The sequence below is a fragment of the Schistocerca americana genome, chromosome 11 (assembly GCF_021461395.2).
Source record: "Schistocerca americana isolate TAMUIC-IGC-003095 chromosome 11, iqSchAmer2.1, whole genome shotgun sequence".
Classification (NCBI taxonomy): domain Eukaryota; kingdom Metazoa; phylum Arthropoda; class Insecta; order Orthoptera; family Acrididae; genus Schistocerca; species Schistocerca americana.
This window is the reverse complement of record NC_060129.1, coordinates 27,093,367-27,165,455: the sequence shown is the minus strand read 5'-3', so window position 1 is coordinate 27,165,455 and position 72,089 is coordinate 27,093,367.

The window sequence follows — 72,089 nt, the reverse complement described above, 5'->3', positions numbered from 1 at the left end:
GAAACTACGCGCAAGTTGCAAAAACAGATTAATGCGTCTGATTCTAAAACCGATGATCAGGTTAAAATACTGACTGAAAAATGTGATGAATTGGCCAGTCGTATTGATGTTATCGAAAATACTAATGACAATAAATCAGACGATACTGCACCTGTTTCATTTATCCAAACACCTGAATTTCAAAATTTACAGCAGACAATTAATGAGATCGATTCATCTAACAACACGTTACGTAGGAAGTTATCAAATTTACAACAAGAAGTAACAGAAATGAAAAACACTTATGTTAATAATACACAACAGACGCCACTTTATGAACATGTGTCAGACTCACGCAGCGCGTATAATTTGGGTAATCTGCAGAGAGTACGGGACTTAGATTCCGATCAACCGCAGTTCAATAGATTCTCTTACGATCCTGAACCTGTTCCATTACACAGAGATGATAACTTCGACTATAAACATTTTCTGTCAGTAAGAAAGTTCAAAATATTTAAAAACGATAGAACGCAGATTCACCCACTGGATTGGATTCAACAGTTTAGCTTTGCTCTTCCACCGACTTGGCCTGTAACACATAAACTTGAATTTATTTGCAGTTTTTTGGAAGGCGAACCGGCAACTCGTATGAGACCGATCGCGAGACAGTGTTACTCGGTAGAGGAATTTCAGAATGCTTTTCTGTCAGCGTACTGGTCGAAGACGACACAGCGCGGAATTAAAGACCAACTAATTAGTTTGCCAAACTACGAGAACTCAAATTTTCCCAGTGTAACGCAATTTTTTGAGCACATGGTACAACAAAACCAGTACCTAAGTGAACCGTACAGTGAATCCGCACTTATACAACTATGCATCTCTAAATTACCACGGTCATTACGAGTGTCACTTCTAACGGGCCAGCAAAAAGAAAACATTTCAGCATTCAGAGATCTTTTACAGCTCTTGGAAGTACAGCAATCCGATTATTCTTTTGTAAACAAAAACTTTTCGAGTAACAACCAAGGTCAACAACAGTACTGCAATTATGATCAGGGACGTAATTTCAATCGGAAAGATAACAGACGCTTTAGGAACGATAACTACCAGAAATTTAATAACAGGCAAAATTCTAATTATCAATACCGTCAAAATTTTCAGCAACAGGAACAACACTTTAGTAACAATAGAGGTGTTTCACAACAACAACATCAAAACCAGCCGATTAGGATACCTAACCAACAATGGAATACACAAGGTCAACCAGGCTTTAATGTTTCGCCGCGTGGACGTATAGCCCCTGGTCCAACAAATAGTAACGTACGTCAGCAAGGAAACAACTACGTACAAAGAAGACAGTATTTCAATTCCTATCGTAATGCACCGTATAGGAATGACTATTACGACAGACGTAAAAATAATGAGGACAATTTTCAGCGAACATCTAACAACAGTCGGTCATACCAACAGCAAAATCATACGCAAGAACATATTCTCATGAATGAACCCGACAGTAGGTACCATCCAGAGCGTAACACGCCTGGAAGAAGTAATAGGACAGTTCAAATAGTCGAAATGCCACAGAATCCTCCTAATAATAATAACACGTCAGATAGAATCTGACTAAATACTGCACAGGACGCATCTTCTAATAACACAAGCACTACCTTAGACACGCAAAATGTTGTTCACGAAAATGTAATTACTTTTGACGACATCAGAGACACTCTTTTACAGGAAAGACCAGTTATTCAGAAAACCATTTCACATCCTGTTATCGAAATTAAAATTGGTTCATCGAAATTCTCAGCAGTAATTGATTCCGGCTCACCTATATCAGTAATAAATGAGGAGACTTTTAATGAGTGCAACAAAGAGAATACCTATCCGACACTACCTTTAGGCAAAACAAAAGTGAAAGGAGCAGTATCGAGTAAAGGTGTAGACGTTAAACTACAGACGCATTTATCATTTTGTATTGGAGGTCATACTTTCCACTCTAATTTTTGGATTGTTCCTTTATTGACAACAGACATTATTTTAGGCACGAATTTTCTGGTACAACACGAAGCAGTCATTGATTTTCAGAATTCTTATTTAATGTTAAAGGATGAAAATGTACAACTTGCTTTAGAATTTCAGCACTCATTATCTGCGGAAGAACAAACAATTAACCGCACAGAGGTCATTTCCGCAACACGTGACATAGACTGTAATCCCACGTTGTTAACGGATACGTACGTACACAACTATAATACTCCAGACGAAATGGACTACGACGTAATACAAATGATTTCCGATAAAGTTAAAGAGAGTAGTGCAATTACAGACGACGAACGAACGCAATTACACAAAATTCTTTTACAGCAAGCTCCAGTTTTTGACAACATTCCTGGTACTATGTCCGGCTTTATGTATGAATTTCAAGTCAAACCGCATGACACATTTAAAGCAAAGCATTATCCTATTCCATACATTCACAGAGAACAGGTTAAAAAAGAATTGCAGGATATGCTCGACCAAGGAATTATAGAACCAGCAGTTAGTCCGTACATAAACCCGCTACATATTGTTAAGAAAAAAGATGGCTCACTTCGCCTTGTACTTGATTCACGTCACATTAATGACATTATTATTAATGAAACAGATCGACCACAGACATTAGAGGAACTTTTACAGAAATTTCACGGTACAGCTATTTATTCCACATTAGATTTGAAATCGGGATTTTGGCAAATTCAACTTCATCCGAATTGTAGAAAATATACAGCTTTTCTCTGTTTCGGCGACTGTTATCAATTTTGCAAACTACCGTTCGGCTTAACTATTTCTTCTGCAGCTTTTATTCGCGGTTTGAACACAATACTTCCGACAGAACTTAAAGACAGAATTACGACGTACGTAGACGATATTCTTATCGCAGAAGCTAACTGGTATGAACACAATCTGATTCTTGAACAACTGCTGCAAACTTTTCATGCACAAGGACTTACAGTTAACCTCAGTAAATCGCATTTTGGCAAAACTTCCATAAAATTTCTTGGACACGTAATTTCAGCAGAAGGCATTGCGCCTGATCCAGAAAAACTTCAGGCTCTACGTGACATTAGTGTTCCTACGACGAAGAAACAATTACGCAGTTTTTTGGGCTTAATTAACTTTTTTCGCAAATTTATTCATCACTCTGCTTTAGACACACCTAGACTATGCCAATTAACAGGTAAAAACAGTATTTGGTCTTGGGATAAGCAAGCACACTCTGAATTCATGAACCTGAAACATGCTTTGTTGAATGCTCCACTGTTATCGCACCCAGATCTTACTAGAAATTTTTCCATTGCCACCGACAGTTCCAACACCGCTTTAGGCGTACATATTTTCCAGGAAATCGAAGAAGATGGTTCAACAGTTATTAAAAACATCGCATTTGCAAGTCGCATTCTGTCACCTGCTGAACGAAATTATTCCGTTACAGAACTTGAAACATTATGTGTTGTATGGGCTTTGACGAGATTTCGGCACTTTCTTTATGGCAGACATACCACCGTTTACACGGATCACAGAGCGATACAATTTTTACTTTCGGCTAAATTCACTCACGATAGATTAAGTAGATGGAAACTGTATTTACAGGAATTTAATTTTACGATTGTTCACATTCCCGGCACACAAAATGTTATAGCAGACGCTCTATCGCGTTCTCTCGGCAACAATCAGCAAGACGTAGCAACCAACTTCTGCAAAACAAATTTCAGTGTCATGTACATTCAACAAGTCGCATTTGAAAACTTTATTTCATCGTCACTACAGGACATAGCGCAAGAGCAAAATAAGGACAATGTGTGGAAAGAAATTAAACACCTTTGGCAAGATAGGAAAAATGTTACGATTAGGAACCACTACACTGTACGCAATGACATTCTGTTTCGCCGCTCTCATCCTGACAGCAACAATTGGTTATTATGCATTCCTGACGAACTGGTTAACAAACTAATTTGGTACACTCATTTAAGTTACGCACATTACGGAGCACGAAAATGTTTTCTTATACTGAGACAGAACTGTTATTTTACCAACATGGAAAAACGTATACGACGAGTTTTAGCGTCTTGTAAAATTTGCCAGAAAGCTAAATCAGACACCACTTCACATATTCCTCCTTTATATCCCATTATACCTGTGAAATTAAGACACATGGCCGCAGTAGATATTTTTGGTCCGATTCCCAGAACTAACAGAGGTTTTTGCTACATTTTTGTCGCTGTTGAGCTCACTTCAAAATTTGTTACTTTCACTCCGTTACGCAAAGCTACTGCTAAAACTGTTTCAAATGCATTTGTAAAACATTTTCTATTTCATGTAGGGCATGTAATGAAAGTAATTTCTGATAATGGATCTCAATTTCGTAGTAGTGTATGGACACGCATGTTACGAGCTAGAAACATTTCTCCGATCTATATATCCAAGTACCACGCTTCTTCGAACCCTTGTGAAAGATTAATGAAGGAAATTGGTAAGCTGTGCAGAATATACTGCCACAAAAGACATATTGATTGGGATACACACATACTCTCATTCCAAGATGTAATTAATTCCATTCCAAATGAATCCACTATGCTATCTCCGACTGTTATACTGAAAAACGTTGAACCACCGAACAAAATTAAAGAATTAATAGAATTCCCCAACAATCGTCGCCTACGACACCACGAAATAATTGACATTGCGCTGAACAACATCAAACGTGCCGCAGAGCGCCGGAGAAGACAGCAAAAACAGGTTTGTACACGCCGCGACTTTCACGTTGGACAGAAGATATTAGTACGTACACACTATTTATCCAGCAAATTAAAAGGTAAGTGCAGTAAATTTGAACTTCTATACGCAGGTCCGTATCGGATTCGCAGCATCCCTCACCCCAATGTTGTACACGTCGAAACTTTGAGAACCAGAAAATCGAAAGGCAATCACCATATCTCAAACATTAAACCGTTTATTGAGTGAAACCACTGTATGATTCAACACACTATGATGCCATTTACTAATGCAATTAATTCACCTGACTAATTATTGATGATTATCGTATTTTTTTCTTGGCAAGTGCCCGGCAAGGTAAGGTTAGCAGGTCGCTTTTCTTGTCGTTACACATCAGACCGTGCATATTTTTCCAGATGAATTTACACATTTACGACTATTTCTGCAATTATATTTATGTGACTACTTATTGATGATTATCGTATTTTTTTCTTGGCAAGTGCCCGGCAAGGTAAGGTTAGCAGGTCGCTCTTCTTGTCGTTACACACCAGACCGTGCATATTTTTCCAGATGAATTTACACATTTACGACTATTTCTGCAATTATATTTATGTGACTACTTATTGATGATTATCGTATTTTTTTTCTTGGCAAGTGCCCGGCAAGGTAAGGTTAGCAGGTCGCTTTTCTTGTCGTTACACATCAGACCGTGCACATTTTCCATTTTTTTGTGTATATGACTGTACTCCAGTTTTGTTTGTATGCACTATGAAATAGTTAAGATATAACACACACCAGTCGACTTTGACATTTTTTTTGCCTTATGACATCTCAACATCGTGACTGTTTCACATTTTTTTTGCTACTGCATTGTATTATTCTGTGTACATTTTTTCGCATCCGAACACTGTCAATGTCTTGGACATATTACGTTTTCTGTCATGTTATGCTGTATGGTTAATTGTGTCACCATAAACCAGTCATTATTTAGTGGGTATAGGATTTAAATGCAAGACATTAATCTTTGTTCATCAATTTCAGAAAGGAATGATGATTCTAAGAAATAAATTTAACATAAATGGGAATTTCACCTACGGAATAAACGAAAGGAGATGCAATAACTGTATGAGGAAGAGTAAAGGGATCAGGATTAACAAGCATTAACAAGACTATACTATACTCATCGAAGAATAGCAGTCTTAACTAATTTTTTTTTTCAGAATACAAGGTGATTGATGCAGGCTGTCAGAGAGAACTACACATCTTAGTTTTAGTGATGAAATATGCTAGAGATAAGGAATAGTTATGTAATGAGTAACGAAGTGATTTTTTTGCAGATGATAGTGAATACTGATGAATAATGATGAAGGAAATGGTGTTATGAATAATGAAGTTTTTCTCTACAGGTGATGATAATGGTGAAGTTATGATGATATGGATAATGAAGTTTTTTTTTCTTTACAGATGAGGATAATGTTGAAGTAATGTATTTATGCTACGTAGTTATTTAAGTATTTGTTGCAGTTTGCTTTGACAGCAGGTGTTACATTGCATAGTAGGATGACGGAAAGTTTTGGAAAGGACAGCTATGGAACACATTTTATACACATTTCACTACTTGTTAATTCGAAGTTCACTACTTTTCAGCATAGTGTGCGTTTCTTCTTTCAGGTCAATAATCCGTTTTTGTATTTTTTCCAGGAGAAGTTTTTCATGACACTTACTAAACCTGTTACTTATTATACCTGTTCTAGTACTTGCATTTTTATATTTTTTACCCATTTGTGTTTATCATTTATAAATGTGATCACATGTACTGCCTTGTTACATAATCTGGCTACAGCTGACTCATGACGAATGACGTTACCTATCCTCATTTGCAGCAATAGGTCAAAAGCAAAAAGTATTATGCCTCAGCAATTAATTATCGATCCCAACGCAATGCATTGCTACCAAAAAAATGTATTACCAGTCCCACATAATGTCACTAGTTTATGATAATTCTGAATAATACTGATCAACTCTGAATAGCATGTCACTCGAGTAATGACCTCTTAATGAGACTATATTCAAAATAATGCTTTGTCACTAGCTAATAACTGCCACTGTTTATTGTAATGCCTGTGATTACTAATGATTTGACTGTAATTAACTGATTTTTAATAATGACTTTGTAATGATCTGAATAATACTGAATGATGAACTATGTTTTATTCTATTCAATACTTGATGGCCACTGAGTGCCAATAATTAATGTCAATCAACGAAATTGTTATTAATTATGCCATTAATTAACTCTTGTTTTCAATGTTCATACTTTGTATTTGGAAATGAATGTGACTGTTTCATAATGCTTTGTAATTAGGAAAAGACTAATGATTCTTAATAGATTGGAATGACACATAATTAATTAACTATGGTACTGTTTAATAATGCTTTGTAATTAATTAAGGCTACAAATGATTAATTAATTAACTGTAATTAGACAAATGATTAATTAACGACAAATGAATAATTAACTGTAATTATACAAATGATTAATTAACTGTAATTAGACAAATGATTAATTAATGACAAATGATTAATTAACTGTAATTAGGAGAAGGTTAATGATTCTTAATTATACTCTGTAACTGAAAAGAATGCGATTATTTCATAATATTTTGTAACCAGGAAAAGAAGGCTACTGATTCTATGTAAAACAATTAATGAACATTTTTCTGTAATACTACATACTTGGTACAGAAATGTTCAATAACTGGGCTATGAATGCCACGAACTATCAATGAAGACTGTAATTGTCAATATTATGTGACTTGATGTCCTTCACCTCATAAGCTGACTACCCTGAATTACTGCAATGTCCATTTGTCCTGTTTATCCCAGTGATCATGGAGCACTATATTTGGTTTTGCACTAATTCTACGTTGGTGTGCCTTGTAAGAGTGTGGTGTTGACACGACATGCTGTCCACCACCATGAGCGATGAAGACATTATTATGGTCCCACTGTTTGGTGTACCTAATGTACTGCCAAAATGAAAACATGGAACATTACTACGACAGTTCAGTGTCTTGGCTACACTGATAAATTCTGATGGGAAAAGAACTTCAAGTTGTGTCACTTGGTGTTGTACTACTGTGGAAAGATATGGACTTTCAGAGCAGCTGTGTGCAATCTAAAGTGCTACAACCATGATGCAATCCTTCCCTTTCCTATCCTAATTCTTGTCACATAAAGAAAAAATTTTTTTTGGTAACATCATTTATGTTCATAGGTTATACATTTTTCGATTCGCTAAACTCCAGTGTGAGTACACTTATGTCACTGGTCGACATGATGTTTGCCATTATGTTTATTTGTTGTGAAAATACTAAAGACATTTTTCAGTGCATGTGCACTTTGGACATGAATTTTTTTTTTTGCCATTATGTTTATTTGTTGTGAAAATGCTAAAGACATTTTTCAGTGCATGTACACTTGTCAACATAATATTTTTTGCCAGTCTGTTTATTTGTTCTGAATATGCTAAAGAATTTTTTCAGTGCCTGTGCACTTTGTTATCTGTCAAATAATTTGTATATACTTTTCTGATTTGCTACTATGTTTTGTACTCACATTTTGTCTTTGCCTGATATATTTTGTACTTAGTGCGTGTGCACAACATTTACTTTATGTACTACATCTAATTATTCTTGCCAGTCTGTTTATTTGTTCTGCATATGCTAAAGAATTTTTTTAGTGCCTGTGCACTTTATCTGTCAAAAAGTTTGTATATACTTTTCTGATTTGCTACTATGCTAAAGAATTTTTTCAGTGCCTGTGCACTTTATCTGTCAAAAAGTTTGTATATACTTTTTTCTGATTTGCTACTATGTTTAGTATTCACATTTTGTCCTTGTCTGATATATTTTGTACTTAGTGCGTGTGCACAACATTTAAATATTCTGTAAGTTGTAGGATTTTGTTAATTAAAGAAAAATTTTGCCGCGCTTGGCAAGTCCAAATGACTCACCATCGCTGCCAAATTTTTGCCCCCCGAGTGGAGGGTTATGAAACACGTATGTAACGCAGCAGCGATGGCGAGGCATTGTAGCATCTGTGACCAGAGAGTTTGCGCTTGACCGCGCGAGTGTTGCGAGCGGTTCTCAGTCAGTAGTAGTCGTTGCTCAGTCTGTTAGTAGCTGTAGGCCAGTGCAGTACAGTAGTCTTTGCGAGTTAGTTGTCGCTATGCAAAGTAGCAGTCTGTCTGTCGTTGTCAGTCTGTAGCTCTGTCTAGTTGAGAGCAGTACTCAGTCGGTAGTCGTCATGCAGAGCGGTCGGTCAGTAGTAGCAGCCCAGTGCGGTTGTGTGATGTAGGCGGTCGGCAACAATGGTCAAGATGAGGAATAAGGTATACTGTTAATTAATATAATCATTAGATAATGAAAAATTTTATTTATTGTAATTATTCTCCAACAAGTCTCCCAATAATAATTTTTTATTTCAAAAGTATTTTCTCAAAAATTTAATTTTTTATTGAACTCAAGATTTCGTTGCACTTCCCATTTCATTCCACTTCTTTTGAAGAAAAATTCCACTAAAATCACAAAAAAAGAGAATATTATTATTTGCAATGCAGTTCCTCCAAGCGGTGCGCAACAACAAGAGCAGATATGTGACATCCATTTATTCTGAGGTAAGACTTTAATTCTGATTGTTTTTCACAGGGCCAAAGACCGATGTTTCGGTTTAATTGAATTTTCTTGTCACTGAATGGACTTTAATTTTGAAGGATTTATATTTGAGTCAGATTGCGTATTTTCACATTTTTGTTGCCATTGTCAGTACATTTGATTGTGGGCAAGTTACGCATAGAGTAATGTCCATCAGCATTTCTAATTAGTATCGTTATTTTCTTTAAAAATTTTGTGGGGAGGTTACAACTCTTGCGGATTTATGGACAGCCATGGAGGATTTATGGCGTCAGTTGCCTCCAGCACTACTTCAAGCCTGAGTTGAGTCCATGCGGCGCCATGTTGCGGCACTTGTGCGTGTTCACGGGGGCCCTACGCGATGTGACGGAGGTGTACCAGCTTCTTTGGCTCTTCAGTGTTTGGCTCAATTTATTTGAAGTTGCGTACAGTGTTTGTAATTTTGGTTATCAAAATCATCACCAACATCTCGAGTATGTAAACGTTTCTTTCGTCGTCTCATATTTATTTACTGTTTTTTTTTATTTATTTGTTTCTTTGTTCGTTCTTGGCTAGTCGGCACAGGAGTATACGACCTGTCACGTATATGTAGTCCACTCGCCTTAATGTGACAATCGCGTATGTTCGCCAAGTTGCAATAACCACTGACAAACTGCAAGTGGCACCACTGGCAGTGGAGGGTTATGAAGAATGGTGGGTGCAAGCTGAAAACAGTGCAGCTGTTGTCGTATTGGGGAAACGGAGCGATTTATCTGACGTCCAAAAGGGCACGCTCGCTGGCTTTCCGACCAAGGGCGGAAGTGTTTCCCAAACGGCTGAGTTTGTAAACTGTTCGCGTGCCGCCCTGTCTAAATTACATCCTGCATGGTAAAGTGTCCCTGCCCTAAACCGGCGCCCAGGGAAATGTGGTCAACTACGGGCCATAAATAGGCATGTGTGGACGACGGCTCAGGAGCTGTTTACGGGTGAATGGACGTGCAGTTGGTCAGGGACTGCCGGCCCACGTGAACCGAGGGAATACCGGCAGCGTCTCCTCAAAGAGCGTTCAGCGAACATTGCTGCGTATGCGCCTACGCACCAGGCGGCTGGTTCACGCACCCGCGCTGAGTGCTGTTCACCCGCAACGGAGCCTGGAATCGACACCACGTTACCTCAACTGGACGTCCATTGAGTGTCGGCTGCGGTATTTTCGGATGAATCACGTTCTATGCTCCACTGAACATACGAGATGTGTTCAAAAAGGAAGTTTATTTTATATTTTTATGAAAAAATATATATTTACTCATCGATATTCATGTTGTCCCCTTCAAAACAATCCTCCTCAGATACAAAACACGTGTGCCAACCCTTCTTCCAATCCTCGAAGCACTTCTCATAAGCACTTTTTGGTACAGACTACAGTACTTCCAGCGATGCAGTTTCGCCGGCCGCGGTGGTCTCGCGGTTCTAGCCGCGCAGTCCGGAACCGCGCGACTGCTACGGTCGCAGGTTCGAATCCTGCCTCGGGCATGGATGTGTGTGATGTCCTTAGGTTAGTTAGGTTTAAGTAGTTCTAAGTTCTAGGGGACTGATGACCACAGCTGTTAAGTCCCATAGTGCTCAGAGCCATTTGAACCATTTGATGCAGTTTCTATTCCTTCAATTGCTGAAAATCTTCGTCCTTTCACAGGTCTCTTCAGTTTTGGGAACAGGGAAAAGTCCCAGGGGGCCTAATCCGGTGGGTATGGTGCCTGAGCCATGGTTGTCGTGTTGTTTTTGGCCGAAAAATTCTCTCAAAAAAATGGTTCAAATGGCTCTGAGCACTATGGGACTTCTGAGATCATCAGTCCCCTAGAACTTAGAACTACTTAAACCTAACTAACCTAAGGACATCACACAGATCCGTGTCCGATTCGAACCTGCGACCGTAGCGGTCGCGCGGTTCCAGACTGCAGCGCCTACAACCGATCGGCCACTCCGGCCGGCAAATTCTCTCAAAAGCAACGATGAATGAGCAGGTGCATCGTCGTGATGCAAAAACTGTGCACTGTTTTCCCACCATTCCGGACGTTTTTTGGGTATTGCTTCTCGTAAACGGCGCATAACGTCAAGGTAATACTGCCTATTCACCGTACGGCCTTGAGGCAAAAATTCGTGATCCACTACGCCACGGGAATTCAAAAAAACCACTGAGCAATACTTCGACATTTGATCGAACCTGGGATGCTGTTTTCAGTCTTGTCTCTCCGGGATGCTTCCATTGGGATGATTGGGCTTCGTAAACCCATGTTTTGTCACCAGTCGTCACCCTTTTGAGCAAACCAGGATCATCACTGACGTCGTTCAAGACCTCCTGAGCGATGCTCATGCGACGGTTTTTCTGATCAAACTTGGGAAGTTTCGGAACAAACTTCGCTGACACACGCCTCATACCCAAAACATCCGAAAAAAATTGCATGACCTGAGCCGACCAATAATCCAGTATCATCAGCAACTTCTCTTCAAAAAATGGCTCTGAGCACTATGGAACTTAACTTCTGAGGTCATCAGTCCCCTAGAACTTAGAACTACTTAAACCTAACTAACCTAAGCACATCACACACATCCATGCCCGAGGCAGGATTCGAACCTGCGACCGTACGGTCGCGCGGTTCCAGACTGTAGCGCCTAGAACCGCTCAGCCACTCCGGCCGGCTAAACTTCTCTTACCGTACTTCGACGATTTTCCAAAACAATTTTCTTCACAGCTTCGACGTTATCATTTGTTGCTGATGGACTGGGGCGTCCAGAGCGAGATTCGTCATTGGCATCTTCCCGGCAGTCTTGGAACATCTTGTACCACTTGTAGACATTTTTCTTTTTTACTTAGAACACACTCACCGTATGCCACTGTTAACATTTCAAGTGTTTTAGAGTACTTGAATCTATTTTTCACACAAAATTTGATGCAAATTCTATGTTCCATTTCTTGTAGTAATCGAAAACCGCCGAGCACACTAAAACACGTCTAGCCTTTCTAACTGTCAAAAACGAAGGAAGTATGCTGTACACTTGAAAGTGTCAACATATGTTCGGGACATGTGTACCAAAATAACCAAAAAAATGGATAATCGAGTGTATGTTGCCCGAGCAATTAGAAAAGTCACTTTACTTTTTGAACAGCCCTGGTATGACACCCTGCAACAATCGGCAGAAGGGTCCACACCGAAGGACGGAGCGTTACGGTCTGGGGTATGTTTTCGTGGCGTTCACTGGATGACCGCGTCATTCTGCAAGGCTCAATTGATCAGCACGATTATGTCTACCCCTACATGCAGTTTGCTTCTCGTCGACACAATGACAACTACCAGCACGACACTGCAACGCAGTGAATTTGACGAGGACCCGTATGTCTACACCCTTGGTCACCAAACTCCCCAGACTTCAACCCTACCGAGAATCTGTCGGCCACATCGATCGGGCTGTTCGATCCACGGATCCTCATAGGAGAATACTGCCGCAGCTGGCCACGGAGCTGGAGTCGGCATGGCAGCACATCCCCACTGACCCCATAGTTACATTATATAATTTATCGATTATAAAACAAAACGTCTGTGTGTTCAGTAGGAACAACTCGACTACCACACATTCATTGCCACAACATAATTTACGTTTCGCCTACTAATGGTTAATCGACAACCCGTGTTGTGCTACGCCCTAGAACGGGAAATATCAAGTTAGTTCTACTGGACAGTTTGTTTTGCTGTCGATAAATTACGTGGTATAGTGGTGAGCTTACTGTTTTACGTTTGCCTACGATTTTATTACCCATGGTGTAATAAGAATGTGCGAAACATTGGAAGTTTAGCTCGATACAGGGAACGTTCGGTTGCCTAAAGGCAAGGCGACCGGTGACGGTAAGCGAGAACTCCGGATTCGAGTTACAGTCTGGCAGCAAATTTCCATACGTCACTAGTGCGCGGTAGATTTGGGAATTCACAGTCAGCGAATTACTTTGGAAGTCTCCTCTTGGTTGTTCTGTTACAACCACATTGCTCACTGAACATGCCTCTAATACCAGTGAAAATTATTGCGTCATATGGTCGTTACTGTTACATCCAGTTTTTGTTCAACTTGCGTCTCATACGAGCATGATGTGAGGATGGATGCACTGACATCTCAGACTAGTCTCTACTCATCATTTATTAATTTTTACACATGTACGCGACCCAGGCAATTAACAGAAAAGACGTTACTGCCAAAACACACTGAATCATCGGAAACATCTGGGAAACAGGAAAGATTCCAGAAGATTGGGAGTCAGCCCTAATACCCCCTCCCCCCCCCCCCCCCTCCTCATAAGAAGAGGGAAGAAATGTACCGTAATAACCGCAGAGTAATTTTGAAACATCCCCTTTTAACAATTATACTTGACTGTGCTTAACCTGACACACAATATTTTTAGCGCAACGCAATCTGACTTTCAAGAATCCCTACAAAAGAATGGCCCTGACTAACATTAAACTATACCTTCCAGAAATCACTTACCTCACAAAAATCTTCATTACTCAAACTACTGCAATACCGCGAGCGCCACTACTGCCAGCTAAGTAAAAGATTCAAACTACTGAAGGCACTAACTACTGATACGCATAGTTAGCAAATGAAAGATTTTGATAGAGAACAACCAATGTATTTACCTCAATAGTCACAATATATATATCAATTCATGACAACTTACAAATCTCCGCCATCTCTCTCCCCACATCCACCACTGCTGGCGGCTCACCTCCAACTGCGCAACGCTACGCGCTGTTCACATCCAGCTGCCGCTGCCCAACACTACAATGGCAGACAACAATGCAAAGCAGCCACAGACTGCACACAGCACAGCCAGTGATTTTCATACAGAGTTGGCGTTACCAATAAAAAAAACCTAAACAGCCTACTTTGAATCATCGGAAACATCTGGGAAACAGGAAAGGTTCCAGAAGATTGGGAGTCAGCCCTAATACCCCCTCCCCCCCCCCCTCCTCATAACAAGTGGGAGGAAATGTACCGTAATAACTGCAGAGTAATTTCACCACTACCTGTGATGTACAAAATTCTATCCAAAGCCCTGTTAAATCGATCCACAGACAGGAGAATACCACGGAGGGGTCAGGAATGGAACATCGTGCAGAGGACAGGTCTGGTGCCTGAGAAAAAAATTCCACGAACAACACAACACTATTTGTCGACTTCAAGAAAGCCTACAAGTACACTGATAAAGCTCCAACACACTCGATGGAATAAAGGTGGGCAACAAGCCCGGAATGTTAATCCATGAATAATTGAAAAATACAACAAGCAAAGCCAAAGTCATGGGAGACATCTTGGAACCATCTGAAATAAACAGAAGAGTGGAGAGGAAAATGGTCACCCAATCTACCTACGTCCGTTTTCGAGAAAATAATGAGACCATTGATCTAACAGTCAGTAGGGTGAACTTGAGGTAACGAGGATAGGACCGTTGACATAAAATTTGCGGCCCTTGTTGAGGATATACTTAGAATAGAATAGAAGAGCATTGTCTCGTAACATAAAATTTCAAGACAATGATTAAATGTACAGAACGCTCGTCAAAACATAAAACTCGCTTCACAATTTTCTTATAATACCATTAATATAAAATGCTGTACTGGCTTTCTAAATAATATGCAACTACTATACTGACATTACGATTATTCATAGAAGATAGGTTAACGAAAGGTAAACCTACATTTATAGCATTTGCAGACATAAAGAAAACATTTGACAACGTTGACTGCAATACTCTTTTACAAATTCTATACCTGGCAGGGGTAAAATACAGAAACCAAATGGCAGTTGTAAGAGTCGAGGGGCATGAAAGGGAAGCAGTGGTTGAGAAGGGAGTGACACAGGGTTGTAGCCTCTCCCCAATGTTATTCAATCCGCACACTTAGCAAACAGTAAAGGGAACAAAAGAAGAAATTAGAATAGGAATTATATTCCAGAGAGAAGAAATAAAAACTTTGAGGTTCGCCGATGGCATTGTAATTCTGTCAGAGAGAGCAAAGGACTTGGAAGAGCAGTTGAACGGAATGGACAGTGTCTTGAAAGGAGGGTATAAGATGAAAATCAACAAAAGCAAAACGAGGATAATGGAATGTAGTCGAATTAAGTCAGGTGATGCTGAGGGAATTAGATTAGGAAATGAGACACTTAAAGTAGTAAAGGAGTTTTGCTATTTGGGGAGCAAAATAACTGATTATGGTCGAAGTAGAGAGGATATAAAATGTAGACTGGCAATGGCAAGGAAAGCGTTTCTGAAGAAGAGAAAGTTGTTAATATCGAGTATAGTTCTGTCAGGAAGTCGTTTCTGAATGTATTTCTATGGAGTGGAGGTATGTCTGGGAGTGAAACATGCATGATAAATAGTTTAGACAAGAAGAGAATAGAAGCTTTCGAAATGTGGTGCTAGAGAAGAATGCTCAACATTAGGTGGGTAGATCACGTAACTGGTGAGGAGGTATTGAATGGGGCTGGGGAGAAGAGAAATTTGTGGTACAAGTTGACTAGAAGAAGGGATCAGTTGGTAAGACATCAAGGGATCACCAGTTTTGTATTGGAGGGCACCATGGAGGGTAAAAATCGTAGAGGGTGACCAAGAGATGAATACACTAAGCAGATTCAGAAGGATGTAGGTTGCCGTAGGTACTGGGAGATGAAGAAGCTTGCACAGGATAGAGTAGCATGGAGAGCTGCATCAAACCATTCTCAGGACTGAAGAGCACAACAACAACATGTAATTAATATTTTTTCTTAAAAAGTAACGAACTTTTAAAAATTGCTCAATCCTGCTCAAATTTTCAGATTGGCCATGAATTCTTCTACTGAACAGTAACGTTTCTGCACTAGTATCTCATAGAAGGTTTTTTTTCAGTGTTTCTAACTGAGCAATTCTCTTCTTTTCACTTTATTACAAATTATCACACCCACTTACTGTGGAGTTTGTGCGTAAAGGTTTAACGGTGGGTGGGTAGCATAAAATTGTTTTGATTTCTGGTGTTGTAACCATGTTGAAAATGGTTTACTACAAATAAATCAGGGTTAGTATGTACAAAGATAATCAGCTCATATATATAGAGTGAGGAAACACTTAATACACTTTATCTTCATCTACATCTACACAGACACTACACAAATAAATCAGGGTTAGTATGTACAAAGATAATCAGCTCATATATATAGAGTGAGGAAACACTTAATACACTTTATCTTCATCTACATCTACACAGACACTCTGAGAATCACACTAAGTTACCGGCAGAGAGTTCGTGGAACCATCCCAACAATAATTCTCTGTTATTCCAATGTCGAACATCGCACGGAAAAAATGAACACGTATATCTTTACGTACGAGCTCTGATTTCCCTAATTTTATTGTGATGGTCGTTTCTGCCTATGTAGGTTTGTACCTACAAAAGATTTTCGCATTCGGAGGAGAAAGTTGGTGATTGGAATTTCGTGAGAAGATTCTGCCGCAACGAGAAATGCCTTTGTTTTAACGGCGTCCACTTCCAAATCCTGTGTCATGTCCGTGACACTCTGCCCCTATTTTGCGATAATACAAAACGTGCTGCCCTTCTTTGAACTTTCTCGATGTCCTCCGTTAGTCCTATCTGGTAAGGACCCTACACCGCGCAGCAGTATTCTAAAAAGAGGGCGGACAAGCGTAGTGTAGGCAGTCACCTTAGTAGGCCTATTACATTTTCTAAGTGATAAGTCACACAAACCCGAAGGCTGTAAATTGAAGTAAATACTTCGGGATTACAACTACAAATGACCTAAATTGGAACGATCATATAGATCATGTTGTGGGTAGAACAAACCAAAGACTGCGATTCATTGGCAGAACACGTAGAAGGTGCAACAGGTCTACCAAATAGACTGCTTACACCACGCTTGTCCGCCCTATTCTGGAGTACGGCTGTGCCGTGTGGGATCCGCAGCAGGTGGGACTGACGGATGACATCGCAAAAGTACCAAGAAGAGCAGCTCGTTTCGTATTATGGCGAAACAGGGGAGATAGTATCACAAACGTGATGAGTCGAGTGGCAATCACTAAAACAAAGGCGTCTTTCGTAGCGACGGGATCTTCTCACGAAATTTCATCTCACCAGTTTTCTCCTACGATTGCTAGAACATTCTGTTGGCACCCACCTACATAGGGAGAAGTGATCACGATAAAATAAGAGAAATCAGGGCTCTCACTGAAAAATGAAAGTGGTCGTTTTTCCCGCGCGGCGTTCGAGAGTGGAACGGTAGAGAGACAGTAGGTTTGTTTATAAATAAATAAATCTTCTGCTACCAGTCACGATATCTCTTTATTTCACTATTCGCACGACGCGTTTCGAGAAATAATTCCCATTTCCAAGTGCGTTTCTTGTGTGTATTAAGCCATTTCTTTTGATGTTGTCAGTGTATGTGAGTCTGCTTCATTCTGTTGACTTTTACTGTAATACATAGTTTTTAGTTGGCTATCAATTCTTTTTGTGAGGTTAGCGGCTAAAATTTACAAGAATTTGTACTTCCAGTTTTCTAATGATCCATTTGTGTAGAGTCTCACACACACTTAACAACACACACAACTTGTACACTTTACACATCGAAAATATCTTATATAAACAAAACAGTTACAAAGATCTTTTTACAAGTCGTCCACAGATTATGATATGCTTTTGTGCAAAGGTTATTTATCTTAAGAATTTGCCTCATAAATTTGTGTTTTGTGTGTTGTGTGTTGTTGTCTTCAGTCCTGAGACTGGTTTGATGCAGCTCCCCATGCTACTCTATCCTGTGAAACCTTCTTCATCTCCCAGTACCTACTGCAACCTACATCCTTCTGAATCTGCTTAGTGTATTCATCTCTTGGTCTCCCTCTTCGATTTTTACCCTCCATGCTGCCCTCCAATGCTAAATTTGTGATCCCTTGATGCCTCAGAACATGTCCTACCATCCCATCCCTTCTTCTTGTCAAGTTGTCCCACAAACTCCTCTTCTCCCCAATCCTATTCAATACCTCCTCGTTAGTTATGTGATTTACCAATCTAATCTTCAGCATTCTTCTGTAGCACCACATTTCGAAAGCTTCTATTCTCTTCTTGTCCAAACTATTTACCGTCCATGTTTCACTCCCACACATTGCTACGCTCCATACAAATACTTTCAGAAACGACTTCCTGACACTTAAATCTATACTCGATGTTAACAAATGTCTCTTCTTCAGAAACGCTTTCCTTGCCATTGCCAGTCTACATTTTATATCCTCTCTATTTCGACCATCATCAGTTATTTTACTCCCGATTAGCAAAACTCCTTTACTACTTTGTCTCATTTCCTAATCTAATTCCCTCAGCCTCACACGACTTAATTCGACTACATTCTATTATCCTCATTTTGCTTTTGTTGATGTTCATCTTGTATCCTCCTTTCAAGACACTATCCATTCCGTTCAAATGCTCTTCCAAGTCCTTTGCTGTCTCTGACAGAATTACAATGTCATCGGCGAACCTCAAAGTATTTATTTCTTCTCCATGGATTTTAATGCCTACTCCGAATTTTTCTTTTGTTTCCTTTACTGCTTGCTCAATATACAGATTGAATAACATCGGGGAGAGGCTACAAGCCTGTCTCACTCCCTTCCCAACCACTGCTTCCCTTTCGTGCCCTTCGACTCTTATAACTGCCATCTGCTTTCTGTACAAATTGTAAATAGCCTTTCGCTCCCTGTATTTTACCCCTGCCACCTTCAGAATTTGTCAAGAGAGTATTCCAGTCAACATTGTCAAAAGCTTTCTCTAAGTCCACAAATGCTAGAGATGTAGGTTTGCCTTTCCTTAATCTATTTTCTAAGATACGTCGTAGGGTCAGTATTGCCTCACGTGTTCCAACATTTCTGCGGAATCCAAACTGATCTTCGCCAAGGTCGGCTTCTACCAGTTTTCCCATTCGTCTGTAAATAATTCGCGTTAGTATTTTGCAGCTGTGGCTTATTAAACTGATAGCTCGGTAATTTTCACATCTGTCAACACCTGCTTTCTTTGGGATTGAAATTATTATATTCTTCTTGAAGTCTGAGGGTATTTCGGCAGTCTCATACATCTTGCTCACCAGATGGTAGAGTTTTGTCAGGACTGGCTCTCCTAAGGCCGTCGGTAGTTCCAATGGAATGTTGTCTACTCCTGGGGCCTTGTTTCGACTCAGGTCATTCAGTGTTCTGTCAAACTCTTCACGCAGTATCGTATCTCCCATTTCATCTTCATCTACATCCTCTTCCATTTCCATAATATTGTCCTCAAGTACATCGCCCTTATATAGACCCTCTATATACTCCTTCCACCTTTCTGCTTTCCCTTCTTTGTTTAGAACTGGGTTTCCATCTGAGCTCTTGATATTCATACAAGTGGCTCTCTTTTCTCCATAGGTCTCTTTAAGTGCCCTGTAGGCAGTATCTATCTCACCCCTAGTGAGACAAGCCTCTACATCCTTACATTTGTCCTCTATCCATCCCTGCTTAGCCATTTTGCACTTCCTGTCGATTTCATTTTTGAGACGTTTGTATTCCCTTTAGCCTGCTTCATTTACTGCGTTTTTATATTTTCTCCTTTCATCAATTAAATTCAATATTTCTTCTGTTACCCAAGGATTTCTACTAGCCCTCGTCTTTTTACCTACTTGATCCTCTGCTGCCTTCACTACTTCATCCCTCAGAGCTACCCATTCTTCGTCTACTGTATTTCTTTCCCCCATTCCTGTCAATTGTTCCCTTATGCTCTCCCTGAAACTCTGTACAACCTCTGGTTTAGTCAGTTTATCCAGGTCCCATCTCCTTAAATTCCCACCTTTTTGCAGTTTCTTCAGTTTTAATCTACAGTTTAACCATACAGTAAAGCTGCATGCTCTCGGGAAAAATTACGGCTGTGGTTTCCCCTTGCTTTCAGTCGTTCACAGTACCAGCACAGCAAGACCGTTTTGGTTAGTGTTACAAGGCCAGATCAGTCAATCATCCAGACTGTTGCCCCTGCAACTACTGAAAAGGCTGCTGCCCCTCTTCAGGAACCACACGTTTGTCTGGCCTCTCAACAGATACCCCTCCGTTGTGGTTGCACCTACGGTACGGCTATCTGTATCGCTGAGGCACGCAAGCCTCCCCACCAACGGCAAGGCAAGATCCATGGTTCATGGGGGTAGGCCTCATAAATTACTTATATTGATATTACAATTGTGCTTATTTCTATGTTTTACTGTTTCTATTTCAGTATATTATCGAAACATCTGGGGAAATTCACTGATTCACTTTCAAGTTTTTCATTTAATATTTTATCTTCATATTTTCTGTTTTGTGAATATATCTCCAGTTCTTCAAGCAAATCCATTTTATGTCCTTTATTTAGTTCGTGTTGTGATTTGACATTTTGCTCTATTTTTCCAAATGGGTGTCCTGTATTATGTATGTGTGTTGCTATTGCTGATGTGGTGTGTTTGTTGTGTGTGTACGCTCTAATGTGCTCTGCGCACCTGCTGTTGATATTTCGGCCTGTTTGTCCTAGGTAGAACTTGGAGCATTCCTGGCATGTTACCTTGTGTATTACAGAGTCTGAATGTGGATCATGATTACACTTTATATTATGTATTAGTTTTTGCTGTAGTTTATTAGATGTAGAAAACCCAACTTTTACTGTGTGATTTTTGAAAATATTTGCAATCTTCTGTGATACATTGCCTATGTATGGAATGGTGGATATACATTTGTTTTTCTCTTTTTCTTCTGTGGTGCAGTTTGTACGTGGGTTTTTCTTCGCTTTGTCTAAGATTGTGTCAACCATGGAAGCATTGTAACCATTGGCAATTGCAATCTTTTCAGCTGTGTTTATTTCTTGTTGCATATTTTCTTGCTTCAATGATATTTTTGTTGCCCTATGAAGCATTGACCTGTATGCTGTCTGTTTACGGATATTTGGGTGACATGAGGTTGCAGGGTTTGTGGTGTCAGTCATTGTGTTTTTCCTATAAACTTTGAATGTGCATGTGTTGTTGTGTCTAGTAATATTTAGGTCAAGAAAGTTGATACTTTTATTTTGCTCATGTTCCACTGTAAATTTCATTTTCTCATTTAGATTATTGAGATGATTAAGAATGTCTGTGATCTCTTTCGTATCCCCTTTCACTAACAGTAGTGTGTCATCTACAGGTCTCCTATAAAATTCTATTTTCTTTAGCCAAGGTTCTTGGCTGTCAAATAATTTTTGTTCTAAGTGATTTATGTATATGTCAGCTATGGCACCATACATACATGATCCCATTGCTAGGTCATCTGATTGCTTATAAATGTTGTAATTAAAGGTAAAGTAGTTGTGACTTAGGGTTAGCTGAAGGAGTTCCATAAATTCGACGATCTCTGTGTATGAAAGTTTCTTGTATTGCATAAGGTTCTTTTGTATTACTGTTAGAGCTTCTTGTATGGGTATGTTGGAATAAAGGTTGGTGATGTCAAGTGATATAAACTGTGCATCTTGTGGGAGCTTTCTGGTTCTTAGTTCTTTGGCTAGAATCATGCTGTTTGCTATGGAATATGTTGTTTCATATGTATGATTTTTCATCAGTATGTTATTCAGTTTTTGTGACAGTTTGTGTGCTGGGCTATTGATAGAGTTGACCACGGAACGTATCGGGTTTCCATTTTTGTGCATTTTTGGCTCTGCTCTTAGGCGTGGTGCTTTTGGATTCACGCATGTAAGGTATTCCTTTTCAGTTTCTGTCAACAGGAAATGTGTGTTCTTTAATTGTTCCTAAATTTTACTTTGAAATTGTTTGGTTGGGTCTTTTTCAATGTGCTGAATATTATTAGCAGCAAAAAAATTCTTTTGTTTTGTCTATGTATTCTTTTTCTTTCAACACAACTAATGTATTACTTTTGTCTGACTTTGCAACTATGGACTGGTTGCTTTCCAGTTTATTATTTATAGGTTTTAAAGTTTTTGTATCATTTATTGTATATTTAGATCTAAACTTATCTTTATTCATTTCTTTCTCAAGAAGCTTACTTACTTTGTATTTGAATTTAATTTTGCAGCATCTGCTGCACTTTTAGTTGCAGCTACAACCTGTTTCAGTGTATGGTTGTTGAGGTTAGGTTTTACATTGTATTTTAGTCCTTTTTGGAGTAGATCGTTTTCTCTTTGGTTGGACTTTATGTCTGTTTTGTTCACCACTCTACTGTAAAATGTGTCTGTTTTTGTCAGTTATCTCAATGTTGGAACTCTTATCTTGTTTGGATGTCAAGGTCTGTAGTTTCTTGTTATGTGTGTTGCAAATGGTCAAGTACTCCTTGTTGGCTATGCCCTGGATGTGCCTGCAAAGGCTGTCATAAACTGTGGGTTCCATGTTGCTTGCTGCTTCTATCTGCATGTTGAATAGGTTTCTGTTTAGTAAGTCCCTCTTCTTATGTAACTGTCTTATTTCGGTTTTCAGCAAGAGTTTTTCTGCTTTGTGTTTTATAAGTTTTGCTATGTTGCTGCTAGAACATATTTTCTCTGTGGACTATCTGTAAGAAGATCTTTGTAACTGTTTTGTCTATACAAGATATTTTCGATGTGTAAAGTGTACAAGTTTTGTGTGTTGTTAAGTGTGTGTGAGACTCTACACAAATGGACCATTAGAAAACTGTAAGTACAAATTCTTCTAAATTTTAGCCACTAACCTCACAACAGGAATTGATAGCCAACTAAAAAATCGCGTGTTTCTTATGTATTGCAGTAAAAGTCAACGAAATGAAGCAGACTCACACACACTGACAACATCGAAAGAAATGACTTAATACACACAAAAAAACGCACTTGAAAATCGGAATTATTTCTCGAAACGCGTCGTGCGAATAGTAAAATAAAGAAAAATCGTGACTGGTAGCAGAAGATTTATTTATTTATTTATAAACAAACCTATTGTTTCTACAGTCGCAGGCTTTCAAAAACGATTTATAATGGATCAAATCAGGCACAGAGACAGCTTGAAGGTGGTTCACTGAGCCATCTGCCAGACACTTTATTGTGAATAGCAGAGTAATCACGTGGACGTAGGCGCAGGGAGCTCCCTAACAAGCCTGTCTACTGTGGGACCATTTGAGGACGGCTGAAGCCATCACTGCTGTGAGGGCGAGCAAAGTGGGGACAGAAAAGGCTGCAGAAGAATATGACGTACCTCGCTCTACCCTGCTGCCCTTGAAGCAAGAAAACCGATGGGTGGCGTTTGTTTCTAGCAGAGAGGGATGGTATTAACGCACCTTGAACCACTAACGCAGCTGGCAGGATTTGGGCAGTCTTTTTCTGAACCGACATTCATCTCGCTTATCGGTCAACACTCAGTCAGGATCGTCGCGAACACATAACACAGGACCAACAAATGGTCAAGCACTCCTTGTCGACTATGTCCTGGATATGCCTGCAAATGCTGTCATAAACTGTGGGTTCCAAGTTATTCTCTCCTCAGCTACGAACGTTATCAGAATTCACTCTGCTCATTGCTCCCTCATCAAATGCGCAACCAGAAACTTCGAAATCTGTTACCACTTTTGACATTTCCCCGCCACCCACAGCTGCAAAGGAAACAAGCAGTAGAGGTCGAATATCTGCAAAAGCTTGCCTGATTACAGGATCACCAAGCAGAGAAGAGCTCACAAGTTCCTTGGACAGGTCACTGAAGAGGAAGAGGCGGCTAACTTTTCCTGATCGAAAATGAAGCACATCCAAGAATCAAATAAATAAGGCAAGGGAAACAACAACCACAAAATGTACGGTAGAAAAAGAAATTTGTTCATCTTAGTCTGACGAACTATCTACTGAGGGTGAGCCTATCCTAGACGACGGGGAAAGTGATTTCGAGCTTTCTGAAAACCTCACGCATTCTGGGACATACGTATCGTGCATATTCTGCGACTGCCCATTTTCAGAGCATAAATTTGTGTCCAGCGTGTCCAGTGCCTTATGTGGCCGCATACTGGATGCGCAGGGATACACAATGGAATTTATACTTGTGATCGTTGCAAATAAATTGCACTCCACACTAGTTTTTAAATATTTTTCCCTCATGTTAAAGATAGGCCATGTTTGGACCCAACAAAAATATCAGCGTTTTGATAGTGGTTTTTTAAACAAATTATTTAAAATAAGAAGAATGTTTTTTAATTGTTTGATCCCCCATAACGCCGAAGGGCACAAGTTATTGCACCATCCCATGGTTTCTTCAATAAGTGATCATCAACAGAAAAATATTACTGTGTAAAAGCCTTAGCTAGCCTATATTTGGACCTTCTCCTTTACCCCTTGTTTGTTCAATCATACGACTTTAATATTTATTATATGCAAGTCGTAAAGTTTCGTTCATCTGCCCTTTGTACAGCTTGAACTTAACCAATTTATGTTCAAGTGCATTAAGAAAGTATTGTTTATTTCTTGAATGTTCTTAACGACATTTGTTCTGAAACGCTGTTTGTGTATTTTCGTTTCAAGCTTGTTATTAATTTTTACACCCCCATCTCCGCGTACTAGTTTCCCCTTACTAAGTATGATCTTACAACTATCACAGTACATATTGCTGAATGTAGCCGAACCTATCCTGTTTAGATGCAGCCCATCTTGTTCTAAACATTTATATAGAATAGTCGCTTAACTACTGCGTACTCAAGTGTGTCTGGGAGGTAACCTTCTTCAAGGGACCGGTTAACTATTGTAGAGAGAGGCTGTGCCATTCTTTTATAGACATTCCATCTTGCCCTAATCATTTATCGCTAATAAATCCACGAGAACTGCACCAAGTCTGTTGGGCTACCCTATGATGCGATTGCTTCTTCTATCTATGAATTTATCACTTACCGACCTTCTGTGCAGGATCCTACGAAAATTGCCTTTGCTGCTCGGTACTCGTTTTCCGCCGTCCGGATTATACAGCGTGTTTGAAACAGAACTCGGTAGTTTTAATGTGTCCTAGAATCGCTACAAAGTGACGTACACTATTCTAGTTGGTGGCGTTTCATTCGTCAGTTCTCCAAGTTTGGCTCCCCTGCAGTTGGCAGGTCTGCTTGACGTTGAGACGGCACCGGTGCTGTCTTTCTCTCCTGTGTGACGTAAGTTCAGTCCAGGCGTGCGTGCAATGCAGAGCAGAGCATCTCAACACCAATTGGTGCTCCGCAACAGAAGGCGCAGTGTGTTGTTTGGCTCGTGAGTCAGTTATAACAGCGCAAAGTAATTTTAGACGTCAGTATGGTGCTGAAGCACCTACAGAAAAAGCTATCCGACATTGGCAAAGCCTTTCAAGGAAATCGGTAGTTTGTTTACTGTGACATGTTGACAGAGTACGTCTTTCCCCAAATGGACGATACTGACGATGAAAAGCGGCTCGTGTTTTTCCACCAATCCGGTGCCCCACCTCATTACAGTAAGCGCGTGCGTGCGGCTCTCGACACTCGCTTTCCAGGAAGGTGGATAGGCAGGGATGGCCCAGTACCTTCGCCACCACGAAGCTCAGACCTAACCCCACTGGACTTTTTATTTTGGGCCCACAAAAAAAAATTGTGTACAGTGAAAAGATCAGAGGCATCAGTCATTTACGGGAAAGAATCGTCGTGGCGATTGGGACAGCTACGCCTGAACTGTCGGTGAATACGTGGCGACGAGTGGACTATCGTCTCGACGCGTGCAGCGCAACATATGGGTCCCATGTCGGCGTCTACTAACATTAAACAGAAGTTGGACGAGTTCTCTTTCAAGATATCTACTCATTGATGTAATTTTTCATTAATTTCCCCATTACATTTATACTTACAGCTGTTGTTGTTGTTGTTGTTGTCATCAGTCCTGAGACTGGTTTGATGCAGCTCTCCACGCTACTCTATCCTGTGCAAGCTTCTTCATCTCCCAGTACCTACTGCAGCCTACATAGCCGGCCGCGGTGGTCTCGTGGTTCTAGGCGCGCAGTCCAGAACCGTGCGACTGCTACGGTCGCAGGTTCGAATCCTGCCTCGGGCATGGATGTGTGTGATGTCCTTAGGTTAGTTAGGTTTAAGTGGTTCTAAGTTCTAGGGGACTGATGACCTCAGCAGTTGAGTCCCATAGTGCTCAGAGCCATTTTTTAGCCAGCCTACATTCTTCTGAATCTGCTTGCTGTATTCATGGTCTCCCTCTACGATTTTTACCCTCCATGATGCCCTCCAATACTAAATTGGTGATCTCTTGATGCCTCAGAACATGTCCTATCAACTGGTCCCTTCTTCTGGTCAAGTTGTGCCACAAACTCCTCTTCTCCCCAATTCTATTCAATACTTCATCATTAGTTATGTGATCTACCCACCTAATCTTCAGCATTCTTCTCTGGCACCACATTTCGGAAGGTTCTATTCTCTTCTTATCCAAACTATTTATTGTCCATGTTTCACTTCCGTACATGGCTACACTCCATACAAATACTTTCAGAAACGACTTCCTGACACTTAAATCTATACTCGATGTTAACAAATTCCTCTTCTTCAGAAACGCTATCCTTGCCATTGCCAGTCTACATTTTATATCCTCTCTACTTCGACCATCATCAGTTATTTTGCAACCCAAATAGCAAAACTCCTTTACTACTTTAAGTGTCTCATTTCCTAATCTAATTCCCTCAGCATCACCTGACTTAATTTGACTACATTCCATTATCCTCGTTTTGCTTTTGTTGATGTTCATCTTATATCCTCCTTTCAAGACACTATCCATTCCGTTCAACTGTTCTTGCAAGTCCTTTGCTGTCTCTGACAGAATTAAAATGTCATCGGCGAACCTCAAACTTTTTATTACTTCTCCATGGATTTTAATGCCTACTCCGAACTTTCCTTTTGTTTCCTTGACTGCTTGCTCAGTATACAGATTGAATAGGATCGGGGAGAGGCTACAACCCTGTCTCACTCCCTTCCCAACTGCTGCTTCCCTTTCATGCCCTTCGACTCTTATAACTGCCATCTGCTTTCTGTATAAATTGTAAATAGCCCTTCGCTCCCTGTATTTTACCCCTGCCACCTTTAGAATTTGAAAGAGAGTATTCCAGTCAACATTGTCAAAAGCTTTCTCTAAGTCTACAAATGCTAGAAATGTAGGTTTGCCTTTCGTTAATCTATTTTCTAAGAGCTAGGGAGTTCTTTTTAAAACACCCTGTATTTCGCTCTTTTATAAGAAATAACGGGAAAGAACACAAAGAAGCTCTGGAGACACTAGACGAAACATCAGCCAAAGCAGGACTACAAATGTGATAAGAAAAAACGCTGTGCATGGACATAGAATCCATAGAGAGTTGCCCACAGGTAACTACGTACGGAAAGATAACACAGAAAGTTTCGGATACCTGGGAGAGACTGTACTGGAAACTGCACTGAGCTCGGCATCCAATGAAGAAAGGATCGCAAATCTACAAAAAGTATACAGACTTACAAAGGCAACTACAAGAAAAGAAGAATCTCCATCGATGCCGAATTAACACATCATAATATTGCCAGAGACCCTGAACGCCTATGGTGCGCTTCGGAATGAGGGCATCTGAGTAAAAGGGCGACAAAAGAACTGTACGAACAAACAAAGACGATTACAAACAAAATCAGAAAGAAGAAGGGCAGAGTTCTATGGACACATACATCGGATGAAGAGGACAAGTGAACAAGAAGATATTTAACACAGTGGCGACTCATACAGTGAAAATCTACTGGGTAGAGGAAACCACGGAAGACTTGAAGAGACTAAACATAGCACCAGAAGAAAAAAATGTTCAAATGTGTGTGAAATCTTATGGGACTTAACTGCTAAGGTCATCAGTCCCTAAGCTTACACACTACTTAACCTAAATTATCCTAACGACAAACACACACACCCATGCCCGAGGGAGGACTCGAACCTCCGCTGGGACAGGCCGCACAGTCCATGACTGCAGCACCCTAGACCGCTCGGCTAATCCCGCGCGGCTCCCCAGAAGACATAACAGACAGGGAAAAAGAGAAAAGAATCAGAAAACAGAAATTTCAGCAAGCATCCAAAGAGAAAAAAAGAGAAAATAATTGGAAAGAACAAACAAAGTTAACACTTGAGAGGTTTCTGCGAAGAAAGAGGAAATAGACCAAAAACCTGATGAAAACTGACAGTTTCTTGGCGCTCTCCTTAAGGGGTAACTAGCTATGATTATGATGAGAACAATATACGTACACTGATCTGCAAAGTAACTTTCATATGATGGATGTGTCGCTACCGAGTAACATAGGTGGATGAAACTTGGACCGTACATACAGGGTGCTCGCAAAATCCCATTACAAACTTGTAGGGCTTGTAGAGCGAAGTGAGTACATAATATTTTGGATGGGGACCCCTGTACGCAAACGTACCATTTCCGTTATACGGCGGTTTCAGTTTACATGTCTAACGCGCCCACTTCTGCCGAGGGAAAGGAGAAAATCGTCAGACTTGCTTGTCCTGGTACGCAACAGGGCGGACAAGATGACGTGTACCATGCCAGACAATCACCTGACGTAATGCGTCAGCACTGTTCTGACGCACGGAATGCTGGACTACTTATCTGTTTTGGAAAAGTGCAAACTCTTAATCTTTCAGTGTTAATACAAAAAATGTGCTCAAGTGATAAATGGATGTTTTGTCATATTTCCTTCCGAGCTACGTATTACCTAATAACTGTACTGCGTCACGCCTAATTCAGTTCCTCAAGCGGAAGGGGATGAATTAAAACATCTCAACTGAAACCGTGGTCAAACGGAAACTGTACGTTTTCGAACATGGGTTCCTATTCAAACTATTATGTACTCACTTCTCTGTACAAGACCTAGAAGTATGTAACGGGAATTTCCGAACACACTATGGAAAGAGCTGTATGCTACAGAAGGTAACAGAAAAAAATATACAATGAGACGAAGAGAAATGATAGGATTTTTTATTTTATTTTTTTAAAGACAGTAATTAAATAAAAGTCACCTCGATTTATGATGGTCCCCTGGACATTGCAATTGGTGGTTGCTGTTGTTGTGGTCTGTAGTCGTGAGACTGGTTTGATGCAGCTCTCCATGCCACTCTATCCTGTGCAAGCTGCTTCATCTCCGACTAACTACTGCAACCTACATCCTTCCGTATCTGCTTAGTGTATTCATCTCTTCGTCTCCCTGTACGATTTTTGACCTCCACACTTCCCTCCAGTACAATACCGGTTATACCTGGATGTCTCTGAGTAGGTCCTATACACCGATGCCTTCTTCCAGCCAGGTTGCACCGTAAATTTATCTTTTCTCCAATTATATTCAATACCTCCTCATTAGTTACGTGATCTACCCATCTAATCTTCAGCATTCTTCTGTAGCTCCACATTTGAAGAGCTGTATTCACTTCTTGCCTACACTGTTTATCGTGCAAATTTCACTTCCATACAAAGACTTCACTCCATACAAAGACTTTCAGAAAAGACTTCCTGACACTTAAGTCGGTACTCGATGTTATCAAATTTCTCTTCTACAGAAAAGCTTTTCTTGCCATTGCCAGTCCACATTTCATCTCCTCTCTACTCTAGCCATCATCAGTCATTTTGCTGACCAAATAGCAAAATTCACTATTTTCACACTAGTTGTCTAATCTAATTAGTCTCGTGCTCGTGCGGTAGCGTTCTCGCTTCCCACGCCCGGGTTCCCGGGTTTGATTCCCGGCGGGGTCAGGGATTTTCTCTGCCTCGTGATGACTGGGTGTTGTGTGATGTCCGTAGGTTAGTTAGGTTTAAGTAGTTCTAAGTTCTAGGGGACCATAGCGCTCAGAGCCATTTGAACCATTTTAATCTAATTTCCTCAACAGTACCTCATTTAATTCGACTTGAAAGGGGTCTGCTGGGTCTGCTGGGTCTGCTGGGACACACTTGTATGTGGCACCAGAATAAGATAAGAATATTTATAGATTAGAATGAAACTAGTATGCCGGCCGGGGTGGCCGAGCGGTTCTAGGCGCTACAGTCTGCAACTGCGCGACGGTCGCAGGTTCGAATCCTGTCTCGGGCATGGATGTGTGTGATGTCCTTAGGTTAGTTAGGTTTAAGTAGTTCTAAGTTCTAGGGGACCTCAGATGTTAAGTCCTATAATGCTCAGAGCCATTCGAACCATTTTTTTGAAACTAGTATACTACAAACGATGAATGTCTGTGATAGGCTGGATAATGCGGATCGTTGACTGTGGCCGACGGCAGAGCCAAAGATAATGTACTGCTTATGGTCTGAGATCATTATAGTGTTGGAGTAAGAAAACGCTGGGCGCACAGTGGTAGGTAGCTGTCTGTGAGGGAAAGACGATGGAGTAGGCAGTTTTTGTTGTGTGGTGTGTAAAGCTACCAAGAGTTAGATTAATTTAGGTACGTCAATATTGTTGAACTTGGAAGCAGAAGTCTTCATGCAACCAAGGTAAAGATGTTAAATAATTATGATTTTTGTTTTTGCCAGCGCGTTAGTACAGATGAGTTGGTTCATAATTTGTAATTTTTGAGTAACCCCAGAATGTACGTAAACTGTTTTGATAAAAAGGTTAGGTAGATATTTCATTTTTATAATGCTTCTAAGCTTTGTTAACACAGTTATATGTAATTTGAAGATTTGCATTCATACTGGTTTAATGAGGTTAGATAATACTTGCTAGTTAAATCTCATTGTTTGTGAATCAATTGTGAGTAATGTAACTTCAATTCTCACACCTTTTTGAAAAGCCAAAGTTAACCAGGAATATAATTTTGCAAAAATTAGTAATTCACCATAATCACTACCGCCTCCCTGCCCAGGTCATATATTCTTTTTAAAGAAGTTGGATTTTCTGAAATGTTCTCGTTTATCAGCCGAAATAATTCCACGTGCATTTCAAAGTATTATGGCCGGCCTCGCACACTGCTGAGCCTGTAGCTACCATATTTTTGTTTTTCACGAGAGACGAGAATATATCGCGTTCCAACGCTGCTGCCCTAGAGGTAAGACAATTTAATTTATTTGTTATGTGGAAACGGATCGAAGTTATTACTTTTGAACAGGGCCACATGATTCAGTGCTTAAGGGGTCGATTGAATTTTGCCGTGACTGTATTTCTTTATTGGTATTGGGAGTTACATTGCCCAATCCATTCGTGTAAAGTTTTGCTAACAATAACACAGAGTAAGCACACCACTTGGAGCTACATCACGCTACACGACAATTGGACAATTCTACAGTTCTACATCCAAACAAAGTAATTATAAAAGACTGCATTCCATTATCTTCGTTTTGCTTTTGTTGATATTAATCTCATACAGGGTGTTACAAAGAGGTACGGCCAAACTTTCAGGAAAGATTCCTCACACACAAATAAAGAAAAGATGTTATGTGGGGAAACGGTTAATTTCCATGTTAGAGCTCATTTTAGTTTCGTCAGTATGTACTGCACTTCCTCGATTCACCGCCAGTTGGCCCAATTGAAGGAAGGTAATGTTGACTTCGGTGCTTGTGTTGACATGCGACTCATTGCTCTACAGTACTAGCATCGAGCACATCAGTACGTAGCATCAACAGGTTAGTGTTCATCACGAACGTGGTTTTGCAGTCAGTGCAATGTTTACAAATGCGGAGTTGGCAGATGCCCATTTGATGTACGGATTAGCACGAGGCAATAGCCGTGGCGCGGTACGTCTGTATCGAGACAGACGTAAAGACTGGAAAATTGCTCAAGTCACACCAATACCCAAAAAGGGATATAGGAGTAATCCACTGAATTACACGCCCGTGTCACTAACGTCGATTTGCAGTAGGGTTTTACAACATTTGCTGTGTTCGAACATTATGAATTACCTCGAAGAGAGCCATTTATTGACACATAGTCAGCATACTCTCTTTCAAATTCTGACGGTGGCAGGGGTAAAATACAGGGAGCGAAAGGCTATTTACAATTTTTACAGAAACCAGATGGCAGTTATAAGAGTTGAGGGACATGAAAGGGAAGCAGTGGTTCGGAGGGGAGTGAGACAGGGTTGTAGCCTCTCCCCGATGTTATTCAATCTGTATATTGAGCAAGCAGTAAACGAAACAAAAGAAAAATTCGGAGTAGCAATTAAAATCCGTGGAGAAGAAATAAAAACTTTGAGGTTCGCCGATGACATTGTAGTTCTGTCAGAGACAGCAAAGAACTTGGAAGAGCAGTTGAACGGAATGGACAGTGTCTTGAAAGGAGGATATGAGATGAACCTCAACAAAAGCAAAACGAGGGTAATGGAATGTAGTCGAATTAAGGCGGGTGATGCTGAGGGAATTAGGTTAGGAAATGAGACAGTTAAAGTAGTAAAGGAGTTTTGCTATTTGGGGAGCAAAATAACTGATGATGGTCGAAGTAGAGAGGATATAAAATGTAGACTGGCAATGGCAAGGAAAGCGTTTCTGAAGAAGAGACATTTGTTAACATCGAGTATAGATTTAAGTGTCAGGAAGTCGTTTCTGAAGGTATTTGTATGGAGTGTAGCCATGTATGGAAGTGAAACATGGACGATAAATAGTTTGGACAAGAAGAGAATAGAAGCTTTCGAAATGTGGTGCTACAGAAGAATGCTGAAGATTAAATGGGTAGATCATATAGCTAATCAGGAGGTATTGAATAGAATCGGGGAGAAGAGGAGTTTGTCGCACAACTTGACTAGAAGAAGGGATCGGTTGGTAGGACACATTGTGAGGCATCAAGGGATCACCAATTTAGTATTGGAAGGAAGTGTGTGTGGGGGGGGGGGGGGGGGGGGTAAAAATCGTAGAGGAAGACCGAAAACAATAAGCATATTCAGAAGGATGTAAGTTGCCGTACTTACTCGGAAGAGGCTTGCACAGGATACAGTAGGATGGAGAGCTGCATCAAACCAGTCTAGGACCACAACAACAGCAAGAGAAATGAAGGAGTAGCGATGGAGATGAAAATCTGATTGGTGAGTAGTTGCGGGTTGGGGGAAGAGTTTGAGGTTCAAGCCCACTGTACAGTAAGTAGTGGGATGCAAACTGACCTGAGGTAAAGGATGAGGATCAAGAGGTGAAACGGGGGGTGGAGGTACAGTGAAAGAGAGCGGACGATCGAAAAGGGGAAGTAATAATTTTTTTATAATCTGGTTTTTTCTTCACCTTCTTTATGGACTGCTTGAGTTTCAAATTTTTTTTCTTTTTTTGTCATTGAGAAACCGTTTATTGTGTGTTAATGCCTTGTGCGTATGGAAGTTTTATTGGAAAGGGAGAAGGTGTTTGTCTTTATTTCTTTTTACCAAGTTCATATCTTTTCCCAAAGTACTTGGTCTGTGTTATTTCTGTTTAAGGGAGTCTGCAAATGGTGAATGATTTGTACCATATTTCCATGGCATGTTGTGCTCCTCATATCTTGTGTCAAATGTCCTGCCAGTCATATCAGTCCAGATTTTTCCACAGTTTGCGTAGCTGAGGTGGTACCTACCAGACTGTTGATATCTGTCTTGTTCTGATTTTCGTTAAAAGCTATGTGTTTTTGTATTGAGTTATTTGCCTTCTGAGCAGTGTTCGTACCCCGTTTTTTACTGTATCACCTACAGTATTTCGAGTGTGAATTTGTTGTGGTAGGCCATTGCATACCATTTTCTTGTGAATAGATCTATCAAACCAAACACTGAGATTTATTGGTAACAGATGGTGCAACAGGTCCACTAATGAGGCTGCCCTCTTCTGGAGTACTGATGTGCTCTGCAGGATTCGCATAAGGTGGGAGTGACAGAGGCCGTCGAAAAAGTTCGAAGGAGAGCAGCTCTTTTTTTACTATCGCGATATACGCTGCTGGTCATTAAAATTGCTACACCACGAATATGACGTACTACAGAGGCGAAATTTCACAGACAGGAAGAAATTGCTGTCATATGCAAATGATAAGCTTTTCAGAGCATTCACACAAGGCTGGCGCCGGTGGCGACACCTACAACGTGCTGACATGAGGAAAGTTTCCAACCGATTTCTCATACACAAACAGCAGTTGACCGGCGTTGCCTGGTGAAACGTTGTTGTGATGCCTCGTGTAAGGAGGAGAAATGCGTACCATCACGTTTCCGACTTTGATAATGGTCGGATTGCAGCCTATCGCGATGGCGGTTTATAGTATCGCGACATTGCTGCTCGCGTTGGTCGAGATCCAATGACTGTTAACAGAATACGGAATCGGTGGTTTCAGGAGGGTAATACGGAACTGAGTCAACAGATGGGGACGTTTGCAAGACAACAACCATCTGCACGAACAGTTCGACGACGTTTGCAGCAGCACGGGCTATCAGCTCGGAGACCGTGGCTGCGGTTACCCTTGACGCTGCATCACAGACAGGAGCGCCTGTGATGGTGTACTCGACGACGAACCTGGGTGAACGAATGGCGAAACGTCATTTTTTCGGATGAATCCAGGTTCTGTTTACACCATCGTGGTGGTCTCGCATCCGTGTTTGGCGACATCGCGGTGAACGCACATTGGATGCGTGTATTCGTCAACGCCATACTGGCGTATCACCCGGCGTGATGGTATGGGGTGCCATTGGTAACACGTCTCGGTCACCTCTTGTTCGCATTGACGGCACTTTGAACAGTGGACGCTACATTTCAGATGTCTTACGACCCGTGGCTCTACCCTTCATTCGATCCCTGCGAAACCCTACATTTCAACATGATAATGCACGACCGCATGTTGCAGGTCCTATACGGGCCTTTCTGGATACAAAAAATGTTCGACTGCTGCCCTGGCCAGGACATTGTCCAGATCTCTCACCAACTGAAGACGTCTGGTCAATGGTGGCCGAGCAACTGGCTCGTCACAATACGCCAGTCACTACTCTCGATGAACTGTGGCATCGTGTTGAAGCTGCATGGGCAGCTGTACCTGTATACGCCATCCAAGCTCTGTCTGACTCAATGCCCAGGCGTATCAAGGCCGTTATAACAGCCAGAGGTGGTTGTTCTGGGTACTGATTTCTCAGGATCTATGCACCCAAATTGCGTGAAAATGTAATCACATGTCAGTTGTAGTATAATATATTTGTGCAATGAATACCCGTTTATCATCTGCATTTCTTCTTGGTGTAGCAGTTTTAATGGCCAGTAGTGTAATACGTAAGGGAGTGCCTCGGAGATGATACGTGATCTGGGGTGTTTCGGGCGTTTTTCGTTGCGGCAGGATCTTCTCGGGAAATTTCAATTGCCAACTTTCTGCCGCGATTGCGAAAATGTTTTGTTGGCGCCTATGTACATGGGGAGAAATCATGATGATAAAGTAAGATAAATCAGAACTCGCACGGAAGTATTTAAGTGCTTGTTTTTGCCGTACGCCCTTCGAGGTTGAAACGGTAGGGAAACGGTTTGAGCGTGGTTCGATGAAACCTGTGCCCGGCACTTAATTGTGAATAAAATAACTGAAAAGCCACGGTCGCTGCAATATCGTCTCCTGGTCTTCCTCTACGATTTTTACCCTCCACGCTTCCCTCCAGTAGTAACTTGATGATTCGTTGATGTCTCACAGTGTGTCCTACCAACCGATCGGCCGGCCGGTGTGGCCGATAGGTTCTAGGCGCTTCAGTCTGGAACCGCGCTGCTGCTATCGTCGCAGGTTCGAATCCTGCCTCGGGCATGGATGTGTGTGATGTCCTTAGGTTAGTTAGGTTTAAGTGGTTCTAAGTTCTAGGGGACTGATGACCTCAGCAGTTGAGTCCCATAGTGCTCAGAGCCCTTTGAACCAACCGATCCCTTCTAATCAGGTCGCGCCGCAAATTCCTCTTCTCCCCAATTCCATTCAGTACTTCCTCATTACTTCTACCAATGTAATCTCCAGCATTCTTCTGTAACACCACGTTTCAAGAGCTTCTATTCTCTAATTGTCTAAACTATTTCTCGTCCATGTTTCACTTCCATATATGGCTACAGTCCACACACATACTTTAAGAAAAGCCTTCCTGACACTTAAATCTATACTCGATGTCAACAAACTTGTCTTCTTCAAATTGCCACTCTACATCTTTTGTCCTCCCTACTTCGACCATCATCAGTTATTTTGCTTCCCAAATAGCAAAGCTCATCTACTACTTTAAGTGTCTTCTTTCCCGATCTAATACCGTCAGCATCACCTCATTTACGTAAGTCGACTACATTCCATTATCCTAGTCTCACTTTTGTTGATTCATTCCTTTTACGCAACATCATGTAACAGAAAAACAGACGCAGTGGCGAACTGCAAAAAAAAAAGAAAAGGTATATAAGTAAAATTAGTGGCAAAGTCGGCGACGCTACACAAAACACGCGATACATCTTTAGCCACAAGGTACCAAGGCTTTTCAATTATTTTAGAAACAGAGTGATCGCCCCACGACACACCATGTGTTCACTGCAAAACTTAATGTACATTGTGTTGATAGTATCTATTGATCGGTTTGTTTGCGTCTCCATTTTTCTGTAGTTACAAAAAATTACTATAAAGCAATTACAGGAGTAACGTTGTTGTTGTTGTGGTCTTCAGTCCTGAGACTGGTTTGATGCAGCTCTCCATGCTACTCTATCCTGTGCAAGCTTTTTCATCTCCCAGTACCTACTGCAACCTACATCCTTCTGAATCTGCTTAGTGTATTCATCTCTTGGTCTCCCTCTACGATTTTTACCCTCCACGCTGCCCTCCAATACTAAATTGGTGATCCCTTGATGCCTCAGAACATGTCCTACCAACCGATCCCTTCTTCTGGTCAAGTTGTGCCACAAACTTCTCTTCTCCCCAATCCTATTCAATACTTCCTCATTAGTTATGTGATCTACCCATCTAATCTTTAGCATTCTTCTGTAGCACCACATTTCGAAAGCTTCTATTCTCTTCTTGTCCAAACTATTTATCGTCCATGTTTCACTTCCATACATGGCTACGGTAATACCTAAATTGAATGTTTGCATCTGAAAATCAGATTTCTGTCTGCCACGATTTTTGTTGCACGCAATCGTGTTGAATCAAAGTGGACGACAGAGGCTGTTGGGAGGGGACGGAAAAGGAGATGAATGGCAGCGCACGGCGGCGGAGGGTGGGTAAATCGACCGCGGGCTGGCTGCCGTGTAATTAAATGGAAGGCGTGAGGCTGGGGCGTAGCGAGGACTCGTAGCCCAGGCCGGGCCGTTATAATTCTGTGAACGAGCGGGGGAGGGGGGCGCCGGCAGGGGGGGAAGCGGAGTCGGCCGCCCGCACGCAGCGGCCGGCGCGGCGTGCCGCGCGACTCCACCCGCGCCTGCGCAGAAGGCTGCCGCTCCGAATCGATGGCGCGCAGCCGCGGCTCGGCGCAGGGTTCAGTCTACTGCGAGACACCGAGCGGTCGACACCGCTGAGGAGCGGAGCGCGGGGGCAGGCGACACAAAACACAGAGAGAACGTGACGCAGGCAGCAGCGTATGTCTCGGAGGAGGCGGGGGCACGTCTCCAGCAAAGGGTCTAGGAGCAAAAACAGATGGAAACTTAAGCTGGACGTAGTACACATCTAGAACAGCCGTAAGCCACAGCCTATTTGATCAAAAGTGGCCGGACACCTATTAGTGGCAATGAAATGGGATGTGTCCACCATTCGACATCATAACGGCTTTAGCTTTCCTCGGTACACTTTCGGTGAGGTGTCTGGATGTCTGTGGAAGAATGACAGCCACTTCTTGCTCAAGAGCCAAAAGCAGAGAAAGTAGTGATGTTGAAATTTGGGGTCCGGAGCTGAGTTGACTTTCTAACTCATCCCCGAGATGTTCATTGAGCTCAAGTTGGGACTCTGGGTAGGCCAGGCCATTGCAGGAACGTTACTGTCAGCATACCATTGCCTCACAGATGCTGCTTTACGGCACAGTGCATTGTCATGCTGAAGCGGCCCGCCACGAATTCCTCCCCTGCGCCAACCTCTTCATCTCAGGCTAGAGCGTGCAACCTATGTCCTCAATTATTTGCTGGGTGAATTCCAATCTGCCCCTTCCTCTGCCGTTTTTACCTTATACAGTTCCCTCTCGTACTACTGTGGAAGTTATACTGTGATGTCTTAACAGATGTATCATCCAGTCCCTCCTTATTGTCTGTAGTTTCCTCGCCAATTCTGTGCAGAACCTCCCCATTCCTTCTGAGCTCGTCTAGTTTTCCAAATTCTTCTGTAACACCACATCTCAAATGCTTCGATTCTCTACTTTTCCGGTTCTCCCACAGCCCATGTTTCACTACCGCATACTGCTGTGCGCCAAACGTACATTCTCAGATATTTCTTCCTCAAATTAAGGCCTATGTTTGGTACTAGTAGACTTCTCTCGGTCAGGAATGCCCTTTTTGCCAGTGACAGTCTGCTTTTTATGTCGTTCCTGCTCTGTCCTTCATGGTTTATTTTGCTGATATGTACAGTCAGGGTCTCGGAACCGTTCCTCTGCTGAAAGTAGTACACAATACTATGAAATGTGTTCACATCCTTCTGCATTTAGCATTTTCTTAAGTGCATTAAGGGGACTACATACCATCCATGAAAAAGGGTTATACCATAACATCACTTCCTCCCTATATCTGCAACCGTATTACGCGAAACACTGTGAAGTGCATGGCAGGGAGTGGGTCACACTGTACCAATTGTTAAGGCTTTTTTACCGTTTGGAAATTTGTGGTAAGATCTTATGGGACCAAACTGCTGAGGTCATCGGTCCCTAAGCTTAGACCCTACTTAAGGGGCTTCGGAACGCCCTATACTTGCAATGTTAAAATAACGCTTATAAATTACATCTTTCCTCACAAAGTATTTGAGGTAGGAAGTTGAACTTTTTACAGATTATTTATTGGAATATGGGCTACAGCTTAACACAAGGATTTTACAAAATTTTAGTTCAGTTATTAAAGATGATTTTTTTTTCAATTGTAAAGAAAATTCACAACATTTTTTTGCAATTTTTTATTTATATATTCAAAAATATACAGTTTTTTGGAAAAAGGCTGTGTTTAATTATGCAGAAGGTACTGTGTAACATTTACTGAAAGTTTGAAACAAATATGTTTGGAAGATCCTTAGAAAACATGTAATTAGTATCAGAAAATAAAAGTTTTGGGAATCGAGGGACAAAGATTGGATTAACTTTTTAGTGCATTCCAAGTCCATAAGATGGATTATCTTCATCCTCTGCAAACTCCTCCTCCAGCTTCCTCTTGTTCCTCCTCCTGTTTACTCTTGCTTGTATTTCTAGACTCTTTACAGCCCTGTCTGCAGCCCGAAGGCGTTCCTTGTCTAAAGCAAGCATCGCTCGTTGTTGTGTTCGTAGATTTTGCTACCATTTTCTTCAGTTGCAGTTACTGCAACACTGTTCCAAAAGGTGGTCATGTATGAACACTTACCACATTTCAGTTGTATTTCACTAGCAAGTCCTACGTGCTTTATTATGGAGAGTTCCAGACCAACTTCACTACAATGAATACATCTTACACAGTATGAAAAAATTCCTTTGAGAAGCGACATATCAAATATATCATTCACATCCGATTCGCCCATAAAACATTCATAGTTTTCACTCATTGAACCAAGCTTCTTCTGTGAAGTATTTTCTTTCCCACTTTGACTGCTATGGGCAGGTGTACTTGACAGGTTAGGTTCACTCACTTGGTTATCGTCTTTATTGTTTACAGTAATAACACATACCTTTGGCTTTCCAACATTTCTCCTTTTCTTAAAAGCCTTCAGAGGATTTCTAATAACTTTACTTTTACTCATTATTATACTTCAACAAAACAGAGACTCAAGAAACAGAATTAATTACGAATATTTTCGAGATAACGACAGAGTAAATAAACATGAAACAATCGACAATCACACCAGCGATATATATTGAACCATCACAGGTTAGCCGCAACACATACTTTATCTCACATCACTAAAATGTACCTGATGAGCACGGACGTTAATAATAACACCATTTGACAGCAGTTTAACAGCGCCACAGTGGGTCACGCCCATGTAGAACACATTTCAAAAAAAATTTAGAAATAGTTGTAGTTATCGGAATTGAATAAATTATATATCTATTAAAAGGTAATAGTCTGCAGATTCAGAAAACGCAAAAAAGTAAAAATTGAACTTTTCATGATTTTGAGCCTTTCCGGAGCCCCTTAACTTAACTTTAGCTTACACTAAGGACAAGACACACCCATGCCCGAGGGAGGACTCGGACCTCCGACGGAGGAGCCGCGCGAACCGTGACAAGACGCCTCATACCATGCGGCTACCCCGCGCGGCTTTTTTTTTCCGTTCCATTCGCGTATGGAGCGCGGGAACAGTGGTTGTTTAATGGCCCTGTGTGTGCTGTAATTAATGTAATCTTGTCCTGACTATCCCGACGGGGGCGATGTGTAGCGATTTGTAGGATGTTCCTAGACTCGCCATTTAAGCCGGTTGTTGAAACTAGTTATTAGTAGACTTTCTCAGGATTGTTTACGTCTGTCTTCGAACGTATGCCACTTCAGTTTTTTCAACATCTCATTGACACTCCTGGATGATGGGGTCCCTGGTTCGATTTCCGGGCGGGTTGGTGATTTTCTAGCCTGGGGACTGGATGTTTGTGTTGTCCTCATCATTTCTTCATCGTCATCATCATTTGTGACAGAGGCTGGATTGGACTGTGAAAAAAATTGGACTGAGTACGAATTGGGATTTTGTTCGGGTTCTGTTGACCACGCAGTTGAGTGCTCCACGACCCAAACATCATCGTCATTGACACTCTGCCGCGGGTCAATCGAATCTGTCACCATTCGTGCTGCCCTCCTCTGTATACGTTCAATATCCCCTGACAGTCCTGTTTGGTATAGGTCCCACACACCTGAGCAGTATTCTAGGACGGCTCCCACGACAGATTTGCATTCAATCCCTTTTGTAGATTGATCACATTACCCTAGCATCGTACCAAGAAACCGAAGTCTACGACCTGCTTTACCCACAAATATGATCGTTTCACTTCATGTTCCTGATAATTGTTACACCCTGTTATTTGCATCAGGATATTCCAACTGTGACTCACTAATGTCATAGTCTACATCTACATCTACATCCATACTCCGCAAGCCACCTGACGGTGCGTGGCGGAGGGTACCTTGAGTACCTCTATCGGTTCTCCCTTCTATTCCAGTCTCGTATTGTTTGTGGAAAGTAGGATTGTCGGTATGCCTCTGTGTGGCCTCTAATCTCTCTGATTTTTTTCCTCACGGTCTCTTCGCGAGATATACGTAGGAGGGAGCAATATACCGCTTGACTCCTCGGTGAAGGTATGTTCCCGAAACTTCAACAAAAGCCCGTACCGAGCTACTGAGCGTCTCTCCTGCAGAGTCTTCCACTGGAGTTTACCTACCATCTCCGTAACGCTTTCGCGATTACTAAATGATCCTGTAACGAAGCGCGCTGCTCTCCGTTGGATCTTCTCTATCTCTTCTATCGACCCTATCTAGTACAAATCCCACACTGCTGAGCAGTATTCGAGCAGTGGGCGAACAAGCGTACTGTAACCTACATCTATTGTTTACGGATTGCATTTCCTTAGGATTCTTTCAGTGAATCTCAGTCTGGCATCTGCTTTACCGACGATCAACTTTATATGATCATTCCATTTTAAATCACTCCTAATGCGTACTCCCAGATAATTTATGGAATTAACTGCTTCCAGTTGCTGACCTGCTATTTTGTAGCTAAATGATAAGGGATATTTCTTTCTATGTATTAGCAGCACATTACACTTGTCTACATTGAGATTCAATTGCCATTCCCTTCACCATGCGTCAATTCGCTGCAGATCCTCGAGCATTTCAGTACAATTTTCCATTGTTACAACCTCTCGATGTACCACAGCATCATCCGCAAAAAGCCTCAGTGAACTTCCGATGTCATCCACAAGGTCATTTATGTATATTGTGAATAGCAACGGTCCTACGACACTCCCCTGCGGCACACCTGAAATCACTTCGGAAGACTTCTCTCCATTGAGAATGACATGCTGCGTTCTGGTATCTAGGAACTCTTCAATCCAATCACACAATTGGTCTGATAGTCCATTTGTTCTTACTCTTACTTTGTTCAATAAACGACTGTGGGGAACTGTATCGCACGCCTTGCGGAAGTCAAGAAACACGGCATCTACCTGTGAACCCCTGTGTATGGCCCTCTGAGTCTCGTGGACGAATAGCGCGAGCTGGCTTTCACACGATCGTCTTTTTCGAAACCCATCCTGATTCCTACAGAGTAGATTTCTAGTCTCCAGAAAAGTCATGGTACTCGAACATAATACGTGTTCAAAAATTCTACACCTGACAGACGTTAGAGATATAGGTCTATAGTTCTGCACACCTGTTCGACGTCCCTTCTGGAAAACGGGGATGACCTGTGCCCTTTTCCAATCCTTCGGAACGCTACGCTCTTCTAGAGACCTACGGTACACCGCTGCAAGAAGGGGGGCAAGTTCCTTTGCGTACTCATAGGATACCACGTTATTTTTCGTTTTGTCAAGTGCCCAATTTTACATTCTTGAACATTTAAAGTAACGTGCCAATCTTTGCACCGCTTTGCTATATTGTCAAGGTCTGACTGAAGATTTATATACACTCCTGGAAATGGAAAAAAGAACACATTGACACCGGTGTGTCAGACCCACCATACTTGCTCCGGACACTGCGAGAGGGCTGTACAAGCAATGATCACACGCACGGCACAGCGGACACACCAGGAATCGCGGTGTTGGCCGTCGAATGGCGCTAGCTGTGCAGCATTTGTGCACCGCCGCCGTCAGTGTCAGCCAGTTTGCCGTGGCATACGGAGCTCCATCGCAGTCTTTAACACTGGTAGCATGCCGCGACAGCGTGGACGTGAACCGTATGTGCAGTTGACGGACTTTGAGCGAGGGCGTATAGTGGGCATGCGGGAGGCCGGGTGGACGTACCGCCGAATTGCTCAACACGTGGGGCGTGAGGTCTCCACAGTACATCGATGTTGTCGCCAGTGGTCGGCGGAAGGTGCACGTGCCCGTCGACCTGGGACCGGACCGCAGCGACGCACGGATGCACGCCAAGACCGTAGGATCCTACGCAGTGCCGTAGGGGACCGCACCGCCACTTCCCAGCAAATTAGGGACACTGTTGCTCCTGGGGTATCGGCGAGGACCATTCGCAACCGTCTCCATGAAGCTGGGCTACGGTCCCGCACACCGTTAGGCCGTCTTCCGCTCACGCCCCAACATCGTGCAGCCCGCCTCCAGTGGTGTCGCGACAGGCGTGAATGGAGGGACGAATGGAGACGTGTCGTCTTCAGCGATGAGAGTCGCTTCTGTCTTGGTGCCAATGATGGTCGTATGCGTGTTTGGCGCCGTGCAGGTGAGCGCCACAATCAGGACTGCATACGACCGAGGCACACAGGGCCAACACCCGGCATCATGGTGTGGGGAGCAATCTCCTACACTGGCCGTACACCACTGGTGATCGTCGAGGGGACACTGAATAGTGCACGGTACATCCAAACCGTCATCGAACCCATCGTTCTACCATTCCTAGACCGGCAAGGGAACTTGCTGTTCCAACAGGACAATGCACGTCCGCATGTATCCCGTGCCACCCAACGTGCTCTAGAAGGTGTAAGTCAACTACCCTGGCCAGCAAGATCTCCGGATCTGTCCCCCATTGAGCATGTTTGGGACTGGATGAAGCGTCGTCTCACGCGGTCTGCACGTCCAGCACGAACGGTGGTCCAACTGAGGCGCCAGGTGGAAATGGCATGGCAAGCCGTTCCACAGGACTACATCCAGCATCTCTACGATCGTCTCCATGGGAGAATAGCAGCCTGCATTGCTGCGAAAGGTGGATATACACTGTACTAGTGCCGACATTGTGCATGCTCTGTTGCCTGTGTCTATGTGCCTGTGGATCTGTCAGTGTGATCATGTGATGTATCTGACCCCAGGAATGTGTCAATAAAGTTTCCCCTTCCTGGGACAATGAATTCACGGTGTTCTTATTTCAATTTCCAGGAGTGTAGCTTCATTCAGACAGTACTTCGTTGTAGATGACCGCATCATCTGCGAGAAGTCTGACGTCACTATCAGTATTGTCCGCAAGGTCACAATGAACAGCAAGGGACCCGACACACTGGCGTAGTAAACTTCTACATCTGTCGCTGGCTTTCCATCTGGGATAACACGCTGCGTGCTCCGTACCAAGGAATCCTCAATCCAGTTATATGTTTTTTCTGATACCTCACACACTTGTATTTTTTATAGTAAGCGTAGGTGTGGTACTGAGTGAAATGCTTTTCGGAACTCGAGAAATACGGCAATGATCTGATTATCTTGATCCATGGCTTTCAGGATGTCATTGTCAGTTGGGTTTTACACGCTGTATGTTTGCGAAATCCATTCTGGTCGGTATGGAGGAGGTAGTTGTGTTCGAAATACCTCATTATGTTTGAGTTCAGACTATGTTCTAAGATTCTACAACAAATGGATGTCAAAGATATTGGACGGTAGCTTTGTGGGTCACTTGTACTTGCCTTCTTGTAGATGGGTGTGTACTTGGTTCAAATGGCTCTGAGCACTACGGGACTTAACATCTGTGGTCATCAGTCCCCTAGAACTTAGAACTACTTAAACCTAACTAACCTAAGGACATCACACACATCCATGCCCGAGGCAGGATTCGAACCTGCGACCGTAGCGGTCACGCGGTTCCAAACTGACGCGCTTAGAACCGCACGGTCACACCGGCCGGCTATTTCTCTTATTCCATCTTGGTTCAAGCATTTTAATATTTCTCCCGGTATCGTATCTGTACCTACCGCTTTGGCATTTTTCGTTGTAGCTATGGCAGACTTTACTTCTTCCATTATGATGGTTGTTGTACATAGCGAAGCGCAAAAGGGCGAAACGTATACCTCTATACAGGGTGTTACAAAAAGGTACGGCCAAACTTTCAGGAAACATTCCTCACACACAAATAAAGAAAAGATGTTATGTGGACATGTGTCCGGAAACGCTTACTTTCCATGTTAGAGCTCATTTTAGTTTCGTCAGTATGTACTGTACTTCCTCGATTCACCGCCAGTTGGCCCAAATGAAGGAAGGTAATGTTGACTTCGGTGCTTGTGTTGACATGCGACTCATTGCTCTACAGTACTAGCATCAAGCACATCAGTACGTAGCATCAACAGGTTAGTGTTCATCACGAACATGGTTTTGCAGTCAGTGCAATGTTTACAAATGCGAAGTTGGCAGATGCCCATTTGATGTACGGATTAGCACGGGGCAATAGCCGTGGCGCGGTACGTTTGTATCGAGACAGATTTCCAGAACGAAGGTGTCCCGACAGGAAGACGTTCGAAGCAATTGATCGGCGTCTTAGGGAGCACGGAACATACCAGCCTGTGACTCGCGACTGGGGAAGACCTAGAACGACGAGGACACCTGCGATGGACGAGGCAATTCTTCGTCCAGTCGACGATAACCCTAATGCCAGCGTCAGAGAAGTTGCTGCTGTACAAGGTGACGTTGACCACGTCACTGTACGGAGAGTGCTACGGAAGAACCAGTTGTTTCCGTACCGTGTACAGCGTGTGCAGGCACTATCAGCAGCTGATTGGCCTCCACGGGTACACTTCCGCGAATGGTTCATCCGACAATGTGTCAATTCTCATTTCAGTGCAAATGTTCTCTTTACGGATGAGGCTTCATTCCAACGTGATCAAATTGCAAATTTTCACAATCGACATGTGTGGGCTGGCGAGAATCCGCTCGCAATTGTGCAGTCACGTCATCAACACAGATTTTCTGTGAACGTTTGGGCAGGCATTGTTGGTGATGTCTCGATTGGGCCCCATGTTCTTCCACCTACGCTCAATGGAGCACGTTATCACGATTTCATACGGTATACTCTACCTGTGCTGCTAGAACATGTGCCTTTACAAGTACGACACAACATGTGGTTCATGCACGATGGAGCTCTTGCACATTTCAGTCGAAGTGTTCGTACGCTCCTCGACAACAGATTCGGTGACCGATGGATTGGTAGAGGCGGACCAATTCCATGGCCTCCACGCTCTCCTGACCTCAACCCTCTTGACTTTAATTTATGGGGGCATTTGAAAGCTCGTATTGTGGACGGCTGTGATACAATACGCCATTCTCGAGGGCTGCTTCAGCGCATGAGGGATTCCATGCGACGGAGGGTGGATGCGTGTATCCTCGCTAACGGAGGACATTTTGAACATTTCCTGTAACAAAGTGTTTGAAGTCACGCCGGTACGTTCTGTTGCTGTGTGTTTCCATTCCCTGATTAATGCGATTTGAAGAGAAGTAATAAAATGAGCTCTAACATGGAAAGTAAGCGTTTCCGGACACATGTCCACATAACCTATTTTCTTTCTTTGTGTGTGAGGGATGTTTCCTGAAAGTTTGGCCGTACCTTTTTTGTAACAGCCTGTATATACCGTAGAACCAAAGAAGCTGATACACCTGCCTAATATCGTGGAGGGTCTGTGCGAGCACGCAGAAGTGCCGCAACACGACGTGGCGTGGACTCGACTAATGTCTGAAGTAGTGCTGGAGGGAACTGACACCATGAATCCTGCAGGGCTGTCCGTAAATCCGTAATACGAGGGGGTGGGGATCTCTTCTGAACAGCACGTTGCAAGGCATCCGAGATATGCTCAATAGTGTTCTTGTCTCGGGAGTTTGTTGGCCAGCGGAAGTGTTTAAACTGATAACAGTGCTCCTGAAGCCACACCGCAGCTCTTCTGGACGTGTGGAGTGTCGCATTGTCCTCGTGGAATTGCCCAAGTCCATCGGAATGCACAATGGACTTTAATGGATGCAGGTGGTCAGACAGGATGCTTACGGACGTGTCGCCTGTCAGAGTCGTATCTAGACGTATCAGAGTTCCCATGTCATTGCACCTGCACAGGGCCTGCGTCACCTTGAACAGTCCTCCGCTGACATACATGGTCCATGGCTTCATGAGGTTGTCTCCGTACCCGTACACGTCCGTACGCTCGATACAGCTTGAAACGGCACCCGTCTGACGAGGCGACATGTTTCCAGTCATCAACAGTGGGACGACGGGACCAGGCGAGGCGTAAAGCTTTGTGACGTGCAGTCATGACGGCTACACGAGTGGGCCTTCTGCTCCGAAAGCCCGTATTGATAATATTCCGTTGAATGGTTCACACCCTGATGCTTGTTCATAGCCCAGCATTGAAATCTGCAGCTACTTCCGGAAGGGTTGCACTCCTGTCACGTTGAGCGATTCTCTTCAGTCCTGGCTGGTCTCGTGCTTGCAGGGTCTTTTTCCGGCCGCAGCGATGTCCGAGATTTGATGTTTTACCGGATTGCCGATATTCGCGGAACACTCATGAAATGGTCGTACGGGAAAATGCCCACTTCATCCCTACGTCGGAGATGCTGTGTCCCCATGAGTCTAGCGCCGACTACTACACCACGTGGAAACTCACTTAAATCTTGATAACCTGTCCTGACACTGTAGCAGCAGTAACCGATCTAACAACTGCGCCACGCAGTTCTTGTCTTATGTAGGCGTTGCAGACCGCAGCGCCGTGTTCTGCCTGTTTACTCATTTCTGAACTTGAATACGCATGCCTATACCAGTTTCTTTGGCGCTTCAGTTTGTATATAGAACTAGCAAAGTAACTGGGGAAAACATGTAACATGAATGAGCTGGAAGACGATTCCAAAACCCAGGCTACACTACCAGCCCGAAGGTGTAAGATCGCTAGGTAGTTCAGTCCAAAGATGGCGAGAGAATTTCCCGGCGAGACGTTAACGTTCCTAGCCCTATCCCTTAGGATGGGGTAGAACAAGTATTGTACGAATTGAGAGTGTGTGCTGCCTGAGGGATGAAGCATGGACATAAAAGCCAGATTAGCACAGGCGAAGGGGGACATGGCAGGCCGAAACATGTTTACTAGTATCAAATATTGGTATTAATTTTAGGAAGAGATTTCTCAGAATCTCCTCTTGGAGCAGAGCATTGTATGATAGTGAAACACGCACTTTGGCAAAACCGGAACAGAAGAGAATCGAAGCATTTGAGACGTGGTGTTACAGAACAGTGTTCAAAATAAGGTGAACTGTTAAGGTAAGGAATCAGGACGTCTGCCGTAGAATTGGCGAGGAGAGGAAATGATTGACAAGAAGAAGGGACGGGGTGACCAGACATCTGTCAAGACATCAGGGAGAAACTTCCGTGGTAGTAGAGGGAGCTGTAGAGGGTAAAAACTGTAGAGGGAGACTGGAAAAAAAATCTAACAAATAGTTACTGTGCAAGTGCTGCTCTGAGATGGAGTGATTGGCAGAAGACAGGAACGATTGGATGAGAGACCAGAGACCACTCCTCAGTCTAACGGAAAGAGGATAAAGAAAGTGTTTTTAAACGAGGAGGGAGGGGCTCATAAAGAGAGCGTAAAAAAGTGCTACCGATGCAAAGACGGCAGCTGGGCCAGCGCAGCGGCTAGTATGTCACCAGGATGGTACTACCGCCAAACCCCTTCATGGCAGCACGTCTTTTGTGAAGAAACGCGCCATACGTGTTTCCGATTACTGTGCAGGGAGGGGCAGTGATGAAGGGAGCGGCTCAAGAAACTGGCGATAACCTGTAACACCACAGCTCTAATGCTCCACTGATTTATTTTGCCTCTTTGTTTTGGTTTAGTGTTATAACATTGAGTATCCGTAAATGTTGTCGGATTGAATCGATATCATGAGAGCGTTTATTCTTTTCTGCGTAAAAAAAACTTTGATGTCATGGTTTGATTCTATGCAATGTAGTGTATCTATCATTTAAATTCTTTGTCTCATTTGGAGGGAGACAAAACTTACTGTATATAATTGTAATTTTCTTTAAATAATTTTTTATAGAAATGTTAATATGTGCAAAGGTTCTGTTTTATCTAAAATGTTTGTTAGTTGTTATGTAATTGCTGATCCTCACTTAGGGTTCTTAGTTATTTCATATGCAAAAGGTGGGAACAGAACTTAGTAGCGCGCAAATTGTGGTTGGCCCAGTTGGAAAAGGTGGAATCAAGAGTCAGTCGCGGACGAGCTACCAAACTGTGCGCTGCCCACGTAAAACGTAAAAGGTTTTTTTTTTTTTTTTTTTTTTTTTTTCCCCATCAGTCTACTGACTGGTTTGATGCGGCCCGCCACGAATTCCGTTCCTTCTGCTAACCTCTTCATCTCAGAGTAGCACTTGCAACCTACGTCCCCAATTATTCGCTTGACGTATTCCAATCTCTGTCTTCCTCTACAGTTTTTGCCCTCTACAGCTCCCTCTGGTACCATGGAAGTCATTCCCTCATGTCTTAGCAGATGTCCTATCATCCTGTCCCTTCTCCTTATCAGTGTTTTCCACATATTCCTTTCCTCTCCGATTCTGCGTAGAACCTCCTCATTCCTTACCTTATCAGTCCACCTAATTTTCAACATTCGTCTATAGCACCACATCTCAAATGCTTCGATTCTCTTCTGTTCCGGTTTTCCCACAGTCCATGTTTCACTACCATACAATGCTGTACTCCAGACGTACATCCTCAGAAATTTCTTCCTCAAATTAAGACCGGTATTTGATATTAGTAGACTTCTCTTGACCAGAAATGCCTTTTTTGCCATAGCGAGTCTGCTTTTGATGTCCTCCTTACTCCGTCCGCCATTGGTTCCGCCTAGGTAGCAGAATTCCTTAACTTCATTGACTTCGTGACCATCAATCCTGATGTTAAGTTTCTCCCTGTTCTCATTTCTACTTCTTCTCATTACCTTCGTCTTCATCCGATTTACTCTCAAACTATACTGTGTACTCATTAGACTGTTCATTCCGTTCAGCAGATCGTTTAATTCTTCTTCACTTTCACTCAGGATAGCAATGTCATCAGCGAATCGTATCACTGATATCCTTTCACCTTGTATTTTAATTCCACTCCTGAACCTTTCTTTTATTTCCATCATTGCTTCCTCGATGTGCAGATTGAAGAGTAGGGGCCAAAGGCTACAGCCTTGTCTCACACCCTTCTTAATACGAGCACTTCGTTCTTGATCGTCCACTCTTATTATTCCCTCTTGGTTGTTGTACATATTGTATACGACCCGTCTCTCCCTATAGTTTACCCCTACTTTTTTCAGAATCTCGAACAGCTTGCACCATTTTATATTGTCGAACGCTTTTTCCAGGTCGACAAATCCTATGAACGTGTCTTGATTTTTCTTTAGCCTTGCTTCCATTATTAGCCGTAACGTCAGAATTGCCTCTCTCGTCCCTTTACTTTTCCTAAAGCCAAACTGATCGTCACCTAGCGCATTCTCAATTTTCTTTTCCATTCTTCTGTATATTATTCTTGTAAGCAGCTTCGATGCATGAGCTGTTAAGCTGATTGTGCGATAATTCTCGCACTTGTCAGCTCTTGCCGTCTTCGGAATTGTGTGGATGCTGCTTTTCCGAAAGTCAGATGGCATGTCGCCAGACTCATATATTCTACACACCAACGTGAATAGTCGTTTTGTTGGCACTTCCCCCAACGATTGTAGAAATTCTGATCCCTTCTGCCTTATTTGACCGTAAGTCCGTCAAAGCTCTTTTAAATTCCGATTCTAATACTGGATCCCCTATCTCTTCTAAATCGACTCCTGTTTCTTCTTCTATCACATCCGCCAAATCTTCACCCTCGTAGAGGCTTTCAATGTATTCTTTCCACCTATCTGCTCTCTCCTCTGCATTTAACAGTGGAATTCCCGTTGCACTCCTAATGTTACCACCGTTGCTTTTCATGTCACCAAAGATTGTTTTGACTTTCCTGTATACAGAGTCTGTCCTTCCGACAATCATATCTTTTTCGATGTCTTCACATTTTTCCTGCAGCCATTTCGTCTTAGCTTCCCTGCACTTCCTATTTATTTCATTGCTCAGCGACTTGTATTTCTGTATTTCTGATTTTACCGGAACATGTTTGTGCTTCCTCCTTTCATCAATCAACTGAAGTATTTCTTCTGTTACCCATGGTTTCTTCGCAGCTACCTTCTTTGTACCTATGTTTTCCTTCCCAACTTCTGTGATGGCACTTTTTAGAGATGTCCATTCCTCTTCAACTGTACTGTCTACTGCGCTATTCCTTATTGCTGTATCTATAGCGTTAGAGAACTTCAAACGTATCTCGTCATTCCTTAGTACTTCCGTATCCCACTTGTTTTCGTATTGATTCTTCCTGAATAATGTCTTGAACTTCAGCCTACTCTTCATCACTACTATATTGTGATCTGAGTCTATATCTGCTCCTGGGTACGCCTTACAGTCTAGTATCTGATTTCGGAATCTCTGTCTGACCATGACGTAATCTAATTGAAATCTTCCCGTATCTCCCGGCCTTTTCCAATTATACCTCCTCCTCTTGTGATTCTTGAACAGGGTATTCGCTGTTACTAGCTGAAACTTGTTACAGAACTCAATTAGTCTTTCTCCTCTTTCATTCCTCGTCCCAAGTCCATATTCTCCTGTAACCTTTTCTTCTACTCCTACCCCTACAACTGCATTCCAGTCGCCCATGACTATTAGATTTTCGTCCCCCTTTACATACTGCATACCCTTTCAATGTCCTCATACACTTTATCTGTTCATCTTCAGCTTGCGACGTCGGCATGTATACCTGAACTATCGTTGTCGGTGTTGGTCTGCTGTCGATTCTGATTAGAACAACCCGGTCACTGAACTGTTCACAGTAACACACCCTCTGCCCTACCTTCCTATTCATAACGAATCCTACACCTGTTATACCATTTTCTGATGCTGTTGATATTACCCGATACTCATCTGACCAGAAATCCTTGTCTTCCTTCCACTTCACTTCACTGACCCCTACTATATCTAGATTGAGCCTTTGCATTTCCCTTTTCAGATTTTCTAGTTTCCCTACCACGTTCAGGCTTCTGACATTCCACACCCCGACTCGTAGAACGTTATCCTTTCGTTGATTATTCAATCTTTTTCTGATGGTAACCTCCCCCTTGGCAGTCCCCTCCCGGAGATCCGAATGGGGGACTATTCCGGAATCTTTTGCCAATGGAGAGATCATCATGACACTTCTTCAATTACAGGCCACATGTCCTGTGGATACACGTTACGTGTCTTTAATGCAGTGGTTTCCATTGCCTTCTGCATTCTCATGTCGTTGATCATTGCTGATTCTTCCGCCTTTAGGGGCAATTTCCCACCCCTAGGACAAGAGAGTGCCCTGAACCTCTATCCGCTCCTCCGCCCTCATTGACAAGGCCGTTGGCAGAATGAGGCTGACTTCTTATGCCGGAAGTCTTCGACCGCCAATGCTGATTATTTATCAAAATTTAGGCAGTGGCGGGGATCTAACCCGGGACCGAAGACGTTTTGCTTATGAATCAAAGACGCTACCCTTTTTTTTATCTCATTTTGTTGTATATTGTTCGTTGAATTTGTTCGTGGCGGACGTCCGATGACACTCTTTCAGGCTGTTCGTTGATCCGTTAACTCAGTTTTTTTATTACAGAGAATAGCTAAACCCGCTGACCGAACACGCTGAGCTACCGTGCCGGCAGCCCTAGGCCACGGGTAACCTGGTATATTGTGCTGGTTCCGAGAGAGGGTTTTACTGACGTTCTCCAATGCCTCGGATGTATGGACAAAGAGCTGCAATTATTCTGAAATTGGTATCCATCATCGCCACCAAGAAATGACAGAGTCCAGCAATTCGACCTACCAACATACAGTCGCCACCACATTGTGCAATCACTGTAACGGAACACTATAATAATGTACAGTGAAGGATCAGCTTATTGGATGTGTTAGTGTGCTCAAATATAAGGTAATTTATAACTGAATTTATGTCGCTAAGTTGATTTTTTTTTCTTATCACAAAACCTCTCCGTTTGAACTACAGTGATTACCGAGTGTCCTTACTGAAAGAACATTAAAGCGGAGTGTTTTCCCAATTAATGCCTCTTGAACATAGCAAAAATAAAGTTAAAGTTAATTTGGCAAGAGAGTGAGTTAAAGTAAATGATGCTTGCAGAGAATAATTTTTCTATTAAAAGTGCTTAGTAAAGTGTTGTTACCAACTTCAAAACTAAAAGTTATTAAGACTGAGGCTTATAAAGTTTTGCTTACTAAATGATCACATTGCTGCCTGTTGAAAAACCGCGAAAGGTGAGTCAGTATCTTACAAATATGTTAATTTTGTGTCTCAATGTAGTAAAAGTGGAAAACCGAAATTGTGGAAAGTTATATACTCATGCTTGATGAGCACTGGTTTCTTTAATGTTTTGAAAGTGCATATTAATAGTGTAATCGGATCCACAGTTTATCCTTTATGCTCATGATAAATAACAATTAATAGAAACAGCACTATTTATGAAAACAGTAATTTCTTTATTCAAAAGACAGTGAGAAGTAACCTGTTAGTGGATTCCACTTAACTTTCATTCTAAATAAAAAAGTATTTACCTGAGGGAGACTTAACCTATGAGCAGTTCATAATTTTGCAGTACACTACATTTACAATTTTTTGTTAGATAGGAAAATGTTTGAAAGGTAATACCGAACCTATGTCCAATTTATGATTATACAGTGAATATTAATAGTAATATTTAAAGATCATTCAGTTTGAATATGCCCTGAAGGTAATAGTGTGTATTGTTATCTGTTATATTTATGCAAATAGTTTGTTCTGGTGTGTCAGCTATAATCTTACCGTGAACATACGCAGGTGTCAGAGTTCATTGCACTCGCGTGTGGCAAAGTATAGGTTGTGTTTGCCCGTTAAAGTTACTTATACAATAAGAAAATAATTGTTGAACAAGAATGTGAATCATTCTCTTGCCTAATTAGGCTGGCGACCGTTTTCCTTGTTCTTTGGACAGTGTAGATAGGTAAAATATTATTTGTTACTGTTTGAATATTTACGTAATGCTGACTTTCACTTCCGATAAGCCACCTCCGTTAGGTACAACACGGTCAACATAGCAAAATTCCTCTCGGAGGGTAACACTGCTCTGCTGCTTTACACCGTAATTGCTTTAACAAGATAGTTTTATTTCACGACCTGCCTCCTACTTTAAGGTTATGGTATAGCAGCAGCAGACAGAAGTGTTATACGTGGCCTTTCTATGACAGGACTATTTGTTCTGTTGGGGCATAGTACGTAATAAACCAACTTTGGTATTTGATTACACAAGCCACGTAAATACAGTTGCAGTGTTATAAAGCGAACTAATACTACAAGCAACACAAGTAGTGCCAACATCATTTGTGTGGCTTGGCGTCTCGTGATGACCATCAGTGGGTCATAATGCGACGCCAATAAGGAAATGACAGATGATTAAAAATATTGAAGATTTTGAGTCTTGTGGTATATATACTCTTTACTACTACTACTACTACTATTATTATTATTATTATTATTATTGTTATTACTAGCTCAGCGCCCACTGCTTCACTCGTGTAGAGTGCGTGGCCTGCAGAGATTTTTTCTTTGTTTTTATTTAATCGAATTTTGTCGTTGCCCACAACTGCACTTCTAAGCTTTTCACACTAATAAAAGCCAAATGGTTCAAATGGCTCTGAGCACTATGGGACTCAACATCCGTGGTCATCAGTCCCCTAGAACTTAGAACTACTTAAACCTAACTAACCTAAGGACATCACATACATCCATGCCCGAGGCAGGATTCGAACCTGAGACCGTAGCAGTCGCGCAGTTCCGGACTGAGCGCCTAGAACCGCTAGACCACCGCGGCCGGCAATGAAAGCCATGTAAACACTGTCTTCTCTGAATGTACTTCTGACCAAAAAGCGATTCTCGTAGTTGGAGTCCTAAGGTTTTGTTAACTTTTTGGAGATGTTTCCATAACAAGTTTCATCCCCTATCAAATACGTCTTTATATCTAATCGAGAAGTGAAACACCAATTTTCATAAATTTAGCTTTAAATTTTTTTAATGTCATCAATTATTTTCTTAAAAATTTTCATCTCCTATTACATTTCCTTAGGAGTTCAATCTGTAAAACACTGAAGCACATATTTTTTTTATTATTTGTAACCGAGAATTCAGATACCAGTTTTCATAGATATAGCTTTAAAAATGTTTAGTAGTTCTTTAATAATGATATATTTTCAAAAAGAGCTTTCACCAACTATTTCACCCTCTATAATGTGAAATTTGCAGAAATGCTGAAACACGATTTTCTTCATTTCTTACCGAGAAACCAAATACCAGTTTGCAAAATTGCCTTAATACCGACATTAAAAAAAAAAAAAAAAAAAACTCCTCATTCCCTGTTTCACCGGCTTAGGGATGGAGTTTCGAAAAATCCCTTCTCAAACGACGCCTACAGTATAAGATCCACATCTTCTGCAAATTTCAAGTTTCTGTTTGGCGGTGTGGACTGGACGATGATGAGTCGGTCAGTCAGTCAGTCAGGACATTGCCTTTTATACACTGAAGCGCGAAAGTATCTGCTATAGGCGTCCGTATTCAAATACAGAGATATGTAAACAGGCAGAATACGACGCTGCGGTCGGCAACGCCTGCATAAGACAACAACTGCCTGGCGCAGTTGTTAGATCGGTTACTGCTCCTACAATGGCAGGTTATCAAGATGTAAGTCAGTTTGAACACGGTGTTACAGTGTTATAGTGGTGTAGTAGTCGGCGTTAGACTGATGGGGACACAGCATCTCCGACGTAGGGATGAAGTGGGCATTTTCCCGTACGACCATTTCAGGAGTGTTCCAGGAATATCGGCAATCCGGTAAAACATCAAATCTCGGACATCGCTGCGGCCGGAAAAAGACCCTGCAAGCACGAGACCAGCCAGGACTGAAGAGAATCGTTCAACGTGACAGGAGTGCAACCCTTCCGGAAGTAGCTGCAGATTTCAATGCTGGGCTATGAACAATCATCAGGGTGTGAACCATTCAACGGAATATTATCAATATGGGCTTTCGGAGCAGAAGGCCCACTCGTGTAGCCGTCATGACTGCACGTCACAAAGCTTTACGCCTCGCCTGGTCCCGTCGTCCCACTGTTGATGACTGGAAACATGTCGTCACGTCAGACGGGTGCCGTTTCAAGCTGTATCGAGCGTACGGACGTGTACGGGTACGGAGACAACCTCATGAATCCATGGACCACGTATGTCAGCGGGGGACTGTTCAAGGTGATGCAGGCTCTGTGCAGTTGGAGTGATACAGGACCCCTGACACGTCTACATACGACTCTGACAGGTGACACGTACGTAAGCATCCTGTCTGATCACCTGCATCCATTCGCGTCCACTGTGCATTCCGACGGGCAATTCCAGCAGGACAATGCGACACCCCACACGTCCAGAACTGCTATAGAGTGGCTCCAGGAAGTATTTTCTGAGCTTAAACACTTCCGCTGCCCACCAGACTCCCCAGACACGAACATTATTCGGCTTATCTGGGATGCCTTGCAACGTGCTGTTCGGAAGACATTCCATTCCCACATACTCTTACGGATTTATGGATAGCCCTGCGTGGTTCATGGTTTCAGTTGTCTCCAGCACTACTGCAGACATTAGTCGATTGGCTCTTCGGTGTATATACGTTATGGATTACATTTTCCTTCAGCCCATGTTTTGTCCTTTTGTGATCCAATTTGGATCTCAGATCTTCTCAATACTTTCATTTCACATGCTGTTAATCTCTTCGCATCTTTTGCCTTCATCGTCTAAGCATCGCTGCCATACCACAGCGTAGGTCTTGCAAAGGCTTCTTTTGGTGTCTCTGGACTAGGGAAGCTATCATTATATTATGAATGACTCACATTGTATCTTTACATCTTGTGTGTTTTGCAGCTAGGTCCGCTTCATCCCAAAAGTGTGTTTTACGGCATAAATAAGTGAATGTGTTGACTCTTTCTAGAGTTTTATTTTTCAAACAGATCTTAAACTGTACTTATTATTTTGCACCGAAGGCCGTAGTTTTCGTTTCATCTGTGTTGCCGTGAGTGCTGTATTTGTCCGGTGCAATCCATGAACTGCGTACAGAGCACCACAGCTCATTCTGTCAAGTAACTACGGAAGTTAAACCCTCTGCGAGAGGCAAAGCATCCAGCTCTGTGTTGATTTAAGTGAAGCCGTGTGGCGCTTGTCTCCACTCTCGGATCTCTTTATTCATACATACAAATAATAAACAAGAATTGCCCGAACCATTTGAAATACAGCTGTGCGACAGGGTTGATGGATTATCACCAACACTATTTAACTGTGTCCTGGAGAAGAGTCTGAGAAACGAATTCCCAACTTCAAAATGAAGGGATTAGCCCAATCTGTCTAGGAAGAAAGTCGGGAGGAATCAAAGTTAACTGCTTTGTTTTCGCATATGGTTTTGCAATACTTTCAGATAACTTAGGAGAAGCGGCCGTACAGATCAACCTACTAAAAAGGATCGCTGGCTGTAAAGAACTTCCGACCACGAAACAAGATTTTATCATGAAAAGTGACGAACGTGGACCACAATTTCTTGAAGCAGATGTTGGACGGATTGAAAGGGTAACAAAAATTCAAATACCTCAGCGAAGCCATACAAGAGAACGGACTGGAGAAAGCTACTGGGGGGCGACCAGATATCAAAAATGGAGAGAGCTTACGGATTAACTAAAAGTGGATATCTTGGAATGCCAAAATAAAACACCACAATGCTGTGGGAAAAACAGAGTGCGTGTATGCCAGCGAATGCCTCTCAATGAATTACAAGTTGGAAAAGCTGGAGATACTGGAAAGAAGAATATTATGGAAAATCATAGGTGCAACGCAGGCTGAAATTGGCTGCAACCTTCGGACCAACAATGAAATCTACAAAAAGGTCGAGAAAATGTCGGAGACCATGAAAAAGACGAGGTTATCATTCCTAGAACACCTGTACAGAATGGACAAAACCAGATTAACCACAAGGATATTCGACTAGCTGTGGAAAAAGAAGACATTACCGACATGGATTATGGTTCAAATGGCTCTGAGCAATATGGGACTTAACTTCCGAGGTCATCAGTCCCCTAGAACTTAGAACTACTTAAACCTAACTAACCCAAGGACATCACACACATCCATGCCCGAGGCAGAATTCGAACCTGCGACCGTAGCGGTCGCGCGGTTCCAGACTGAAGCGCCTAGAACCGCTCTGCCACCCCGGCTGGCGACACGGATTAAGGAAGCTCGTAAAGATCTGGAAAGGTTCGAGATTCAGAAAGTTCAGATGTTAAATAGGGATACATTTCGGAGAGTGATTCAAAATGTGGAAGGATTTCAAGTGGAAAGAACTAAGAAGACTGGAAGAACTTGGACGAGTGATCAGGAGTAATAGCACAGCGCCCATATGAAGGAGTACTGGAGAAAGAGGAAACTTCAGAAAAAGAAGAAATGAAATTTTAGAGTGATCCCAAGTGGTCAATTGGAAAATGATAATAATAACAAAAAGAAAAAAAGAAAAAAACAAGAGTGGCAGAAGGCCGCATTCCCGTGAAGCTCCCCACTGAGGTGACTTGTCCTCTTTCTTGAAGCAGATTAAATGTATTCCGCAAATTGTGTGTCTATTTCCAGTAAGTCACTTAATCAACTCCCAGAATCTGCAGTAACCTTTGTCTGCTGACGTTATCAGAACTCCTTCTCTAGTTAAGTCGATGTGAGAGAACGCAAGAGTCAGCTGGTTTTATTTTACACTTGGCTGGTCTGACCACCACACATCACCGCTCAGGAGCCATGGCTGCTTAATCAAGTCACGTGACAGCGTTTAATGAAACGCGGTCAGTTACGGTACGTGGAGCACTCGACCCCGACTATCTGTTAGTTAAGTTTCTATTACTCCTATCTATGGACACGGGATTCATTAACTATGAAACGAAAATCAGTGAATAAAATACATGTATAACACTGTTTTAAAGAAAAATCTGGGGATATTAGTTGTGATTATTACGGAATTGAGTAAGCTAAATTGGAATTTGTTTCTGGACTTTTTTCTATGAGGCACAGTTTTTGAGTAATTGCGATTTCAGCTTCTTTACCGCTTTTTTATTATTTTATGAACAACATTGGAGCACTATGGTCAATATTAACAATTAGGTCCTTCTGTTTTTTTTGTTGGCCCAATACTTTTTCATTCTTTCAGTTTGTGCCCTACTCTCCCACTCTCTGTTTGTTAATTTCGGTTGGCAGTGAGATAAGTATGCCCTGAAGTATCTTGAGGGCGTCTGTCCTGCCTTTCATATCCTCCATCGTAATCTGTAATCTCTGGAATCTGTAATCTCTGGAATCCATCTAATGTTGCTCTTACCATTCCATAACTTCTCAATTATTCTCCTACTAATTCTATTTTCTGCAGTCCTTATCAAATGCCCGAGGAAAGAGATCCGTTTCTTTTTCATTGCACTTGTCACTGGTGCTACACTGAAGCGCCAAAGAAACTGGTATCGGCATGCATATTCAAATGTAGAGAAATGTAAATACGGCGCGGCGGTCGGCCACCCCTATATGAGACGACAAGTGTGTGGCGCAGTTGTTAGATTGGTTACTAGTGCTACAATGGCGGGTTACCGAGATGTAAGTGACTTTGAACGTGGTGTAGTCGGCGCACGAGCGATGCCACGCAGCATCTTCGAGGTAGCGATGAAATGGAGATTTTCCCGTACGAGCATCTCACGAGTCTACTGTGAATATCGGTAATCTGGTAAAACATCAAATCTCCGACTTGGCTGCGGCAGGAAAAATATTCTGCAAGTACGGGACCAACGACACCTTGTAACAACAACTACTCTTTTTGTCTTATTTCTTGCTTATTTAACTAGCATTATTTTTGTCTCAAATTAATTATACTTCATTACTAAACCAATTTCAACATTATCTTCCAACTTTGTCAGACCCATGTTCTTTACTTGTATATTCATTAACAATAAAGCTCCTTAAACATCATTCTATCACAGATAGGTCTGCAGGTAATTCTTATTAACATAAACTTTAAATCTTCATTTCGGGACACTCGGATTGCACAACATGTGGAAAGGACCCTGTCTAGGTTAGTGATGAGGATAATTAAATGATAGGACAATTCTGGTAAAAGTTAAGTTGTTATTGAACAGTCAGGAACAAAAGTAACACTGGTCCACACGAATACAGTACTAAATGTTTCAACCTGTTCGTGTCGATGCGGCGGTTGGCAGGTGGCGAGATGGCGAGGCACAGAGCACACATGCAATTACAGCAATGGCTCTTGATGTATCGGCACTTTACTTCTTCATAGCGTCGCAATTCTTTTCCAGTTAGTGCCTATGGAATATTACCATGCTGTATAGGCGTCGGAAACAGCGCATCGGAGGCTCAACGAAATCACTTTTTCCAGGAGAGCCTCCTCGATCCAGAACGTGTTCCTCAGACCGATGCCCAACTCCGACTAACTCTGCTGAGCCCGTTATGCCGTGCAGCGCCCGTGTGCATTTTCCCGCGCTCGCCTGCCATCCACCTTTTACCGCTCCCTTACAAGCCGGGTATTCACCAAAGGTTTTGCATTCCACATATCCTAATACATTGCCTACGTATGGACCAGGCGCACAATTACAATTTTAAACATGTTACAATAGATTCAACTTGGGTTACACTTCAATTCTGTTATAGCATTGCTTGAAATTTGACATAAATATTAATATTCACATCGAAAGTTGCTTACAGTTTCTTTAACATAATGACACGAAAAGAAAAAGAAATGAAATCAAAACATTGCTTACACTAATTTATCGAAAATCAGAAGAAAAAATTATTATATGTACGGTAGTAATTCATATATTGGAAACCTTGAGTGCTTAATGAGTTCAATAGTCAAAGAATTTCAATACAGTGACAATTACAGTTTCAGGGTCCCCCCCACCCCCTTTTCTTTTCTATTCATTTAAATTCTGAAGTGTACTGAACTGATTTGACCAGCAAAGTTCAAGTCAATATAAAACCTAAATTTATCAGTGTTTTACCCTTCTTAAAATTGACATTGTATGTGTGTTTCAAAAGTGCTATTTCTAGGGTAACCTATGCCCGATTTCAGTCGGATCAATAGACAAAACGCAGTTTGTAGTAATCATTATAGTGTAACGTTGTGTATTTATAGCTTGTCCAAATTAGTACAGAAAGGGAAAATATTAGTTCAGTAGATTTTTCTGGTTCTAAAATTTACCATATAATGCAGTATTACTACGTGTTGTTATGCTTGTACGTACATCCACTTGTACAAGGAAAAAACTCACTTAATGCCTAATTAGGCTGGCGACCGTATTATTAACAATTGGTAGCATCTGCTGTGTATGTTTCTTGCCCGTCCTAACGTGTAGTTGCATTTCGTACTTGCTTGACGTATCATTGTTGTTACTGAGTGGCCGTAAGTCTGATTTTGCCTCCATTTAGGTACACGCGGTCAATATATTTACTAAAATCATTTCTTATAAGGTGAAGCCCGTCAACTTATCATAGTACAGGCTTTAAAGAGCTAACGTACGCCCGAGCGTAGACGTTACAACCTGAAGTGACTCGTTAAACGTGACAGAAGTGTAGCCCTTCCCTCAGCGTGCGAACCATTCAACGAAGCATCATCGATATGGGCTTTCGGAGCCGAAGGCCCACTCGTGTGCCCTCGATGACGGCGCGACGCAGAGCTTTACTCGTCGCCTCGGCTCGTCAACACCGACACTGCACTGTTGATGAGTGGAAACACGTTGTCTGCTCGGACGTGTCTCGTTTCAAATTGTATCGAGCGGATGGATGTATACGCTTGTGGAGACAACCTCGAGAATCCATCGATCCTGCATGTCAGCAGGGAACTGTTCGAGTTGGTGGAGGCTCTGTAATAGTGTGGGGCGTGTGCAGTTGGAGTGATGTGGGACCCCTGATACGTCTAGATACGACTCTGACAGGTACCTCAGCATCCTGTCTGATCACCTGCCTCCATTCATGTCCACTGTGCTTTCCGACAGATCTGGGAATTCCACCAGGACAATGAGACACCCCAAACGTCCAGAATTGCTACAGAGTGGCTCCAGGAACACTTTTCTGAGATTAAACACTTCCGCTGGCCACCAAACTCCCCCAGACATGAACATTTTCGAGCATATCTGGGACGCCTTGCAACGTGCTGTTTAAAAGGGATGTCCACCCCGAGAGCTCATACAGATTTATGGACAGCTGGTAAAAAGTTTTCTGGGTGTGGTACCATGGTGTCAATTCCCTCCAGCACTACTTCAACCATTAGTCTAGTACTGCGCACTTCTCCGTTCTCGCGTAGGCCCTACACGACATTAGGCAGGTGTAACAGTTTCTTTCGCTCTTCAGTGTATTTGTTTGTATCCTGAAGCCGTTCTACAAACTCTATCTTTTTGGTATTTTTTATTTATATGTTTGATGACTATCCATCTGTTTTGAATAATCTGTATATTGCTATAGTATTAAATGTAGTTTCGCTAGCATATGTTATTTGTGGCTGTGTCACTGTTCGGTTTCACTTTTGTGGCAACCGACAGGCATTTTTTGTTGTACGTGTTCCTGGTTACATGATGTGTTTACTGAACTTCTTTATTCTACTGTGCCATAATAGTTTGTCACTCTCGTAGTGTGTCCTTATTTCTCCCAAGTATTTAAATTGTTCAACAATTTTATGTGCGTTTTTCCGTTAGCATTATTTCCGTTTTTTCAAAAGATATTTTACGGTCAATACTTTGGACTATTTGCTGTAATGGTTGCATTTGTTGTTTGGTTTCTTGAATTTTGTCGTGAACTGCAAGGTTATAAGTAAATCCTAAACAGTTCAAGTTTGTCATCTTTTGTGTTCCAACCTTAATGTTCTTTGGATTGTCCCTGTACCATTCCTACATTATGTGTTTAAGGGCACAATTAAAAATAATTGGTGACAGGCCGTCTATCTGCCTTAAACCATTTTTTACAGCGAATGATTCAGGAAGTTTCCCTCTGAACCTAATTTTCGAATTTGTGTCTGTTAAGTTGTAACAGTTTAATTAATTTTGGGTGGAGTCCGAAACGCCTCAACATTTTTAACAGTAAGGGTCTAGGATAGAATCATATGCTTTCTTAAAATCTATAAATATAATTGAGATAGGCTTGTTTCGTTTCCTGTAATAACTCATGATTATTAATGTCATAGTCCTTATTTATTCGGCATAGCCTCTCCAAGGTCTGAAGTCTCCTTGGTTTACCACCAGCTCCTCTCTAGCTGCTCTTTGACTCTACTGCGTAATATCTTGGAAAAATCCTCTCGGTACAGTTAGGTTCCTCTATAGCTGTCTGGATCACTTTTGTCTCCTTTCTTATGAAATGGGTTAATTATATCTGTGGTCCATTCTTCTGGGAATTTTTCTGTTGTTCAATTTTTTTGTAAAATAATATCTGCAGATGTCTGAGTTATTTCACCAGCGTACTTCCACATTTCGGCAAACACTTGATTTAAAAAAAAAAAAAAATGGTTCAAATGGTTCTGAGCACCATGGGACTTAACTTCTGAGGTCATCAGTCCCCTGGAACTCAGAACTACTTAAACCTAACTAACCTAAGGACATCACACACACCCATTCCCGAGGCAGGATTCGAACCTGCGACCGTAGCGGTCGCGCAGTTCGAGACTGTAGCGCCTAGAACCGCTCGGGCAACCTGGCCGGCACTTGATTTTCACCACATGCTTTGTGTTCTTCATTGCTTTAAGTGCAATTTCTATTTCTAGTATTGTAAGTGGCTTTACATTTTATGGTCTTGTTGTTATGGGGGTTCTAGTGCCCATTGTTGAAAGGTTTTCAGGTTCATCACATTTCAGGAGCTTCTGCCATGATTTCTGCGTTTTCCTTGTTATTATTGGCTATTTTTACATCTTTATTCCTGAGCAATAGTGTGGAAGATTTGTAATTACGTAGTTGTTTATCAAAGGCTTCGAAATAATCTCTGGAATTTGTTTTGTAGTAGTTTTCTTCAATCGAACTCAGTAGATCCTCTTGATGTTGCCGCTTTGCTTTTCTGATAATTTCACAGAATTTTTTTCTGATGCTTTTGAGGTTTGTTGCATTTTCTTCCGTTTTTTGAGATTGAAATTTTGTCCAAGATTGATGTCTTTTATCGCGAATTTCGTCATAAACTGCAGTCCAACGTGCATGATTTTTACGTTGATTTACTGGGGGCGATAATTCAGCATTAGAAAACTTTAAACTTTAGTGTTTCTGAACGTTGTTACGACATATTTCTACCAATAAAGGAAGTACTGAGCTCCACCATTGTACGCAGAGCTTAGAAACTTAAAACCATGATCAAAAATGTATATTTTCCCACCATTATACTTTACACTTTATACATTATAGCATTTGTAGTTTTATTTCTTCCTTTTGTGGTGAATGCCCTTGCAGTCTCGAATTATATTCCAGCAATAATCAGCCAGCATCGTAGGTACCTATTTCACTTCGTACCGGCGTTCTAAGGTCATGGAACCTTTCTCCAGGTTCATCACATACGTCGCCGCAGTTTTCTGGGAACTGATCCAAATGAGAGTGCATTAAATGCACTTTGGGGGGGCACGTTGCAAAGCAGTTTTTGGTATGCAAAAAGCATGTCGTTTACCAATTGTTTGTACTTACAGGATCTTCGTTTTCCCAGAAAGTTGTTTCTGACATTTTTAAAACATATCCAAGCTTTTTTTTTTCTTTTGTCGTCAAGATTTCTCCAAAATTTGGGACGTGCTGAAGTCCTCTAATCTTGCTGGTGCAAGACGAACAAATTTAATTCGGCGGTAGACAAATCCTTATCCACTTTTAACCAGTGCCTTAACAAATTGCTTTACTGAGTCTAGTTTGATGTGGAGGAAGAAGCGCATTTTCACTAGCTAGCAGCTTCTTAAGCAGAAAATTTTTTCGCCCAGTTTCCACTTTCGGAGAGACCATATAATGGCAACCTCTGTCTCGACTATCCCACTCACACATGAAACATCTGTATTTGGTGTAGCCTGGCTGTATATCTAATATCATGCCTATAATTTTGACGTCGCCACGTGATTTCCATTTATATATTTCAAACATGTGAGCATCTATTGCAAAATGCCATAAGACTCTTTTGCGACAGTAACATAAGCCACTGGGACGAAAGGAATTCCGTTCCCGTTGTGGAGCAGAACTGCTTCTAAACTAGTGTCGGAGGCGTCTATAAGCAGTCTCCAGTCTTGTGCATTGTGTTTAAAGTCCAGAGCTTTCGTTACGCCACCACACACGTCTTTACAGAATGACCGTCTTCCATCACCTGAAAAAAAAAACCGGAAGAATAGCGCTTTCTCTATTCCTACAAAAAGTTACAATTCTATCTCGACTTAGAAGATTACATTCTTTTCACCTAGATCTTTAGCAGTTCTGCCTTTTGTTTGCTCAGGCCCAAGTCACGGACTAGATCATTTAGGTAAGCCTGAGTTAAAAAACACGGATATCGATCACTTATTTCCTGATATGTTGGATCAACTTCGTACAGTAGAAAATGTCAAATCCTGAGCAACACTTTCTCCTTCACTGACCGTGCCCAAAAAATTAGGTGGTCTTGAAGGCACTGGTATGACTAGGGAAGCAAAATTGGGTAAGCTATGTGCCTCTCTGACTTTCAGCTTGTGATCCCTACAAAATTTGCGAGACAAAAGTAACAGTCTGTTACATGATCTTTCTGCTCCCTCCAAGACATGGCTGCTGCAAACAATGTGGAATTTTCGCCCTTCCACCAACTCGTTAATTTTCGTAACAACACACACGTGGTGCCCAGCCCTTGCCCTGTTCTCGGGGATCAATTGTAAAGTAGCGCTTGAAAGCCTTCTTTATGATGGGCGAAAATTTTCTTCCTATGCCTTCCAAGTGTGTAATCTCCTCAGATGTAACACAAAGAGTGTGGATAATTCAGACACGTTCGGCGACAAAACATGTCCTAGGAAGAAAAAAAATTTATAAATAACTTATGGTAAAAATAAACACCAAGATATTTTTAACTACAAAAGATTATGGGAGATTTCATTTCTGTCACGATGGAAAAATAACACAACAGTAGCTTCTGTACACTTACAGACTGAATTCAGCAGATCTGGAAGCTGTCTCGTTCTACTTCAGTGTGACAATGATTATTTTCTTGAAAAAAGGAAAGGTTCCTTTCAGTAAGTTTTATCAGCACCAACCAGATTAATAGATGCATTGCTCTGCATAGAGAAGTATACACCACTGGCGATTAAAATTGCTACACCACGAAGATGACGTGCTACAGAAGCCAAATTTAACCGTCAGGAAGAAGATGCCGTGATATGCAAATGATTAGCTTTTCACAGCATTCACACAAGGTTGGCGCCGGTGGAGACACCTACAACGTGCTGACATGAGGAAAGTTTTCAACCCATTTCACCGAGCGAGGTGGCGCAGTGGTTAGCACACTGGACTCGCATTCGGGAGGACGACGGTTCAATCCCGTCTCCAGCCATCCTGATTTAGGTTTTCCGTGATTTCCCTAAATCGCTACAGGCAAATTCCGGGATGGTTCCTTTGAAAGGGCACGGCCGATTTCCTTCCCCATCCTTTTCTAACACGAGCTTGCGCTCCGTCTCTAATGACCTCGACGTCGACAGGACGTTAAACACTAATCTCCTCCTCCTCCAAACGATTTCTCATACACAAACAGCAGTTGACCGCCGTTGCCTGGTGAAACGTAGTTGTCATGCCTCGTGTAAGGAGGAGCAAATCACGTTTCCGACTTTGATAAAGGTCGGATTCTAGGCTATCGCGATTGCGGTTTATCGTATCGCGACATTGCTGCTCGCGTTGGTCGAGATCTAATGACTGTTAGCAAAATATGGAATCGGTGGTTTCAGGAGGGTAATACGGAACTTCATGTTGGATCCCAACGGCCTCGTATCACTAGCAGTCGAAATGACAGGCATCTTATCCGCAGGGCTGTAACGGATCGTGCAGCCACGTCTCGATCCCTGAGTCGACAGATGGGGACGTTTGCAAGACAACCACCATCTGCACGAACAGTTCGACGACGTTTGCAGCAGCACGGACTATCAGCTCGGAGACCCTGGTTCCGGTTACCCTTGACACTGCATCACAGACAGGAGCGCCTGTGATGGTGTACTCGACGACGAACCTGGGTGCACGAATGCCAAAACGTCATTTTTTCGGATTAATCCAGGTTCTGTTTACACCATCGTGGTGGTCGCATCCGTGTTTGGCGACATCGCGGTGAACGCACATTGGAAGCGTGTATTCGTCATCGCCATACTGGCGTATCACCGGGCGTGGTGGTATAGGGTGCCATTGGTTACACGTCTCGGTTACCTCGTGTTCCCATTGACGGCACTTCGAACAGTGGACGTTACATTTCAGATGTGTTAGGACCAGTGGCTCTACCCTTCATTCGATCCCTGCGAAACCCTACATTTCAGCAGGATAATGGACGACCGCATGTTGCAGGTCCTGTACGGGCCTTTCTGGATACAGAAAATGTTCGAGTGCTGCCCTGGCCAGCACATTCTCCAGATCTCTCACTAATTGGAAACGTCTGGTCAATGGTGGCCGAGCAAATGGCTCGCCACAATACGCCAGTCACTACTCTTGATGAACTGTGGTATCGTGTTGAAGCTGCATGGGCAGCTGTACCTGTACACGCCATCCACGCTCTGTTTGACTCAATGCCCAGGCGTATCAAGGCCGTTATTACAGCCAGAGGTGGTTGTTCTGGTTTCTGATTTCTCAGGATCTATGCACCCAAATTGCCTGAAAATGTAATGATACGTCAGTTCTAGTATAATATATTTGTCCAACGAATACCCGTTTATTATCTGCATTTCTTCTTGGTGTAGCAATTTTAATGGCCAGTTTATACTCAGAGGAAAGATATAATGTTTTACAATCTCTGACAATGATTTGTACATTAAAAAATGTAGCAGAGTTTCACAAACAGTGATGGCAACTGCAGGGTCATGATAATGGCAACGAGATAACGTGAAAGTGGCTTAATCGTCCGTTCGCAGGGAAACTGGTACAGTCATGCGTATACAAACACAGAGATATGAAACAGGCAGAATACGGCGCTGCGGTCGGCAACGCCTATATAACACAACAAGTGTCTGGCGCAGTGCTTAGACCGGTTACTGGTGCTACAATGTCAGGTTATCAAGAATGAATTGAGTCAGAACGTGGTGTGATAGTCGCCGCACAGGCGATGGGACACAGCATCTCCGAGGTAGCGATGAAGAGGGTATTTTCCCCTGACGACAATTTCAGGAGTGTACCGTGAGTATCAGGAATCCGGTAAAACATCGAATCTCCGACATCGCTGCGGCGGGAAAAAGATCCTGCAAGAGTGCGACCAACGGCACCTGAAGTGAATCGCTCAGCGTGACACAAGGGCAACCTTTCCGCAACTTGCCGCAGATTTCAATGCTGGGCCATCAACAGGTGTGAGCGTGCGAACCGTTCAACGAAGCATCATCGATATGGGCTATCGGAGCCGAAGGACCACTCGTGTGCCCTCGATGACTCCACGACACAAAGCTTTGTGCCTGGTACGGGCGCGCCAACACCGACATTGGGCTGTTGCTGACTGGAAACATGTTGCCTAGTCGCACGAGTCTCATTTAAAATTGTGTCGAGCGGATGGACGTGTACAGGTATGGAGACAACATCGTGAATCCACGGACCCTGCCTGTCAGCTGGGGGCTGTTCAAGCTGGTGGAGGGTCTGTACTGGTCTGGGGCGTGTCCACTTGGAGTCATATCGGAACCTGATACGTCTAGATACGACTCTGACAGGTGACACGTACGTAAGCATCGTGTCTGGTCATCTGCATCCATTCGTGTCCACTGCGCATTCCGACGGACGTGGGCAGTAACAGCAGGAGAATGCGACACCCTACACGTCCAGAATTGCTACAGAGCGGCTCTAGGAACACTCTTCTGAGTTTAAACACTTCTGCTGGCCACCAAACTCCCCAGACATGAACATTAATGAGTATGCCTGTGATGGCTTGCAACGTGCTGTTCAGAAGAGATGTCCACCCACTAGAACTCCTAAGGATTTACGGACAGCCCTGCAGGATTCACGGTGTCAGTTCTGTCCAGCACTGCTTCAGACATTAGTCGAGTCCACGCCACGTCGTGCTGCGGCACTTGTCCGTGCTCCCGGGGGCCCTACACGATATAAGGCAGGTGTAGCAGTTGTTTTTGCTCCTCAGTGTAAATCACAACTGCTAAATCACTATGTCAGCAATCTTAAATTTATAATTTCTAGTGGCGATATTAGCTCTCAGAAAGGCTAGAATTATAATGACAAGGCAATACTGTACAGAGATAGGTTCCACTATTTCAACACTAAAACGACTCAAATGCAGAAGTTGATATTACCAACTACTTTCAGTAAATTTACCCTTCTTGAGGAACAGTATTATTTATGGAATTTTAATTATATATATTTCCGTGTAACCAAAAAACTGTGCCTGGTAGGGAATTTCTGATTTCCGTTTTTAATTCCTCTTGCAGAACTGCTTTGGAAACCCTTATTCGCATATTACAAAATTTTCCTTTGTCGAACTGTCTAACTTACTCCACAATTCACGCGTTATATCTTGTAGGGATTACACCATCATTCTCAACAGTTTCAATTCTAGTCGCCGGCCGCTGTGGCCGAGCGGTTCTAGACGCTTCAGTCCGGAACCGCGCGACTGCTACGGTCACAGTTTCGTATCCTGCCTCGGGCATGGATGTGTGTGATGTCCTTAGCTTAGTTCGGTTTAAGTAGTTGTTCTAGGGCACTGATGGCCTCAGATGTTAAGCCCTGTAGTGCTCAGAGCCATTTGTTTTTCAATTCTGGTGGTACATAAATGGTCACGTTAATGACAGTAAGTAATTGTTGGCGAGGTTCTGAGATGATTGCGGATTATGACCATTCACTATGACTGCTATTACAGTTGACGTGTAGTGATGGCGAGCCGTGAGGATAACAGCATGTGGTGAGTCAGACCATGTTACGGAGGCGGGGCGGCACGCAGTCGGTGCCCTGCTTACATGGAAGTTAAAAGAGTTGTGGCGCCTCTCGGCCGAATCTCTGCACTCCAGAGAACGTCTCGGAATTTCCGTAGTCCATTGTGCGAGCCCAAATGTGTGTACCGAACGTGTGGCCGCGAGGGTGCGAAAACGCACACCTCCCCTGACTATTCTTTCCAACCAGTCAAATTGTCAACCAGCACTGGCTGATGGTACAGTTTCCTAATGTATTTTCACGCCAGCAACTACATACGTACACTATGTGATCAACAGTATCCGGACACCTGGCTGAAAATCACTTACAAGTTCGTGGTGCCCTCTATCGGTAATGCTGGAATTCAATATTGTGTTGGCCCACCCCTAGCCTTGATGACAGCTTCTACACTCGCAGCCATACGTTCAATCAGGTGCTGGAAGGCTTCCTGGGGAGTGGCAGCCCATTCTTCACGGATTGCTGCACTGAGGAGAGGTATCGATGCAGGTCAGTGAGGCCTGGCACGAAGTCGGCGATCCAAAACATCCCAAAGGTGTTCTGTAGGATTCAGGTCAGGACTCTGTGCAGGCCAGTCCATTACAGGGACGTTATTGTAGTGCAACCACTCCGCCACAGGCCGTGCATTATCAACAGGTGTTCGATCGTGTTGAAAGATGCAATCGCAGTTTCCGAATTGCTGTTCCACAGTGGGAGGCAATAGGGTGCTTAAAATATCAGTGTAGGCCTGTGCTGTGATAGTGCCACGCAAAACAACAGGCGGTGCAAGGCCCCTCCTCCTTCACACAACCGAATTTTACTGTCTGCACTACACACGCTGGCAGATGACGTTCACCGGGCGTTCGCCATACCCACACCCTGCCATCGGGTCGCCACATTGTGTACCGTGATTCGTCACTCCACACAACGTTTTTGCACTGTTCAATCGTCCAGTGTTTACGCCCCTTAACCGAGCTAGGCGTCGTTTGCCATTTACCAGCGTGTTGTGTGGCTTATGAGCAGCCGCTCGACCGTAAAATGCAAGTTTTCTCACCTCCCACCTAACTGTCATAGTTGTTGCAGTGGATCCTGATGCAGTTTGGATTTCTGTGAGATGGTCTGGATGGATATCTGCCTGTTACACATTACGAACCTCTTCAACTGTCGGCAGTCTCTGTCAGTCAACAGACGAGCACGCTTTTGTGCTCTACGTGTGCCTTCATGTTTCCACTTCACTATCACATCGGAAACAGTGGAGCTAGGGGTGTTTAGGAGTGTGGAAATCTCGCGTACAGACAGATGACACAAGTGACACCCAATCACTCGCGGACGTTCGAAGTCCGAGAGTTCTGCAGAGCACCCCATTCTGCTCTCCCACGATGTCTAATGCCTACTGAGGTCACTGATGTGGAGTACCTGGCAGCACATGGCAGCAGAATGCACGCAATATGAAACACGTATGTTTATGGGGGTGTCCGGATACTTTTGATCACACAGTGTACGTACGAACATACGTAAATATTCACTTGA